The 72,089-nt window shown below is 44.4% G+C and overlaps 1 pseudogene; it reads right to left on the bottom strand.

The window, feature by feature from the left end:
• Positions 1-63,796: 63,796 nt before the first annotated feature.
• On the bottom strand, positions 63,797-68,475 carry LOC125513620 (annotated as a pseudogene).
• Between the last annotated feature and the right edge of the window lie 3,614 nt (positions 68,476-72,089).

The raw sequence follows: 72,089 nt of genomic DNA, 5'->3' as shown, positions 1-72,089 counted from the left end.
TTGTTCATCGGTAGTCATTATGGACCGGGGACATGAGGGGAATTTCCTAGGGCTGGAATTCTGGCCGCCAGATATTTCGACTCGAAATGCGGAGGCTCGACTGGTTGGGGTTGCCTAATGTGCATACCACGCACGCCACCAGAAGGACACGAGCCCGGTTTTTTTAAGAAAAAAATTAGGATCAACACAAGCCAAGGTCTGGCTGGTATGCCATTGGGTCCTACCATTCGAGAATACGAAAGGAACCTTTTAAATTGCCGAACGAATCTATGTGTATTAGAATGTCTATATTTTCCTTGCAAATACTAATCTCAACGTGGTAATTCATTTATGACGAGTTGTTGAATTAGAGTGAGTTTGTGATATAGTGATCTCAACGTGGATTTCACATTTCATGGTATCCCTAGTAAGTTTTTCAATGCAAATTCAAATTTAAAAGATGAACAATATGGAGGTGAGAAAACTTTGTATGTATCAAGTATATGACCACACACACACGAACACAACAACAATCCAATAAGTATAGTGCATCTATTTTTCCAAACCATGCATGTATGACACGAATTCAAAAATACTCCTTCTGTTCCTAAATATTAGTCTTTTAGAGATTTCAACAAGTGACTACATACGGAGCAAAATGAGTGAATCTAGACTCTAAAATATGTCTATATACATCTGTATGTGCCAGTCCATTTGAAATATCTAAAAAGACTAATATTTAGGAACGAAGGGAGTAAAATATAAGAAATGCATGGTCCTCAATTCAATATTTAAAATGAACATGAAACTGAAACATGAATATTAAGTCTAGTACTACAGTACATGCAAATGTTGTGTTTAATTAGGCGGAGTTATGATTGTCGGGGGTCAACCCCTCGACCTTAGATAAAATTGTGAAGCTCTGTTTAGGGTTGTTTAGATTATATTTGTCCCCACCCTCCCAACCACTTATTGGTTGTGCACCCCCACCCCTCCTCCCCTGGAGAATATCATGTGCCCCCATACCTTAGATGTTATATGCCGATACGAGTTGCTTGGAGCTTGTAGATCTGAGATATAGTAGCTCACATGATGTCTTAATATTTTTACAGGAAACCTTGATGATTTGAGAATTGCACACAATGTTTACAAAAACTACTCAGATGCCCTTGGATCCCATATCCAATGACCTCAAAGCTCGTATCACCGTAGCATCTAAGATGAAGGAGGGCATCATATTCTCCTGTATGTAAGAATATCATGTGCTACCACACCTTAGATGCTTTGGTGATACAAGCTCTTCGGAGCCGTTGGATTTGTGACCCAACACCTCCTCGGTGGTTCGAATGGTTTTTTGCAAAAAAGCCCCCAAAGAGTTCGACCACTGCTTACAAGCACAAAGACTACTCAGATGCCATTGGATCTCAGATCAAACGACCTCGAAGCTCGTATCACCGTAGCATCGAAGCTGCGAGAGAACCTTATGTTTTCTCGCACGGGAGAAGATGAGGTGCTCCCGCACCATAGATTCTATGGTGATACGAGTTCATGGAGATCTAACGGCCCACAGTAGGAGGTTTGAATGTTTTTTCAATATATGGCTGAGAGAGTTCGGGAATTGCGTAGAAAGTACAAGTACTATGCATGTGCCATCTGATCACTGATCATACGACCTAGATGCTCATATCACTATAGCGAGTAATTAAGCTATGGGGAGCACCTAATATGAGCAACGGGGAGCCGTTGGATCCAAGATGCAGCGGCACACACGAGGCCTGAATGTTTTATTTGCAAAAAAACCTTTGGAGAGTTTGGAAATTGCACATAATTACAAAGACTACTCCCAAGCAATTGGATCTCACTTCCAACGGTGTAAAAACTCGTATCACCATAGCATCTAAGTTGCGGGGTGGATGTGATATTCTATGCCACTGTCATTTTTGTTCGTAAACTTGCAAAATACGTGTAACTCGTGCCGTTACTTGTCTAACCACGCAAAGTGTTTGTTCAAAAAAACCATCCTACACTGAAATATCGAAACAACACACGGGGGTCTCACTTGTCATTAATCAAATTTGGACCTAAAACTAACAAATCTGAAAGAGGAGAGTCAAACTGGCAACCTGGACTACAAAGCGTAAGTCGATATCCTGAAATAACAACGGTTGTTGGCTTTGTCCCATAACTTGATTTTATACAGTATTACGTTGAGTAGAGTAGAGGGAGTGCCTCGTCAACATGTGCATGACCGTTGACTCACTTACTGGTGGGTCCTAGGTCTGCGATCTCTCTCTTCTCTCCATCGTCTAACCTTTGCACGGGCACACACGAAGAGCGGCGCTAGCTTGCCGTGGTGTTATTACAAATAAAAAATGCTGGGAAAAATAGAAGAATCGCCTAGAACAAGAGACGTTGTGGCTGGTCGAGACAGAGCTAACCACACCTATCCTCTGTGCCACGTTAGCATGATGAAGCTGTGTGGCTAGTGGGGTGTTTTCGACCAACTGGCTGGGTCCCGATGTCGAACCATAGGTAATACGTCTGATACAGTATATTTTTACATGCACATTTTTCCTCCGTGCCGAGACATGGCACACCCTATCACGCGGTTTCAGGGTCCTCCTGGGTGGTGCACTCATATATTCTTCCTGGCGTGGGACGCCCTACCACGCGTTTTCGCCGAAGCAAGTAAATGAGTCATCAAATCATGAAATACCACCTTTCCCGCCGAGTACATCAGTGAACCACGCTGGTTGCTAGTTGGGCTAGTTTGAACGATTAGCTAGGCCGCCGCCACATTTGTTTTTCACCCCTTTTTTATCTACTTGTCGGCAGGTAAATTTAAATATCCACCGCGGCGTTGCTCTGGTGTTTGGGTGCGGTAGGATTTTTAATTTTTTGATTGACGAGAGGAGGCGCGGCAGGATTTTTAATTTTTTTATTGACGGGAGTAGGCGCGGCAGCAATTAGTCACGATGACTCCGCCTGTAAAACCCACTGCTCCCTGATGTGATAAGTCGTCGACTGGTGCTTTACCATGGTGAAAACCAAAAGATTCCCCGCTCCTCGGCTGGCTCCCTCCGCCTTCCCATAGATTGCATTGCCTTTCAGCCGTTTCGCCCCCTGCGTCACCAACGTCGTGCGCCTCGAGAAGCAGAGGGACTTCGGTGGTGGTTTGGTGCCCTCTGCATGGGCATGTCCATATCTTGGCGCAACATGACTGTTGGATCAAACTCAGACGGTGCAGATCAGTCACTGTAGCACAAAGCATGTGGGTGTGTTTGGTTGCATTCTCATCTCAATATAGTTGTTTCCTCTTCGTGTATTTGTGTTAACCTACTAGTGTTGACTCATGCACCCTTCATGCACTCTGCCAAACACCCAAAAGTGGGTCGAGAAGGGAACTTTTGCTCCCATCCTGTGCACCCTTCATACACCCTGCCTAACACTATTCATGCTTCATATGGTTCATGTTTCGTGGAGTACTGTAGCACCGTACTCTCCATGCGCTGTAGACCTAGTTTTGTTAAAATTGATCTCACCGGTCATTCTCAACCAGACAGTCGAAAAAGCGGTACTATGTTACTACATTACTGTTCATATAGTTGACATGCGCACAACATCATTTGTTGTCGTCATATCTTACTACACTAGCAACAAGATTATGTAGTACTGACGTATGAACCACTGCACATGCCTAGTAGTAGGAGCACTGTGTATGTTCAAGTGGCTACCGTGTTTCACACTCCTCCATCGTAAGAGTGGAAACGCTTGCTGTAATCATTTTTTTCTTCAGAAAAACAGTGGACATGCTCTACCGTGCGGATCACTTTCGCCGACGTGTGGGACAGCCAGCATCAGGGTCCACCAGCCATGCACTAAATTACTCCGTAGTAGAGTGATGGTAGACTACCCCGATCGAAGCGTCGCAGTAATGCCCAATGAGCTGTCAAATCACAAAACCCCCTACTTTCCAGCAGTAAGTTGGATGGACAAATTAACCATCATTTCACTCTTCTCTCTCAGCTTCCTCTCTACCCAACTCGCTTATCCCTCATGTTGTTCCTCATTTCTTCAAGAAAACCCCGACCTGCTTCTGACATTGTTCTTCTCTCCCAAAGAAGGAAAGGTGAGCGCATCAATGGTGTTGATTCTGGCCAAGGCCCGGTCTTGCAACCCCGAGACTGATCCTATAACTCCCTCTCCGTTCTTCTTTTGGGTTTGTGATTATGGTTTCTTTTCTTTTATTTCTATTTGACAGTTTCTTGATGGACGCTGGAGCACCGGCTGAAGTGATTTCTATGGCTCTGGCCAAAACCGTCGAGGCTCATGGTACGAAGAAGCGCAAGCACCCCGCCGAGACTACCGCAGACAAGCTCAAAGCCATCGCCCTGTCCAAGCCCCCCTCTCCGGGATCCCTCATTAAGCAAGTCTAGGTAATATCTCTTCTTGACGATATTTTTTCTCGATCTTGATCATGTTTTTTCATCTAACACGCAGTACTAGTACTAGTAGTACAACTTTCTGGGTGATCTTGCATGTGATTTTTGTTTGCCAAATGACGATTCTAAATTCCTCTTGTGACCAAAACATGTGAGAGGTTGACACTGATTTCTTATAGATTACTTTCATCTGTAGTACTTTATGAACATCAATGCTACCTTTGAAGAGGGTATATTTGCCTCAGTAACTTGTGTTATGGATATTGCAAGTAATCCCTCTGCTCTCATGCCTTTGAATACATGTTCTAGTGTCTTTGTTCACTCATTTCTATGCGTATATGTAGTCATATATGGAGTATAATATCAAAAATCATCTTATATTTCCGAACGGAGGTAGTAATAAAATATGGTTCTGTTTGAATTAGAACCAGGTCTGCGGTGGAGATGAAGTTCTCAAAATCATGCCTTGTGAACTGGAAGACCTGAGGATGAGTTCTACTAGAAAACTATCCAGTTGTTGTGTCCTTGTTGCCACGTGTCTTGAACTATTGTTTTCCTGTAGCATTGTTGTCAGGCGTGTTCTCGAGGCTGTACTTGACCACAACAATTTCCTGGTCGTGCCATCGATTGCGAAGGGTGTGGTTCTTGTAAAGCTTCCCAACAAATCTGATGTGGCATGTCTTCATCATCATGTTTATGAGTGGAAAGACCACTCTGTTAGGTTCTCCAAGGTTGACGAGATGGTGATGGTGTCAGTTATGCAGGGTTCATCCCGTAGGTCGGTGGCAAGAAATACTCTGCAGAGTTTAATTAGTGCAACTTTGCTTGTCTGTAGTAAGTACTATTGTTCAGTACTTGATTTGTATTTGTGAACCCTGTATTGTTTATTAGTAATGCCGCTTTTGGTGTGTGGTCAGTCCTGAGAACGGTCTATGTTAATGTCTGTCCACTCAATTCAGTATGTATATTTTGAAGTATCCAGATCATCTTTTTTGTGAGGACGGTTTATCAATTATGGTTACACTCCAATATCTGTATGCATTGCAGGGTTTATCGCACCCACCAGGATTTCCAGTCCCATGGATGTTCGGTCCATACGATTTGTCATGAACTTTGGACTGTCCTTCTTGTGGGAGTAGGTGGGGCCCCTGCATGCCACCCGTAGTTGGACGATCAATCTTCTATTTAGTACTTCAACATAGTGATTTCCTGGTAAGGATTTACTCGTGTCACATCAAGTAAATCTTATTGATTCAATGTCATGTTTTCTTTCTTTTCCTGCAATTTTATGTTGCAGGTTTTTCCATGTGACATTCATCACAGAATAAACCGTTTGGTTTGCTCTACGATGGCTATTTTTGCAGGTTTCACTTCTTATGTCGTGTCAGTAACGAAGGCACCGTCCATCACTTATATTACTAGAAAAAATTGGATCGGTCTGTTGTCTGAGTACAAGATGAATCCTATGATGAACTGCAGTTTGGTTTAACAAAAAATCCACAATTAGTCCTTCTCATGTTTAAAAGAAATGAAGAAAAAACCGGATCACGGTCATGGAGCCTAGTCAAGTTAGAAAGCCAATCATAGCAGACCAGACACGATTGCCACTATCTCGCACATCGGTACCACCTTCAGCAACGGATCGAGCACCGGCAGTTGCTCTAGCACTGAGAACGGCAACAGCTCAGTCTGATCTAGCTGAGGATTGGGCACCAACCGCGTCAGCGGATCAGGCTGATCTACCGGAGGATCGGGCATCGACACCGTCACCTGCTCCGACACCGGCACCACCTCTACAAGGAGCACCATCTCCAGCAGCAGCAGCGGCTTCGGCACTTGCACCAACACTTGCACTTGCATCTGCTCTGGCCCGTGCAGCAACAACCGAACAAGCAGTTGCACCGGCAACAGACTGGGCTGCAGTTCGCACTTCATATACCAAAGTCCTTACAAAAACCGACATGTCTACCTTCTTCGTAAGCATTGGCTGCCCAAGTGCTTCGTTCTTTTTTCTTTCCATGTTGTTTTGCATGATTCACTGTGTTGATCTAACTGTTTGGGTATGTCTTCTTGTTTGCAAACAGAGAATTCCTAGAGCAACGAGGGAGTCGTTCAACAATCCAGGCGACAGCGGCCAAGTTTCTCTTACCATGCGCAGCCTTGGTGTGAATGAACCTGCTCAATATACCGTAAGTACAAAGGATGGTCGCATGAGGATTGATGCTAAAGGATGGTCAAGGTTGAAATCTAAATCATATATTGCAGTAGGGGATGATCTCAAAATCGAACTTTCTCGGCAAGGAGAGCTGGTCCAAATCAACTTTGAAATTCTTCAGTAGCAGCACGCAACTGCTAAACTGATCTATCCTCTGAGAGATTTTGATGTTATAATCTGGCATGGTGAAACAGGTGTCCTGTGTGTATAAGTAATATGATAGTATTATTTATCACATGGTATATCATTGATACAATTGCAACTCTCATTGCTGGTTAGGAACTGTCGTTCGATTTCATTCCAACAGCTGCCGTGCTTTATTCAATTTTGTGTATTCGCCTTGCGACATCATCTAAAACCAGCGCCATACCGATCGCTTGCAATATGAAAAGCACTGAGGTAGAACACATGGCCCCCCAAACATGCAGGGCGGGCCTGTGCCCCATAGTCCAGAACCGTGAGCCTGTCTGAGTATTATATTCTCAGCTGAACCCCCATAATGCCCATGCATTGCACGTAACATCAAGATGCATTTGTATGAGTATTTTATCTTGTGAGAGAAAAGGATGAACGAGGGAAGGCCTTATTTGCAAATGTGGAGAGGTGTGTGGGTACCTTTTTGCAAAATTACCATAGTTTCCTTCCTATCCGTCAGATATAAATCGGACGGCCTATATTGCAGGATGGCAGGCACACCATCATCACCAACTCGTCTATACTGTGTTAAAAACAACTCTGTTATTTATAATTATATATGTTATATATATGTATATATTCCCCTTGATTTTTCTTATGTATAAAGTTGTGATATAAAAGATTTGTATATTTCTTTACAGAGGGAGTATCTCTCTGTCAAAAATATATTTATGTGTAACTAGTTACTCCTGTCTTTCTACTTCCTTTCGCTGATATGTGGGGCATCCGGCAATGGGGTCCACGTGACATATGCACAAATTAGAGTGCACAACTGCACGGTAGATACACCCCGGTCATAGCGCCGTAGTAATGCCCAATGAGCCGTCAAATCACAACCCCCCTTTCCAGCTTTAGTAGTAAGCTGGACGGATGAAGCGCCAATATTTCACTGGGCCTGAATCCCCTTCTCCCTCGTCTTCTTTTTCAGAGAAAGCCCCCTCTCGGCGATTGCATAGGGTTTTCTCATGGAGAACCAGGTACGAATTCTTCACCCATCCCAGATAAATCCAAGTCCCTTGGCCGCGGGTAATCCTAGGATGGCAGCCTCCGCCGTTGATGCATTTTTCTTCCTAATGAATCTAGTGTGTTTCATTTCCAGTGCGCAAAGTGTGAGGACCCTATAGGTTTCTGTGCCCTCGGCGAGACACCACACTTGTTCCTTCTCATCCTAACGCAGGATTTTAAAACGCGCACAGTATGTTCCTAGAATCCTCTTTTCTATCCGGGGGGTGGGTTTTTTTGAACATGTTGTCGACTAATTTGGAAATTTGGATTGCTATATTTGGATAAAAGGTACTACCAGTACAATGGTCAACCCTGACGTGAAGGAGGAAGTTATTTCTAGATTTGGATAGGGAATACATTGTGTTCTCCTATTATTTTTCCTGTAGTGCATTATTTGCTCTGCCATAACACATGTACTCAAGATGCTCGGCCTTGCCATAACTGAATGCACCAGTTTAATGGTCACAGTGAAGACAAGCTATGGATATAAGTTCCGAGTTGAGTTCATGAACCAAGAAGATCGCTGCTTTTTTATGGCCGAACTTGGATAAACTTTCTCAAGTGTTACGGACTGAAAGTTGGTGCACGAATGTTGATGGAAATAGCAAAACCTGGTCTCATCTTCACTGCGATCTTCCACCTCCATGTTAGTTTTGTATCTGGTTCTTGCTTGTTGTCTCGATTACTTCTTAATCCACCTATTTTGTCTAACTAATCACAAGTTAACTTTAGAAGTAGCAACGAATCTCTCACGAAGATGCTACTTCTAACTAATATTTTCTTATAATTGGTGGCACTGTAGGTTTTTCAGAGTTAAGTAGGCTGCTCGTTTGTTATTCTGTAACAACTCGGCTGTTACTGATGGCACTGAAGTTGACTGGGACAACATCCAAACGTTCCTACACTTTATTGATCGTCTTGATGTCCTTGTGGTGCGTTTCAATGGTGGAAGGCCACGTGGGATATGTGTGACACTGCTGCACTCCTTGAACAGGTCCAACTGTGTCGAGAAACTTATGGTACGAGCTGTTTTCTGTTATATATGTTGTTCATAAACTATTGCTTATACACAGTTTTACAGCTGTCATCTTCTTGAAATAGAAACTGCCTAGTTCTATTGTTCCTATACAGATGCCTGGCCATGGTCGGGTCAGACTTGCGCTTGGTCACAACATGATGTTTATGTCGACCTACTCCATTCCCCTTGGAGGTGAAAAGATACTTATTCATGGGTGGTCTCAAATAATGAAGGGCGGTCCATCTTGGAGAATAGGACAGAAGATTATGTTCCTACTTTTCCATGGCTCTAAAGCGAATATCCTATTTATTGACCACATTGCGAGATGAAGCCGCTTTCAGAAGGTTGTGGATGCGCGGGGTGGCGCCTGGGCCTTGTCCTGGGGCTTGGCGGCCTCACCCTTGGTTAACTGTAGGAAAAGTAGCACTGTTCGAGGCGTGCTTTGTATGGTTGAACCTGTATAAGTACTCATACTGCTTTCAGCTATGGTTGTTAAGTGCCCCTGCTGGTTTCAGTTAAGGTTGTTAAGTACTCCTAGTGCTTTTACAGTCTATTGTGTTCCTTCAGTCCTGTCTTCCTCCAGCCGCCAAAACCAAACCAGCGCCGGTGGGGCCGCCTACTTCCGCCTCCTACGGCTGGCTACGCCTCAGCGCACGCATCGCCGCCCCACCATCTCCTAAATCATTAACGCCGACGTCCGAGGCCTCGTCGTCGTCCTCCGCGCGCTTTGGTGTGCTCGCTGCGGCGCCGCCCTCTTGCGTTGTCAACATGGTCAACAAACAACAGGAATCGCAAAAGTACGTGGAGAGGATGACAGTAGGGGCCCACCATGTCAGTGTATGGAAAAGTAAAATGCTTCCTCCTAGTGTTTTCCTGACATCTGGGACCCACGACATTGTGAGCGTATATAGTCAATAGACAAGAGAACATCACAAGATCGGCTGACACCTGGGACGTAGCTGCTCGAGCAGTATTTTTTTGTTATTGTTGAGATGGAGCGGGGTTTGAACTGGGTTGTGGCCCGTCTAGCCCAGGCTTATATTTTATGTTCACCATGTGACCAGCCCAGCTATTTTTTCTTTGTGAAAATGAGCCCAGTTTATTTTTTCTGAAGAATACCCAATCCAGGCCTACTTATTCTTCTACGCCCTGATGGGCTGCAATTCTTTCAAGACTCCTGCAAATCTTGAAAGTAATATGAAATGGGTTGTAAATATAAAAACAGATGACAAATTGGCAATTACTTTATAATTTCTGAATTTTTTCACATTTTTAGATTCCTATTTCACTGGGCATTAACCTAATTTAAATATATCTTCAAAGTACTTTAAATCTGGCTTGACATTTCGGTATTAAAAATAGTTTGGAAGCCACAGAATTATGCGAAATTGGCCCTGGCCAACCAAAAAATGGACTGCAATAAATTGCATAAGAAGTCGCAATGAGCTATATAAAAATTATTAAAAAAAGAGGGAATGGTCTGACTTGTGGGCCTATTAAGTTGACGCGTATGCAAGATTTTTTTAGTTATTATATACGTCAACAAATGATTCTAGGAGACGTAACCATTGGATGTCAATCCAACAGCCGTCGTGTTTCTTCAATCTCTGATCTTCTTGCTCCATCCGCCAAATCCAGCACCGGCGGGACCGCCTGCTCCCGCCTCCCATGGCCGACTGTGCTGCCGCGCAGGCCTCACCGCCCCATCGTACTCCCATATGTGGCCTAGCCATCCCTCTACTCACCCACACATGATGTTATTCTCCAGCGACGGCAGATGAACCAGTAAACCCTCATATAGCCATACTCCCCTCCCCGTGGGAAACAACTGTCGAGTCTTCCCTGGCTCTATGTCGTTCCCTTCCTAGGCCTCGCCGTCGTCCACCGCCCTAGTGCTCTCGGCGCGGCCTGGTCAACGTGGTCAACGACGGACATGCATCTGAAGTGGATTGTACGTCGAGAGGCTGACAGCTGGGTCCACGGCTGCACGCAAGGAAATGCCTCCTTATTACGTGCAAAATAATGATTCCTCCACCTGACATCTGGGACCCACCGAAAGGGCCTCTGTATTTCGTGAAAAAAACGTTACCGCCGCTGACAGCTCGGACCCACCAGCTATATCTTCGCACGCAAGGAAGTGCCTCTTTCTTACGCATAAAAAATGAATAGTCCCCCTGCTAGCTGGGACCTAGTATAGTGGGAGGCTGACTTGTGGGCCTATTAAGTTGACGGCGACGGAGGGCTTTGTCAACTTAGTCAATATGCATGATTCTAGCTCCAGTGACCGTACGATGTCCATCCAACGGCCATAGTGCTTCTTCAACCTCTGGTCTTCTTGCTCCAACTACCCAAATGAGCGCTGGTCATGCCTCGTGCTCCTACCTCCCATGGCCGGCTGCGATGCTGCGAAGGCCTCACCGCCCCCTACTACTCCCACCGCTGGCCAGGCCATCCCTCTACTCACCCACACCCCCTGTTATTCTACGGCGACGGCAGCCTCACATCGCAGCGAACCAATGAACCCTCATACTCCTGTACACGTGGACATCCACTGCCGCATCTTCCCCGGCTCCGAGTCGTCCCCTTCCTAGGCCTCGCCGTCGTCCACCGCCCTGGTGCTCTCGGCACGGCGTGGTCAACATGGTCAAGGAACGGCTTCCATCGGACGTGGACTGTACGTGGAGAGGCTGACAGCTGGGTCCATGGCCGCAGCAAGGAAGTGCCTCCTTATTATGCGGAAAATAATGATTCCTCTACCTGACAGCAGGGACCAACCGGACAGGCAACCGTATTTCGTGAAAAAAATGTTTCCCCCTGACTGCTAGGACCTACCAGCTACATCTTCGCACGCAAGGAAGTGCGTCCGGGCAAAAAACGATTCGCCCCATTAGCCCCCCACTGCTGGGACCCACCAGCTACATCTTCGCATGCAAGGAAGTGCCTGACAGTCGGGACCCACCTGGTCTAAGTGTATATAGCGTTGTCATTCTGGTCGCGAATGTGTACGTACATACTGGTCGATGTAGAGGCGTGCACGTGTCGTAGTAGAGGCGCGCACGTAGCATGTACACGTACGTACAGCGGCCAGTGTCCAAGAAAGAAAATATGGCCACGTACATACAAACGGGCGGGGTCTCGAATGTCTACTCCCGCATACTTACAGCCAGGGCTCGTGTACATGGCTGGGTCAGAACGGAGAAACAACGTCGCTGTGTTCACGGGGAGCCAATCGGCTGGGTCGAAACGGAATGCGTCGTCGTGTTCATCGGGAGGGCTTGGACGGAACAGCCGATGGAAACGAGGCCCAGGGTACCGCAGAATGGTGGAAATGGCCTTGTGTTTGACCGGCCACGTTCGAAACGGGATCCTGTTCATTGGGAGGGGTTTGGCGTACCGCAAAACGGAGGAAACGGACCTCCTACGATCGAAACGGGGGGCCTATTCATCGGGGGGTGGCGTACCACAAAACGGAGGAAACGGACTTGTGTTGGAGCGCTACGATCGAAACAGGGGTCCTGTTCATCGGGAGGGGTGTGGCGTACTGCAAACGGAGGAAACAGACTTGTGTTGGAGCACTACGGTCGAAACGGGGGTCCTGTTCATCGGGAGGGGTGTGGCGTACCGCAAAACGGGACTCCATGGGATAATGTTCATCTCCACCGTCGACCCCCTCCAGCCTCCACGGGCTACTGATCATCCACCGTCGACCTCCTCCAGCCTCCACCTGCGACTGTTCATCCACGGGCTCCTTTTCATCCAGCCATCACCGCGCGCTACTCCACCGGCTACTGTTCAACCAGCCCTCTCCACGGGCTCCTGTTCAACCACCCCTCCATGGGCTACTATTCATCCAGCCCTCCACCGTCTACTGTTCATCCAGCCCTCCATGGAGTGGTCCTGTTCATCCATCCCTCCACGGGGTCCTGTTCATCCAGCTCCAACCGGCTCGATCGATCGGGGTCCTGTTCATCCAGAGGCAACACCACGGGGTCCTGTTCATCCACCCCACTGGGAGCTGTTCATCCACCCCCCCCCCCCCGGCAGTGCTCACTGTTCATCCAGAGGCAGCATCAATCAGCTTCAGTTAGCAGCAGTAGTGAAGGAATCACTCGAGTTCAGTAACGTAGCTAGTGCAATCGCTCGGGTTCAGTTAGAGCCCAACGCCTTGCTCGGGTTTAGTTAGATCACAACGCCTCGCTCGGGTTCAGTTAGAGCGCAACGCCTCACACACACGCGCGTACGTGTACGAGAGAAACGTGCATCGCTCGGCCCCCGACCACCCACCGTAACCGGGAACTCCCAAAAATTTTCCTCGCCCTTGCTTCTACCATGGTTTTTTCCGTCATGGACGGCCGAAAGAATGTCATGCAGCTGCGTCTCCGGCCCGCCCAGGACGAAAAGCCCATTTTTGTCATGATTTTTTGTCATAGAAGTAGGAGCCCACCACATCTATGATGATACCGGGTTTTGTCACAATTATCGTCATAGAAGTGTCATAAGTATGACATAATTTTTTTTCGTTCGGCCCAAAAATGTCACGAATGTGTCTTTTTTGTAGTGATTATGGCTCAATAGGCAACCCAAGTTTTCTATCTACTGTGGGCCTGTCAAAGTGATCCAAATCTCAATGGTTGGGATGTCGTTTATGAAGTGCCGCCATGTGTTAGACCCCCCCCCCCCCCAATGAAGAGGATTATGAACCTCACATTAACCTAGACACATATGAAGGATAATTCTTCCAAGAAACACGTATTTCCAAAAAATGTTTCAAGAACCGCTCTACTTCACCCTAGAACATTGAAGTAGACAACGACAGTGAACCCGACTTCACCCCTGAGCCGGAACAAGAAGAGCCTAAACTAGAAGAGGTTACTGCTGTGGATGACCTGTCAATGCTTGACCGATTACGTAAAGGTGGCCTTCCACATGATGATAAATTTATTAATGATGATGATGAGCATGTGATTACTGATAGTGATGATGATGATGCATTTATTGATCTCGGAGCATTTATTGAACCCGACGATCTAGATTATTATTAGGTATTCAACTTTTATGTTGTACTTGATTTATATGGTTACTTTTGTGATTATATGATTTATATAGTTACTTGTATAATTTTCTTACTTTGTATGATTGTTTCTTACACATAGTGCCATGGTATTGATATCCATTCCCGTTGGCCCTCGCCTGCTTTATGATTCAGATGTGGTAAATTCTCTTTTATAACTATTTGTTGCATTTCACATTTATGACAATTATGGCCATCAAGTTGACATAGAGATATTTTAATCTAGGAGGTATGTGAACCGGAATTTACAACCGACCCTCTTGTCGACAAGTTAAATTTAGTTGAAAAAGAAAATGAGTATTTGAAATAAAAAATTAAAAGAATTGAAGAAGAGAAGAGGGCATTGGAGTTGTATGTTGCCGATGTCGTTGATGATCACAAGATGAAGATGAATGCAATGCGCTTGAAGATGGGTGCAATGAGCTCGAAGATTAGAAAATATGCCATTGATAATGAGGCTTGGTATCATTATGTCATTGGATCAATTTTTACCTTAGTTGCGATCTTCATCGCATTTGTTGTGATGAGGGTAAGTTTTCTCTAGTGTTTTGCTTAACAAATGCATACTTAGCTTATTTTCCTCCTAAATGGCATAATTACCAAAGTTACATAAAAAATGAGCTATAATTACTTAAGCTGGCTGAAAAATGGCATCACCACCTAGGTTACCACAAAAATGACCTGTACTTACCTTATTTTTCTCCAAATTGACATAATAAGCTTAGTTGACCTATACTTTACCTAGGATAGCTATGCAATGACCTATATTTAGCATTTTTCCTCCTAAATGACTTAATATGCTTAGTTGGCTAAAAAATGGCATAACTACCTAGGATAGCTCAATAATGATCTATACTTATCTTACCTAGTTCATTTATGACATAATTAGCTTACTTAAGTCAAAAATGGCATAACTAACTACGTTAGCTCAAAAATGACCTATACTTAGCTTCTTTGGTTCATTTATGACATACTTAGCATACTTAGGTAAAAAATGGCATGATAATCTTTGTTACCTCAAAAATGACATAGACTTAGCTTATTTTCCACGAACATGACATAATAACCTTACTAAGCTCCAAAATGACCTATTTAACTAGCTTAGCTCTAAAATGACCTACACTTAGCATTTTTACCTAGCTTAGCTAAAAATGGCATTTTTACCTACCTTAGTTATAAGAATAAGATAAATAAGAGGAGAGGAGAAAAAGAATGAGAAGAAAAATTCTTCTTCTTCTTCTAGCTATTCTTCTTCTTCTAACTTTCTTAATTTGCATATTTGCTTTCGATGAGGAAGCTTGCGTTGATGGAGTCTACTCTTCTCCTTGTGCTTGATTTTTTTTTGATTTTGTAGGATGAACAATGTGATACTTGTTATATATATATATGTGTGTGTGTGTGTGTGTGTGTGGATGAAACCATTGTATGCTTGTTGTTGGATATGTTGGCTAGCTATATATGTTGCATATGGACTTTTGATATGGTATGTATATGTCTTGGATGACCATATCCATATGGCAGGGATATGATTTGGTTTGTATATGTGTTGTTCTGCTTGTTGAAAGTATTTTCAAATGTGCATATATATATAATTGTGAAATTCTGTGAAATTGAATGAATTTAAGAAAAACGGAAAAAACAGGGATTGTACAGGCTCTTTGCCGTCTGCTGGCAGACGACAAAGAGCTTTGCCATCTGCTAGCGGATGGCAAAGTTGCCACATGGCAGCTACCTATGCAACCTGGGGTGCACTGGGCTGGCCTATTTGGCAGCTTTGTCGTCTGCTCGCAGACGGCAAAGACATTGGCATCTTTGCCGTCTGCCAGCAGATGACATAGCATGCCACGTGGCAGCTACCTAGGGGGCATCTGGGTTGGCATATTTGTACACTTTGTCGTCCGCTGGCAGACGTCAGAGATGCCAAGGGCTTTGTCATCCACTGGCAGATGACAAAGCTCGCCGTTAACCCCTAACGGCCCTAAGCTGCCACGTGTGCCATCCAGGTTCTTTGCCGTCTACTGGCAGACGGCAAAGACCTTCGCATCTTTGCCGTCCGCCAACAGACGGCAAAGTTCCCTTTGTCGTAGCTCGTTCAGCCGGACGTATTGCCATCTGCTGGCTGTGGCAAAGGCCTTTGTCTTCCGCCAGGCATGCCTTTGCTGTCAGCCATGGCAGACTGCAAAGTTCCTGATTCCTGTAGTGACTAAAGAAAGTTATCTCTAGTCCATCATCCTCAATCATTGATCCATTCATGAAACACACTCGCATATTAGCTACACCCAATGCTCAAGTACGATCATAGTGCCCCTTAGTTTGTGCTTTATAAGAGAAGATGGAGACTCAAGTAAAAATAAAAATTGCATAAAGTAAATAGAAAGGCTCTTCGCAGAGGGAAGTAGGGATTTGTAGAGGTGCCAAAGCTCAAAGCAAAAATTAAAAGATACATTCTTTTGATAGGCATACTTTTCCCGTCAACAAACACGAACTATCATTTTTTGGGACTAACCTATTGACATAGTGCCCAGTGCCAGTTGCTGTTTTTTTGCTTGTTTTTTACATCGCAGAAAATCAATACCAAACAGAGTCCAAATGTAGCAAAACTTTTTTGGAGAATTTTTATGGTCCAGAAGACACAACTTGGGCCAAAGAAGTACCAGAGGGGTGCTTTGGCCCAAGTTGTGTCTTCTGGTCCATAAAAATTCCCCAAAAAGTTTTGCTGCATTTGGACTTCGTTTGGTATTGATTTTCTGCGATGTAAAAATCAAGCAAAAACAGCAACTAGAAATACCCAAATATTGTGCCCCGCCTTGTGCACCGCCTCTTCGCCCTATAAATACCCAAATATTCCAGAAACCCTAGGGGGGTCTACGAAACACAATTCCAGCCACCGCAAGTTCCAGAACCACCAAATACAATCTAAACACCATCACGAAGGGGTTCATCATCCTCATTGGTGCCTCCCGGATGATGCGTGAGTAGTTCATCATAGACCTACGGGTCCATAGGCAGTAGCTAGATGGCTTCCTCTCTCTTTTGATTCTCAATACAATGGTCTCTTGAAGATCTATTTGATGTAACTCTTTTTTGCGGTGTGTTTGTTGGGATCCGGTGAAATTTGAGTTTATGATCAGATCTATATATCCATGAAAGTTATTTGAGTTTTGATCTCTTATATGCATGATTATTTATAGCCTCGTATTTCTTCTTCGAATCTTTGGTTTAGTTAGGCCAACTAGATTCATTTTTCTTTCCATGGGAAGAGGTGCTTTGTGATGGGTTCGATCGTGCAGTCTGCTTTCCGAGTGACAGAAGGGGCAGCAAGACACGTATGTATCGTTGCTATTAAGGATAACAAGATGGGGGCTATTCCTACATAAATAGATCTCATCTACATCATGTCATCGTTCTTATTGCATTACTCCGTTTCTCCATGAACTTAATACACTAGATGCATGCTGGATAGCAGTCGATGTGTGGAGTAATAGTAGTAGATGCAGGCAGGAGATGGTCTACTAATTTGGACGTGATGCCTATATATGGATCATTGCCTGGATATCATCATAATTATTTGAGGTTCTATGAATTTCCCAAAAGTAATTTGTTTACCCACCGTGTGCTATTTCTTGAGAGAAGCCACTAGTGAAATCTACGGCCATCGGGTCTATTCTTTATCATATTTGCTTTGAGGTCTATTTTTATTTGCTTTTGTTTTTAGATCTATTATTCCAAAAACCCAAAAATACCTTGCTGCACTTTTTTTGTTGCTTATTTTATTTTGTGTTATTGAGAGAAAAGGGGGAAGAAACAATAAATATAAAGCAAACAGATGCATCACGGTGCATGACATGGCAATGTGTAGTGCTAGAGGTAACCTAACGCAGTACTACACAATACCAACAAAAGGGGAAAATGTTTCCCCAGAGTTTGGCATTTTTCGGACAGATGAATCGAAGGGGAAGGATCCACGTTCATCATGCTAGGGGCGTGTGACAGATGAACAGAGTGCATATTCGGATTGTCACATTTTTCTGAGCAACTTTCATATAGAAAATATTTTCATCCGAGTTACGAATTATTTTATATTCATTTTCAAAGTCTTAAAAAATTCTAGAATTATTTTTAATTCAAAAATAAAGTGAAATTGCTATGTGCACCCAGCAGAGTGCACACAACAGTGTACGAGAGGGGATGCCAATGGCCCCCGTTGACCAGATCAACTGTTGACCACTTGACTGGCCAACTCCGCCCCCGGGCCCATCTGTCATACTATTAAGTTAATCACCATATTTAATTAGGTTAATTACTTTAGTTAATTAGGTTAAATTACTAACTATTTATTTATTTATTTTAATTTAATTTATCATTTTTCCCTTTTTCTTTTCTACAGGGCGGGACCCCATGTAAGTGGCCCAGGAGGCCATAGGGGAGGGTTGGGCACGCCCGGATGCACACGACGCCAATGGCAAGTGCCCACCGCACGGGCGAGGGTGCAGGGCGCCGCCCGGCCAGTAGCTGCCCAGGCAAGCGTGTGGGCGCGGCGGTCGGAGGCGGTGGGGCAGAGGCGGGGCAACACTAGGGGGTCGACGAGCGGGCTGCATGGCGGCACGATGTGGCAGAACAACAACAGCGGTGGGCCTACGCAGGCGCGGATGACGCGTGAAAGGGCACATCAGTGGCAGGCCGCGGCGAGCGAGTGCGGGGAGCGGCAAACTGCAGCGGGGAGGAGCAGGCAGCGGGCGCGGAGGTGGCATGCCGAGACGCATCTGCGGGCGAGGCAGAGCGGGGCGCAGGAGCACGGCTTGTGGCCGATGCGCGTCCAGGGGCTACACAAGCACGTGCGTGCGGAGGTCGAGCTCGCCCGGGGAGCGGGGCGAGGCAGCAGGGAAGCTGGGTGAGGCGAGTGCAGTGATACGTCTCCAACATATCTATAATTTATGAAGTATGCATGCCATGTTTACAATAATTTTATATGGTTTGGGTGCAAATTTATATGATTTAAATGAAACTAACATGGATTGGAGATGTTTTCAGCAGAACAACCGTGGTGTTGTTTTTTGTGCAGAAACCAAAGTTCTTCAAATGCAGTGAAAAATTTTGACGATATTTTTGGAACAAAAGAGGCACTAGAAGCTTCGTGGGAGGACCAGAAGAGGAAGGAGGTGGCCACTAGGCACCAGGGTGCACCACCCCCTCTGACGCGCTTTGGTGGGTAGTGGGCCCCTCGAGGCCCATCTCAGTGTGAAACCGACGCCCAAAAATCCTGTATATTCACAAACCCCCAGAAATAACCCTGGACCAAAAGTTCCGCCGCTGCAAGCCTCTATAGCCATAAAAAGCAATCTAGACCCTGTTCTAGCACTCTATCGGAGGGGGAATCATCACCGGAGGCCATCTTCATCATCCCGACGGCCACGGGTTTGTACTAGCAGCTATTTGTTTGATCTCTATCTCTCTCGTGTCCTTGATTTGGCACGATCTTGATGTATGATACGACTCCAACGTATTTATAATTTTTGATTGTTCCATGATATTATATTATCTATTTTGGATGTTTTATATGCATTAATATGCTATTTTATATTATTTTGGACTAACCTATTAACCTATAGCCCAGTGCCAGTTCCTGTTTTTCCCTGTTTTTGAGTTTCGCAGAAAAGGAATACCAAACAGAGTCCAAACGAAATAAAACCTTCGCGGTGATTTTTCTTGGACCAGAAGATAACTAGGAGACTTGGATATCAAGTTGGAGGAGCCACGAGGTGGCCACAAGGACGGAGGGCGCGCCCCCACCCTTGTGGGCCCCTCGTGCACCTCCTGACCTAATTCTTTCGCCTATATATTCCCATATATCCCCAAACCACCAGAAGCATGCACGAAAACACTTTTCCACCGTCGCATCTAGGGACCTTTTCCAGCACCCTGCCGGAGGGGGATTCGATCGCGGAGGGCTTATACATCAATTCTCTATTGCCCTTCCGATGAAGCGTGAGTAGTTTACCTCAGACCTACGGGTCCATAGCTAGTAGCTAGATGACTTCTTCTCTCTCTCTTTGATTATCAGTACCATGTTCTCCTTGATGTTCTTGGAGATCTATTCGATATAATACTTTTTTGCGGTGTGTTTGCCGAGATCCGATGAATTCTGGATTTGTGATCAGCTTATCTATGAATATTATTTGAATCTCCTCTGAATTATTGTATGCATGATTTGATATCTTTGTAATTCTCTTCAAACTATCGATTTGGTTTGGCCAACTAGATTGGTTTTTCTTGCATTGGGAGAAGTGCTTAGCTTTCGTTTCAATCTTGCGGTGTCCTTTCCCAGTGAAAGTAGGGGCAGCAAGGCATATATTGTATTATTGCCATCGAGGATAGAAAGATGGGGTTTTCATCATATTGCGTGAGTTAATTCCTCTACATCATGTCATCATACTTAATGCATTACTCCATTCTTTATGACACAGAGTAATAGTAGCAGATGCAGAATCGTTTCGGTCTATTTGACACGGACGTGATTCCTATATTCATGATCATTGCCTTAGATACAGTCATAACTTTGCGATTTTCTATCAATTGCTCAGCAGTAATTTGTTCACCCACCGTATTATTTGCTATCTTGAGAGAAGCCTCTAGTGAAACCTATGGCCCCCGGGTCTATTTTCCATCATATAAGTTTCTATTTTCCTTCATATATGTTTCCAATCTACAATATTAGTTTCCGATTTACTATTTTTGCAATCTTTTACTTTATGATCTATAAACCAAAAATACCAAAAATATTTACTTTATCGTTTATCTAACTCTATCAGATCTCACTTTTGCAAGTAACCGTGAAGGGATTGACAACCCCATTATCACGTTGGGTGCAAGTTGTTTGATTGTTTGTGCAGGTATTCGATGATTTGTGTGTTTCCTCCTACTGGATTGATACCTTGGTTCCCAAACTGAGGGAAATACTTATCTCTACTTTGTCGCATCGCCCTTTCCTCTTCAAGGAAAAACCAACGCAATCTCAAGAAGTAGCAGAAAGAATTTCTGGTGCCGTTGCCGGGGAGATCTGCGCCAAGTCAAGACATACCAAGTACCCATCATAAAACTCTCATCTCCTGCATTACATTATTCGCCATTTGCGTCTCGTTTTCCTCTCCCCCACTTCCAAAGCGATTTTTGAAAATATTTGCCTTTTCTTTCGCCCTTCTTTCGTTCGTCTTTTCATTTGCCCTTATGTCTTACTTGGTTTGTTTGCTCGTTTGCTTGGTATAATTGTGTGTTTACTGAAAATTAGAAGCAAAGTTTATGGATCCTCACCCACTTGCTAATCTTTTTAAGAGATCCAATTATTATGAACCTAATGCTAGTGAGTTGAGTGCACTAGATTATCTTCATGAGATTTTGCTTGAAATTCGTGAATCTGAAAATTGTGATGGAGTGTTGAAAGAAGAAATTTATGAATTGATTCACGATAGCTCCTTGAATGAAAAGCATGTTTGCAAGGATATTATTATAAATTCTATTAATGTCAATTGTGTTAATGATATGCAAAACCCTAAGCTTGGGGATGCTAGTTTTATTATGTCGACTACTTGTTGCAATGATCATGATTGGGGTGATTCTTCTTATAATCTCGAAAATTTATTTAAGCCCCATGATAAATATGAGATTGATAATAATGTTTGCAATAGTACTGAAAGTGGGTTTGGAAGAGTGTCAACTTTATATCCCACATATTTGGATAATGTTCAATTTTAGGAAGTTTTTGATAAAAGTGGGTTTGGAGAGGTTATGACTTTAGTTAATGATATTCACACTATTTTGGAAGAGTGTCAACTTTGCATGCATGTGGGTCATGTAGAGAAAATTTTATGTGATAGCTGTATTGTTGAATTTGAATATGATCCCACATGTAACTATTATGAGAGAGGAAATATGGTTGTAGAAATTTTCATGTTACTAAATTACCTCTCGTTATGTTGAGATTGCTATTGTTTCTTTATTCTTCCTTGCGTATGCTAGGTTTTGCTTGTTTCGATAATTTGTTTGCTTATAAAATACCTATGCATAGGAAGTATGTTAGACTTAAACTTGTTTTTCACATGCTATTTGATGCTATCTTTGTGCTTCAATTCTTGTCTTTTATGCGAGAATCATTAAAATTATCAATGCCTAGCTAAGGGCGTTAAACAATAGCGCTTGTTGGGAGGCAACCCAATTTTATTTTTGTTCTTTGCTTTTTGTTCCTGTTTTGCAATAAATAATTCATATAGCCTCTGGTTTGATGTGGTTTTTGTGTTTTAATTAGTGTTTGTGCCAAGTAAGACCTTTGGGATGGCTTACGGTGATAGTTGATTTGATCTTGCTGAAAAACAGAAACTTTTGCACTCAGGAAATCAATTCTCATTTTTAACAAAAGCGTGATAAAATACTGATTCTTTTTGCAGAAGATTAATAAACAAATTTCTTAGATTATCCTAATTTTTCAGAATTTTTATACTTGGGTAAGTATACGAGAGTTACAGATTACTCCCTCCGTCCCATAATGTAAGACATTTTTTGAGACTACACTAGTGTCAAAAAATGTCTTACATTATGGAACGGAGGGAGTACTACATACTGTTCTGTTATTGACAGATTCCGTTTCCTTTGTGTTGTTTGCTTATTTTGATGAATCTATGGGTAGTATACTCGGGGGTATGAACCATGGAAAAGTTGGAATACAATAGATATTACATCAATATAAATAAATAATGATTTCACAACAGTACCAAAGGTGATGATTTATTTTATTATACTAATGGAGCTTATGAGATTTTCTATAGTTTTGTGTTGTGAAGTTTTCATGTTTTGGGTAAGAATTTGATGGAGTATAGAATAAGGAGTGGCAAGAGCCTAAGCTTGGGTATGCCGAAGGCACCCCAAGGTAATATTCAAGGACAACCAAGAGCCTTAGCTTGGGAATGCCGCGGAAGGCATTCCCTCTTTCGTCTTTTTCTAACGGTAACTTTACTTGAGGCTATATTTTTATTCACCGCATGATATGTGTTTTGCTTGGAGTGTCTTGTATGATTGTCTTTGCTTTCTAGTTTGCCACAGTCATCCTTGTTGTACACATCTTTTGAGAGAGAGACGCATGAATCACGATTTATTAGAATACTCTATGTGCTTCACTTATATCTTTTGAGCTAGGCAATTTGGCTCTAGTGCTTCACTTATATCTTTTTAGAGCACGACGGTGGTTTTATTTTATAGAAATTATTGAACTCTCATGCTTCACTTATATTATTTTAAGAGTATTAAAAAGCATGGTAATTTGCTTTGGTTATAAATTCAGTCTTAATATGATAGGCACCCAAGAGGGATATAATAAGAACTTTCATATAAAGTTCATTGAATACTATGAGAAGTTTGATTCCTTATGATTGTTTTGAGATATAATTATGGTGATATTAAAGTCATGCTAGTGAGTAATTGTGAATTTGAGAAATACTTGTGTTAAGGTTTGTGAGTCCCATAGCATGCACGTATGGTGAACCGTTATGTGATGAAGTCAGAGCATGATTTATTTATTGATTGTCTTCCTTATGAGTGGCGGTCGGGGATGAGCGATGGTCTTTTTCCTACCAATCTATCCCCTAGGAGCATGCGCGTAGTAATTCGTTTTGATAAATAATAGATTTTTTTTGCAATAAGTATGTGAGTTCTTTATGACTAATGTTGATTCCATGTATTGTACGCACTCTCACCCTTCCACCATTGCTAGCCTCTCTTGTGCCGCGCAACTTTCGCCGGTACCTTAAACCCACCATATACCTTCCTCAAAACAGCCACCATACCTATCTATTATGGCATTTCCATAGCCATTCCGAGATATATTACCATGCAACTTTCCACCATTATGTTTGTTATGACACGTTCCATCATTGTCATATTGCTTTTCATGTTATCATGTAGTTGACATCGTATTTGTGGCAAAGTCACCTTTCATAATTCTTTCATACATGTCACTCTTGATTCATTGCACATCCCGGTACACCGCCGGAGGCATTCATATAGAGTCATATTTTGTTCTAGTATCGAGCTGTAATTCTTGAGTTGTAAGTAAATAAAAGTGTGGTGATCTTCATTATTAGAGCATTGTCCCACGTGAGGAAAGGATGATGTAGACTATGATTCCCCCACAAGTCGGGATGAGGCTCTAGACGGAAAAAAAGTGCCCAAAAAAATGAGAGAAGGCCCAAATAAAAAACGAGAGAAAAGAGAGAAGGGGCAATGTTACTATCCTTTTTCCACACTTGTTCTTCAAAGTAGCACCATGTTCTTCGTGATAGAGTCTCCTATGTTATCACTTTCATATACTAGTGGGAATTTTTCATTATAGAACTTGGCTTGTATATTCCAATGATGGGCTTCCTCAAAATTGCCCTAGGTCTTCATGAGCAAGCGAGTTGGATGCACACTCACTAAGTTTCTTCTTGAGCTTTCATAAACTTATAGCTCTAGTGCATCCATTCCATGGCAATCCCTACTCACTCACATTGATATCTATTGATGGGCATCTCCATAGCCTGATGATACGCCTAGTTGATGTGAGACTATCTCCTTCTTTTTGTCTTGTCCACAACCACCTTTTATTCCACCTATAGTGCTATGTCCATGGTTCATGCTCATGTATTGCCTGAAAGTTGAAACAGTTTGAGAATATCAAAAGTATGAAACAATTGCTTGGCTTGTCTTCGGGGTTGTGCATGATTTGAATATTTTGTGTGATGAAGATGGAGCATAGCCAGACTATATGATTTTGTAGGGACAAGCTTTCTTTGGCCATGTTATTTTGAGAAGACATAATTGCCTTGTTAGTATGCTTGAAGTATTATTGTTTTTATGTCAATATTAAACTTTTGTTTTGAATCATACGGATCTGAACATTCATGCCACAATAAATAAATTACATGGATAAATATGTTAGGTAGCATTCAACATCAAAAATTATGTTTTTATCATTTACCTACTCGAGGACGAGCAGGAATTAAGCTTGGGGATGCTTGAAATGTCTCCAACGTATCTATAATTTTTGATTGTTCCATGCTATTATATTATCTGTTTTAAATGTTTTATATGCATTAATATGCTACTCCCTCCATTCGGAATTACTTGTCTCGGAAATGGATGTATCTAGAAGTAAAATACGTCTAGATACATCCATTTCTGCGACAAGTAATTCCGAACGGAGGGAGTATTTTATATTATTTTGGGATTAACCTATTAAGCTATAGCACAGTGCCAGTTCCTGTTTTTTCCCTGTTTTTGAGTTTCGCAGAAAAGGAATACCAAACAGAGTCCAAACGGAATAAAACCTTCGCGATGATTTTTCTTGGACCAGAAGACAACCAGGAGACTTGGAGATGAAGTCAAAGGAGCCACGTGGCGGCCACAAGGATGGAGGGCATGCCCAGGAGGGTAGGGCGCGCCCCCACCCTTGTGGGCCCCTCATGCACCTTCTGAGCTAATTCTTTCGCCTATATATTCCCATATATCCCCAAACCACCAGAAGCATCCACAAAAACACTTTTCCACCGCCGCAACCTTCTGCACCCTTGAGATCCCATCTAGGGACCTTTTCCGGCACCCTGCCGGAGGGGGATTCGATCACGGAGGGCTTCTACATCAACTCTATTTCCCTTCCGATGAAGCGTGAGTATTTTACCTCAGACCTACGGGTCCATAGCTAGTAGCTAGATGACTTCTTCTCTCCCTTTGATTCTCAATACCATGTTCTCCTCGATGTTCTTAGAGATCTATTCGATGTAATACTCTTTTGCGGTGTGTTTACCGAGATCCGATGAATTGTGGATTTATGATCAGCTTATCTATGAATATTATTTGAATCTCCTCTGAATTCTTTGATGCATGATTTGATATCTTTGTAATTCTCTTCGAACTATTGGTTTGGTTTGGACAACAAGATTGGTTTTTCTTGCAATGGGAGAAGTGCTTAGCTTTGGGTTCAATCTTGCGGTGTCCATTCCCAGTGACAGTAGGGGCAGCAAGGCATGTATTGTATTGTTGCCATCGAGGATAAAAAGATGGGGTTTTCATCATATTGCTTGAGTTAATTCCTCTACATCATGTCATCATACTTAATGCATTACTTCGTTCTTTATGAACTTAATACTCTAGATGCATGCTGGATAGTGGTCGATGTGTGGAGTAATAGTAGTAGATGCAGAATCGTTTTAGTCTACTTGACACAGATGTGATGCATATATTCATGATCATTGCCTTAGATATCATCATAACTTTGCGCTTTTCTATCAATTGCTCGGCAGTAATTTGTTCGCCCACCGTATTATTTGCTATCTTGAGAGAAGCCTCTAGTGAAACCTATGGCCCCGGGGTCTATTTTCCATCATATAAATTTCCGATCTACAATATTAGTTTCTGATTTACTATTTTTGCAATCTTTTACTTTCCGGTCTATATACCAAAAATATTTACTTTACCGTTTATCTATCTCTATAAGATCTCACTTTTGCAAGTAACCGTGAAGGGATTGACAACCCCTTTATCACGTTGGGTGCAAGTTGTTTGATTGTTTGTGCAGGTATTCCGTGATTTGTGTGTTGTCTCCTACTGGATTGATACGTACCTTGGTTCTCAAACTGAGGGAAATAATTATCTCTACTTTGCTGCATCCCCCTTTCCTCTTTAAGGGAAAACCAACGCAAGCTCAAGAAGTAGCAATGTACTGGCAACTTTGTTAATATAGTTGGATCAGATGGTGTTTCTCCCTCTCTATCTTGTTGTGATGAAGTGAGTTCTCCCTTTGAGATTTAGTTATTATCGGATTGAATACTTTTAAGGATTTGAGAGCACTTGATGTATGTCTTGCTATGAATACCCATGGTGACAATGGGGTATCATATTGGTTCACTTGATATATGTTTTGGCACTCAACTCACGGATTCAACATTGGGGTAATCTATGCATAGGGGTTGATGCACATTTTCATCCTTGTTTCTCCGGTAGAAATCTTGGGCCACTCTTTGAAGTTCTTTGTGTTGGATTGAGTATTATGAATATAAAATTGTTTGATGCATATTGTATAATCAACTCACGGATACTCGTGGTGACATTGGATTATCTAGGTGACATTAGAGTTGGTTGATGTGTATCATATGGTGTTATTTTAGTACGAACTCTAGGGATGTTTGTTACACTTATAGGGATAGCTCGATAGATCGATTAGAACTTTGAGGTTGTCTCGTACCCTACAAATAATTTTGTCTTACGTTCTCTGCTAGATAAGAACTTTGGAGTGATTCTTCATCGTACTAGTGCACCTATACATTTTACCATTGTATTGGGTGTGTTGGGGACACAAAAGACTCTTTGTTATTTGGATGCAGGGTTGTTTGCGAGAAACCTTAGTTCATTCACTTGAGGGAAAATTGCGACTGTCCTACAAAACTCTGCGCTTGGAGGTCCAACACGAGTCTACAAGAATAAATATGCATAGTAGACATCATGTGGGCGCACGCGGGCGCGGCGGGTCACGGCCAGGTGCGGTGAGGTGTGAAGCGAGCGAGGCTAGGGAGCGGCGTGGGCAAGCCGAGTGTGGCCAGCGGGCGTGGCGTGCAGCCAGGACGGAGCGGGGATGCAGCCTGCGCGCAGCGAGGTGGAGGTGAGGCGAGAGGGGCGCACGGGATGACGGGGATGAGAGGGTGGCTCACCCTCGTTGAAGAGGAGAGGGGCGGCGAGGCTCGACGAGGCCAGGCGAGGAGGTGGTCGGAGACGGCGGGGATAATCCCCAAGTGCAAGGAATCATCATAGCAATTTCCAAAGGTGGAAGTGATAAGTATGGAGTGTCGAACCCAAAAGGAGCTAAATGTAAGATCAATATTCGCTCAAGTCCTATCTGCCACTGATACGACTCTACGTACATCGAACATTTGCTTCCATCTAGAAACAAGAAATAAAACTACATTGTGGGTATGAAGAGGATAGCTTTGCATGATATCGGAGAACTAAAATATAAAAATAGGTGTTGTTAACATAAAGTTAGAATATATTACTATATATTGTAAATAGCTAGTGTGGAATAATGATGGATCGGTGTGTGGAATTATCCTAGGCAATTGTTAACAAGATCGGTAATCATTATTGCAGTTTTATATGAGGGAGAGGCATGAGCTAACATACTTCCTTTACTTGGATCATATGCACTTATGATTGGAACTCTAGGAAGCATCCGCAACTACTAAAGATTATTAAGGTAAAACCCAACCATAGCATTAAAGTATCAAGTCCCCTTTATCCCATACGCAACTACCCCCTTACTCGGGGTTAAGCTTCTGTCACTCTAGCAACCCACTATAAGCGAATAGTGAACGTATTGCAACACCCTATAGTGGGAATCCTTCACGTGTGCGTGGCACGAAAGGCACCATAGGACAGCACCAAAATAAAACATACAAATCAAAGCAATCTAGATCATCAATCAACCCAAAAGACAAAAGAAATCTACTCAAAACATCATAGGATGGCAACACATCATTGGATCATAATCTGTGGCATAAAGCACCATGTTCAAGTAGGAGATTACAGCGGGGTGTGGGAGAGTGGACCACTTAAAAGATATGAGGAAGGTGATGAATATGGTGATGTTGATGAAGACGATCACCGCGGCGATGGATCCCCCTGCGCCATCGAGAGAGAGGGGGAGAGAGTCTCCCCCTTGTGCTTCCTCCTCCATGGCCTCCCCCTAGATGGGGAGAGGTTCTCCCTCTGGTCTTTTGCCTCCATGGTGATGATGGGCCCCTACGGCTTCCTCCTCCATGGCCTCCGGTGATGATGGCCCCCACTGGCGGGGTTCCATAGAGGGCTTAGATTGATTTTTCGTGGCTATAGAGGCTTACGACGGTGAAACTTCCGATCTAGGTTTGTTTCTGGGGGTTTCGGGATTTATAGGAATTTTTGGCGTCGGTCTAACGTTAAGGGGATGCTCGAGGGACCCAAAAGCCAGGGGCGTGCCCTAGGGGGCGCCCCCAAGGCTTCTGGACTCCTCATTCACCTCCTGGCCTAGCTCCAATGCTATGGGGTTCTCTTTTGGTCCATAAAAATCACCGTAAATTTTCAGCCCATTCTGAGAACTTTTGATTCTACACAAAAAAAAAGACACCACGGTAGTTCGGGTGAAAACAATGTAAGTCTGGGTTAGTTCTAATCAAATCATACCAAAACCATATAAAATTGTTGTAAGCAGCATGAATACTTCATAAACTATAGATACATCGGAGACGTATCAGCGGGACGGCGGCCTCGGGCGCAGGCATCGGGCGGTGGCGAGCGAGGCCGAGGGAGGGAGCGAGGAGAGAGGGGGAGTTAGGGTTCGACGAGGGAGGAACGCCGGCTACATATAGGCGGGGGGTGCGATGGCCGCGGCCGTGGCGGGCATCGGGCATGCCCATGATCCCCCCCTTTAGCAGAGGAAGAGGACGAAGGGAGGGGGTAGTTGGGCATACATGGGCCAGACTGGCGGTGTTTGCCCCCGGTGGGCTAAGGCCGAGGGGGGCATAGGGGCAATTTTCTTTTTATTTCTTTCTTTTTCTATTTTTTTTATTTATTTCTATTTTCTTTTTTAGTTTTCTATTTATTTTAGTTTTATAAAATATAAAAGTAGCACCTAAAATTGTGCTTCAAAACATGCCACTTCCACACAAAAATTGGTAATCAAATAATTTAGGTTGCATTTTTAATGTTAAAAGGGCATTTAAATAATTATTTTATCCACTATTTTATTTATTTTAGAGCATTTAAACACTTTTTAAAATGTTGGTTTCTCCACCATAATTACCTATGTAATATTTACCACATTTTGAACATTCTAGTCATGACATTTGAAAACTTTAATTTTTTGTCTTTAATTTAAATTAGAATTTTAATCGTGTTAGAATCAAAGTGAGATTTAACAATTGTGATTGTGATGACATGGCACCATTAGCATGGTATTACTGCACTTTATTTATCGGGGGTGTTACACGAGCGCACGAGCGAACTATCTCAAGAAGGTGAATGAAGATACAAGACAAGCAATTGAGCGCCAAGTACTCCGCCTCGCGACCAAGCTCAACATCGACAAGCAACCCATGATATTCAAAATTGGAGATCTTGTGTGGCTACACCTTCGTAATGACCTCTTACCCAACAAACGCAAGTCCAAGCTACTACCTCGAGCCTACAGACCCTTCAAGGTGATCGCAGGCTACAACAACAATGCCTATAAGATCGACATACCACGTGACAAGTACAATGTGAGTGATATCTTCAATGTCAAGGATCTCTCTCCCTACCATGGTCATGAGGTTTTTGATCCGAGGTTGTATCTTTCCCAATGGGGGGGGGTATGATGCGGAGCATCCTATGGTCATCCCCATGGACCTATGTACGTCTCCCCAAGTGCCAAGTGGACCGATGACACGAGCACGTGCCAGAGCTCTCAAGACCGAGGTGACATCTCTCCTTAGTGATATTCCGTATGACCCACGTGAGATATGGCTACTACCTAAATCCAGAATGCTATGTGTGCTTAGGTACGAAGAACACCCTCTGGGAGACGCTCGTGATGATGGACAAGTCCCCAAGTGCATGGAAGAAGAGGAGTAACGAAAGGAACTAGAGAAGTCCCCAGGACCCGGACATCCGGCCCCTGGGAACGACCCCAGCATGCAACTGCCTAGCAGCTAAAGCTACAGGGCCCGGACATCCAGCCTAGCGCCCGAACATCTGGCGAGACTGGCCCGGACATCTGGTGCAAGCTCGAAAATCCGACCCTCCTTCACAGAGTGCTACAAAAACTAGCCGAGACCAGCTCGGACATCTGGCCCGACGGGAAGGCCCGGACATCCAGCCCCCTCTATCTGCGCACATTAACGGGCTGAGTCCCATGTACCCCCTTGCTACCTCTTGAGCACTGTGTTGGTTTTCCCTTGAAGAGGAAAGGGTGGTGTAGTAAAGCAGCGTAAGTATTTCCCTCGGTTTTTGAGAACCAAGGTATCAATCCAGTAGGAGACCATGCGCGAGTCACCTCGTACCTACACAAACAAATAAGAACCTCGCAACGAACGCGATAAAGGGGTTGTCAATCCCTTCACGGCCACTTGCAAGAGTGAGATCTGATAGAGATGATAATAATCAGATAAGTATTTTTGGTATTTTTTATGATATAGATTGAAAGTAAAGATTGCAAAAAATATATTGGGAACTTGTATGATGGAAAATAGACCCGGGGGGCCATAGGTTTCACTAGTGGCTTATCTCAAGAGAGCATAAGTATTATGGTGGGTGAACAAATTACTGTCGAGCAATTGATAGAAAAGCGAATAATTATGAGAATATCTAGGCATGATCATGTATATAGGCATCACGTCCGTGACAAGTAGACCGACTCCTGCCTGTATCTACTACTATTACTCCACACATCGACCGCTATCCAGCATGCATCTAGAGTATTAAGTTCATAAGAACAGAGTAACGCCTTAAGCAAGATGACATGATGTACAGGGATAAACTCATGCAATATGATATAAACCCCATCTTTTTATCCTCGATGGCAACAATACAATACGTGTCGTTTCCCTTTCCATCACTGGGATCAAGCACCGCAAGATTGAACCCAAAGCTAAGCACTTCTCCCGTTGCAAGAAAGATCAATCTAGTAGGCCAAACCAAACTGATAATTTGAAGAGACTTGCAAATATAAACCAATCATACATAAAATAATTCAGAGAAGATTCAAATATTGTTCATAGATAATCTGGATCATAAACCGACAATTCATCGAATCTCGACAAACACACCGCAAAAAGAAGAGTTACATCGAATAGATCTCCAAGAGAATCGAGGAGAACTTTGTATTGATATCCAAAGAGACAGAAGAAGCCATCTAGATAATAACTATGGACCCGAAGGTCTGAGGTAACTACTCACACATCATCGGAGGGGCCATGGAGTTGATGTAGAGGCCCTCCGTGATCAATGCCCCCTCCGGCGGAGCTCCGGAAAAGGCCCCAAAATGGGATCTCTTGGGTACAGAAGGTTGCGGCGGTGGAAATAGGGTTTCGTGGTGCTCCTGGATGTTTGCGGGGTATGTGAACATATATAGGAGGAAGAAGTAGGTCAGTGGAGCAACGGGGGGCCCATGAGGGGGAGGGCGCGCCCAGGGGGGTAGGCGGGCCCAGGGGGGTAGGCGCGCCCCCCCTGCCTCATGGCCACCTCGTTGATTGCTTGACGTCCACTCCAAGTCCTCTGGATCACGTTTGTTCCAAAAATCACGTTCCCGAAGGTTTCATTCCGTTTGGACTGCGTTTGATATTCCTTTTCTACGAAACACTGAAATAGGCAAAAAACAGCAATTTGGGATGGGCCTCCGGTTAATAGATTAGTCCCAAAAATAATATAAAAGTGTAAAATAAAGCCCATTAACATCCAAAACAGATAATATAATAGCATGGAACAATCAAAAATTATAGATACATTGGAGACGTATCACCCCTTCGCCCCCTAGACTATACATACTCCTCCTCGACCTACGTTTTAGGGTTAGCATTGTGATAGCTCATTTTGCAGATAGAGCTTTGTTCGTCCACTTGTACCCCTACTCCATTGGAGATCAAGGCCTCCTAGGAGAAGATCCCCCAAGTGGATTCAAGACCCTGTCTAGGGAAGATCATCTATGGATTCAAGACCTCTTTCCTCCTAGATTGGGATGAACTAGCAACTGTGTATCCTCCTTTGTTGGATTTGGGCCTTTGTATCCTCTTTGTGTATGTGGATCTAGCACACGTGTGATTGGATCAAGTCTATTTGACTGTTTCCTCTCGCTTTCCCTCTTGTGTTCTTCATTTTCTTCGTAGGATCCGGTTTAATTGTGAAAGATCGACCTCACCTCGTATCATGCACCCTGCAGGGAAGTAATCTATTCAAATAGCCGTGTCCACGGTAACAGGACGATCGGATTTGTATCTCGATCTACTACAACTAGAACTGGATACTTGTGGCACTAAACTGATATGATGGCTCCGGGATCGCTTTCTCATAGGGAGTCGAGGAAGGATCCCTGGGCGATTTTACTATACACTTGCTACTATTACTATTATACGATGTACTCTTCTAATGCTGCAAGATTCTAGTCTATGATAGGCTAGGCCCTACCCCTCTACTCTGGCATTCTGCAGTATAGTCCACACATACAACCCCTTCTGATTGATACCAATGCATACTTAGCATAGATGTAATATAAGTCTTGCGAGTACTTTGGATGAGTACTTATGGTTGCTTTGCTACCTTTTTCCCCTCTATCCGGTTGCTACGATCAGATGACAGAGCCCCTGAGCAAGCTGATCCCACCGATGACTACTACTACCCCGACGGAGCCTAGCTACTACTACGTGGAGACCAATGACCAAGAGTAGAAAGGTGTTGGGGAACGCAGTAATTTCAAAAAAAATCTGATGCACACGCAAGATCCATCTAGGTGATGCATAGCAACGAGAGGGGAGAGTGTTGTCCATGTACCCTCGTAGATCGTAAGTGGAAGCGTTATGACAACGCGGTTGATGTAGTCGTACGTCTTCACAATCCGACCGGTCCTAGCACCTAAGGTACAGCACCTCCGTGATCTGCACACGTTCAGCTCGGTGACGTCCCACGAACTATAGATCCAGCTGAGGTTGAGGGAGATTTTCATCAGCATGACGGCGTGATGACGGTGATGATGAAGTTATCGATGCAGGGCTTTGCCTAAGCTCTACAATGATATGACTGAGGTGGAAATCTGGGGAGGGGGCACCGCACACGATTAAACAATCAACTTGTGTTTCTATGGGGTGCCCCCTCCCCCGTATATAAAGGAGTGGAGGAGGGGAGGGCAGACACTCTCATGGCGCGCCCAAGGGGGGAGTCCTATTCCCGGTGGGAGTAGGATTCCCCTTTCCCTAGTTGGAGTAGGAGAGGAAGGAAGGGGAGAGAGATGGAAGGAAAGGGGGGCTGGCCCCCCACCCAATTTGGATTGGGCTTGGGGGGGCGCCCTCCACCTTGGCCGCCTCCTCCTCTCTCCCACTAAGGCCCATTGACTCCCTGGGGGGGTTCCGGTAACCCCCCGGTACTTCGGTAAATGCCCGAACTCATCCGGAACCATTCCGATGTCCAAACATAGCCTTCCAATATATCGATCTTTATGTCTCGACCATTTTGAGACTCCTCGTCATGTCCGTGATCACATCCGGGACTCCGAACTACCTTCGGTACATCAAAACACATAAACTCATAATACCAATCATCATCAAACGTTAAGCGTGCGGACCCTACGGGTTCGAGAACTATGTAGACATGACCGAGACTCATCTCCGGTCAATAACCAATAGCGGAACCTGGATGCTCATATTGGTTCCTACATATTCTACGAAGATCTTTATCGGTCAAACCGCATAACAACATACGTTGTTCCCTTTGTCATCGGTATGTTACTTGCCCGAGATACGATCGTCGGTATCTCAATACCTAGTTCAATCTCGTTACCGGCAAGTCTCTTTACTCGTTCCGTAATGCAACACCCTATAACTAACTCATTGGTCACATTGCTTGCAAGGCTTATAGTGATGTGCATTACCGAGAGGGGCCAGAGATACCTCTCCGATACACGGAGCGACAAATTCTAATCTCAATCTATGCCAACTCAACAAACACCATCGGAGACACCAGTAGAGCATCTTTATAGTCACCTAGTTACGTTGTGACGTTTGATAGCACACTAAGTGTTTCTCCGGTATTCGGGTCAAGTCAATCACATCATTCTCTAATGATGTGATCCCGTTAATCAAATGCCAACTTATCTCAATGGTTAGGAAACTTAAGCATCTTTGATTAACGAGCTAGTCAAGTAGAGGCATACTAGCGACACTCAGTTTGTCTATGTATTGACACATGCACTAAGTTTCTGGTTAATACAATTCTAGCATGAATAATAAACATTTATCATGATACAATGAAACATAAATAACAACTTTATTATTGCCTCTAGGGCATATTTCCTTCAGTCTCCCACTTGCACTAGAGTCAATAATCCAGATTAGATAGCAATGATTCTAACACCCATTGAGTCTTGGTGCTGATCATGTTTTGTTCATGAGAGAGGCTTAGTCAATGGGTCTGCAACATTCAAATCCGTATGTATCTTGCAAATCTCTATGTCTCCCTCCTTGACTTGATCGCGGATGGAATTGAAGCATCTCTTGATGTGCTTGGTTCTCTTGTGAAATCTGATTCTTTTGCCAAGGCAATTGCACCAGTATTGTCACAAAAGATTTTCATTGGACCCGATGCACTAGGTATGACACCTAGATCGGATATGAACTCTTTCATCCAGACTCCTTCATTTGCTGCTTCCGAAGCAGCTATGTACTCCGCTTCACATGTAGATCCTGCCATGACGCTCTGCTTGGAACTGCACCAACTGACAGCTCCACCATTCAATAAAAATAAGTATCCGGTTTGTGACTTAGAGTCATCCGGATCAGTGTCAAAGCTTGCATCAACGTAACCGTTTACGACGAGCTCTTTGTCACCTCCATAAACGAGAAACATATCCTTAGTCCTTTTCAGGTATTTTAGGATATTCTTGACCGCTGTCCAGTGATCCACTCATGGATTACTTTGGTACCTCCCTGCTAAACTAATAGCAAGGCACACATCAGGTCTAGTACACAGCATTGCATACATGATAGAACCTATGGCTAAAGCATAGGGAATGACTTTCATTTTCTCTCTATCTTCTGTAGTGGTCAGGTATCCAGTCTGACTCAACTTCACACCTTGTAACACAGGCAAGAACCCTTTCTTTGCTTGATCCATTTTGAACTTATTCAAAACTTTATCAAGGTATGTGCTTTGTGAAAGTCCAATTAAGCGTCTTGATCTATCTCTATAGATCTTGATGCCCAATATATAAGCAGCTTCACCAAGGTCTTCCATTGAAAAATTCTTATTCAAGTATCCTTTTATGCTATTTAGAAATTTAGTATCATTTCTGATCAACAATATGTCATCTACATATAATATCAGAAATGCTACAGAGCTCCCACTCACTTTCTTGTAAATACAGGCTTCTCCAAAAGTCTGTATGAAACCATATGCTTTGATCACACTATCAAAATGTATTTCCAACTTCGAGAGGCTTGCACCAGTCCATAAATGGATCACTGGAGCTTGCACACTTTGTTAGCACCTTTTGGATCGACAAAACCTTCTGGTAGCATCATATACAACTCTTCTTTAAGATATCCATTAAGGAATGCAGTTTTGACATCCATTTGCCAAATTTCATAATCATAAAATGCGGCAATTGGTAACATGATTCGGACGGACTTAAGCATTGCTACGGGTGAGAAGGTCTCATCGTAGTCAAGTCCTTGAACTTGTCGAAAACCTTTTGCAACAAGTCGAGCTTTGTAGATAGTAATATTACCGTCAGCGTCGGTCTTCTTCTTGAAGATCCATTTATTCTCTATGGCTTGCCGATCATCAGGCAAGTCAACCAAAGTCCACACTTTGTTCTCATACATGGATCCCATCTTAGATTTCATGGCCTCAAGCCATTTTGCGGAATCTAGGCTCATCATCGCTTCCTCATAGTTCGTAGGTTCGTCATGGTCAAGTAACATGACCTCCAGAATAGGATTACCGTACCACTTTGGTACGGATCTTACTCTGGTTGACCTACGAGGTTTGGTAGTAACTTGATCATAAGTTTCATGATCATCATCATTAGCTTCCTCACTTACTGGTGTAGGAATCACTGGAACTGATTTCTGTGATGAACTACTTTCCAATAAGGGAGTAGGTACAGTTACCTCATCAAGTTCTACTTTCCTCCCACTCACTTATTTCGAGAGGAACTCCTTCTCTAGAAAGGATCCTTTCTTAGCAATGAATATCTTGCCTTCGGATCTGTGATAGAAGGTGTACCCAACAGTCTCGTTTGGGTATCCTATGAAGATACATTTCTCCGATTTGGGTTCGAGCTTATCAGGTTGAAGCTTTTTCACATAAGCATCACAACCCCAAACTATAAGAAACAACAACTTGGATTTCTTGCCAAACCACAGTTCATAAGGTGTCGTCTCAATGGATTTCGATGGTGCCCTATTTAACGTGAATGCAGCCGTCTCTAAAGCATAACCCCAAAACAATAGCGATAAATCAGTAAGAGACATCATAGATCGCACCATATCTAATAAAGTGCGGTTATGACGTTCGGACACACCATTACGCTGTGGTGTTCCAGGTGGCATGAGTTGCGAAACTATTCCACATTGTTTCAAATGAAGACCAAACTCGTAACTCAAATATTCACCTCCATGATCAGATCGTAGAAACTTAATTTTCTTGTTACGATGATTTTCCACTTCACTCTAAAATTCTTTGAACTTTTCAAATGTTTCAGACTTATGTTTCATCAAGTAGATATACCCATATCTGCTCAAATCATCAGTGAAGGTCAAGAAATAACGATACCCGCCATGAGCATCAACACTCATTGAACCGCATACATCAGTATGTATTATTTACAATAAGTTCGTTGATCATTCCATTGTTTTGGAGAATGGAGTCTTAGTCATCTTGCCCATGAGGCATGGTTCGCATGCATCAAGTGATTCCAAAAGTCCATCTGCATGGAGTTTCTTCATGCACTTTACACCAATATGACCTAAATGGCAGTGCCACAAATAAGTTGCACTATCATTATTAAACTTATATCTTTTGGCTTCAATACTATGAATATGTGTATCACTACTATCAAGATTTAGTAAAAATAGACCGCTCATCAAGGGTGCATGACCATAAAAGATATTACTCATATAAATAGAACAACCATTATTCTCTGATTTAAATGAATAACCATCTCGCATCAAACAAGATCCAGATATAATGTTCATGCTTAACGCTGACACCAAATAACAATTATTCAGGTCTAATACTAATCTCAAAGGTAGATGTAGAGGTAGCGTGACGACGACGATCACATCAACTTTGGAACCATTTCCCATGCGCATCGTCACCTCGTCCTTAGCCAATCTTTGCTTAATTTGTAGCCCCTGTTTCGAGTTGCAAATATTAGCAACAAAACCAGTATCAAATACCCAGGCGCTACTGCGAGCATTAGTAAGGTCACTGTTCAAGATATCTTCTGATATGCCGATAAATCGGCCGATTTATCGCTTACCGCTGTCAGACTGATAAGATAAATCGGCCGATAAATCAGCCGATATGGCGATAAATCGGCCGATATGCCGATAAACTGGCCGATTTACCCCTTATCATGGATCGACCGATAAGTTCCCGATAAGCGATATCCCCAACATTGAGTAAGGTACACATCAATAACATGTATATCAAATATACCTTTCACTTTTGCCATCCTTCTTATCTGCCAAATACTTGGGGAAGTTCCGCTTCCAGTGACCAATCCCTTTGTAGTAGAAGCACTCAATCTTAGGCTTAGGTCCAGACTTGGGCTTCTTCACTTGAGCAGCAACTTGCTTGCTATTCTTCTTGAAGTTCCCCTTCTTCCCTTTGCCCTTCTTCTTGAAACTGGTGGTCTTGTTGACCATCAACACTTGATGCTCCTTCTTGATTTCTACCTCCGCAGCCTTTACCATTGCGAAGAGCTCGGGAATTGTCTTATCCATCCCTTTCATATTATAGTTCATCATGAAGCTCTTGTAGCTTGGTGGAAGTGATTGAAGAAATCTGTCAATGACACTATCATCAGGAAGATTAACTCCCAGCTGAGTCAAGTGGTTGTGGTACCCAGACATTCTGAGTATATGTTCACTGACAGAACTATTCTCCTCCATTTTGCAGCTATAGAACTTATTGGAGACTTCATATCTCTCAATGCAGGTCAAGTGGTTGTGGTACCCAGACATTCTGAGTATATGTTCACTGACAGAACTATTCTCCTCGATTTTGCAGCTATAGAACTTATTGGAGACTTCATATCTCTCAATGCAGGTATTTTCTTGAAATATTAACTCCAACTCCTGGAACATCTCATATGCTCCATGATGTTCAAAACGTTGTTGAAGTCCTAGTTCTAAGCCGTAAAGCATGGCACAGTGAACTATCGAGTAGTCATCAGCTTTGCTCTGCCAGATGTTCTTAACATTGTCAGCAGCATTTGCAACAGGCTTGTCTCCCAGCGGTGCTTCCAGGACGTAATTCTTCTGTGCAGCAATGAGGATAATCCTCAAGTTACAGACCCAGACCGTGTAGTTGCTACCATCATCTTTCAACTTAGCTTTCTCTCGGAATGCATTAAAATTCAATGGAACAACATCACATGCCATCTATCTACAACAACATAAACATGCAAAATACTATCAGGTACTAAGTTCATGATAAATTAAAGTTCAATTAATCATATTACTTAAGAACTCCCACTTAGATGGACATCCCTCTAATCATCTAAGTGATCACATGATCCATATCAACTAAACAATGTCCGATCATCACGTGAGATGGAGTAGTTTTCAATGGTGAACATCACTATGTTGATCATATCTACTATATGATTCACGCTCGACCTTTCCGTCTCAGTGTCCCGAGGCCATATCTGCATATGCTAGGCTCGTCAAGTTTAACCCAAGTATTCTGCGTGTGCAAAACTGGCTTGCACCTGTTGTATGTGAACGTAGAGCTTATCACACCCGATCATCATGTGGTGTCTCGGCACGACAAACTGTAGCAACAGTGCATACTGATACGTCTCCAACGTATCTATAATTTTTTATTGTTCCATGCTATTATATTATCTATTTTGGATGTTTAATGGGCTTTAATATGCACTTTTATATTATTTCGGGACTAACCTATTAACCGGAGGCCCAGTGCCAGTTTCTATTTTTTGCCAATTTCAGTGTTTCGCAGAAAAGGAATATCAAACGGAATCCAAATGGAACGAAACCTTCACGAGGATCTTTCTTGGAATAAACGCGAACCAGGAGACTTGGAGTTGAAGTCGGAACTCCGCGAAGCTTCCACAAGGCAGGAGGGCGTGCCCTGCACCCTCGTGGGCCCCACGGAGCTCCACCGACGTACTTCTTCGCCTATATATACTCTTATACCCTAAAACATTCCAGGAGAGCCACGAAACCACTTTTCCAGTGCCGCAACCTTCTGTACCCGTGAGATCCCATCTGGGGACCTTTTCCGGCGATCTGCTGGAGGGGGATTTGATCACGGAGGGCTTCTACATCAACACCATAGCCTCTCCGATGATGTGTGAGTAGTTTACCACAGACCTTCGGGTCCATAGTTATTAGCTAGATGGCTTTGATACGTCTCCAACGTATCTATAATTTTTGATTGCTCCATGCTATATTATCTACTGTTTTAGACATTATTGGGCTTTATTATCCACTTTTATATTATTTTTGGGACTAACCTATTAACCGGAGGCCCAGCCCAGAATTGTTGTTTTTTGCATGTTTTAGGGTTTCGAAGAAAAGGAATATCAAACGGAGTCCAAACAGAATAAAACCTTTGGAAACGTGATTTTCTCATCAGATAAGATCCAGGAGACTTGGACCCTCCGTCCAGAAAGCCACGAGGCGGTCATGAGGGTGGAGGGCGCCCCCCCTATGGCGCGCCCCCTGACTCGTGGGCCCCTCGAAGCTCCACTGACGTACTTCTTCCTCCTATATATATCCACGTACCCCCAAACAATCAGGGACAGAGCCAAAAACCTAATTCCACTGCCGTAACTTTCTGTATCCACGAGATCCCATCCTGGGACCTGTTCCGGAGCTCCGCCGGAGGGGGCATCGATCACGGAGGGCTTCTACATCATCATCCAAGCCCCTCCGATGAAGTGTGAGTAGTTTACTTCAGACCTACGGGTCCATAGTTAGTAGCTAGATGGCTTCTTCTCTCTTTTTGGATCTCAATACAATGTTCTCCCCCTCTCTCGTGGAGATCTATTTGTGTTTGTTGAGACCGATGAATTGTGGGTTTATGATCAAGTCTATCTATGAATAATATTTGAATCTTCTTTGAATTCTTTTATGTATGATTGGTTATCTTTCCAAGTCTCTTCGAATTATCAGTTTGGTTTGGCCTACTAGATTGGTTGTTCTTGCCATGGGAGAAGTGCTTAGCTTTGGGTTCGATCTTGCGGTGTCCTTTCCTAGTGACAGAAGGCGCAGCAAGGCACGTATTGTATCGTTGCCATCAAGGATAACAAGATGGGGTTTTTATCATATTGCATGAAACTACCTCTACATCATGTCATCTTGCCTAAGGCGTTACTCTGTTTTTAACTTAATACTCTAGATGCATGCTGGATAGCGGTCGATGAGTGGAGTAATAGTAGTACATGCAGAATCGTTTTGGTCTACTTGTCTCAGACGTGATGCCTATATACATGATCATACCTAGATATTCTCATAACTATGCTCAATTCTGTCAATTGCTCAACAGTAATTTGTTTACCCACCGTAGAATACTTATGCTCTTGAGAGAAGCCACTAGTGAAACCTATGGCCCCCGGGTCTCTTTCTCATCATATCAATCTCCATCACTTTATTATTGCTTTGCTTTTACTTTGCTTTTACTTTTTACTTTGCATCTCTATACCAAAAATACCAAAAAAATATTATTTATCATCTCTATCAGATCTCACTTTCATAAGTGACCATGAAGGTATTGACAACCCCTAAGCGCGTTGGTTGCGTTGAGCTATTGTTTTTGTGTAGGTACGAGGGACTCACGCGTAGCCTCCTACTGGATTGATACCTTGGTTCTCAAAAACTGAGGGAAATACTTACGCTACTTTGCTGTATCATCCCTTCCTCTTCGGGGAAATCCAACGCAGTGCTCAAGAGGTAGTAAGAAGAATTTCTGGCACCATTGCTGGAGGGGGCATTGATCATAGAGGGCCTCTACATCAACTCCATGGCCCCTCCGATGATGTGTGAGTAGTTTACCTCAGACCTTCGGGTCCATAGTTATTAGCTAGATGGCTTCTTCTCTCTCTTTGGTTCTCAATACAAAGTTCTCCTCAATGTTCTTGGAGATCTATTTGATGCAATACTTTTTGCGGTGTGTTTGCCGAGATCCGATGAATTGTGGATGTATGATCAAGTTTATCTATGAACAATATTTGGTTCTTCTCTGAATTCTTATATGCATGATTTGATATCTTTGCAAGTCTCTTCGAATTATCGGTTTAGTTTGGCCTACTAGATTGATCTTTCTTGCAATGGGACAAGTGCTTAGCTTTGGGTTCAATCTTGCGATGTCCTTTCCCAATGATAGTAGGGGCAGCAAGGCACGTATTATATTGTTGCATCGAGGATAGAAAGATGGGGTTTATATCATATTGCTTGAGTTTATCCCTCTACATCATGTCATCTTGCCTAAAGCATTACTCTTTTCTTATGAACTTAATACTCTAGATGCATGCCGGATAGCGGTCCATGTGTGGAGTAATAGTAGTAGATGCAGAATCGTTTCGGTCTACTTAACACGGACGTGATGCCTATATTTCACAATCATTGCCTAGATATTCTCACAACTATGTGCTCTTCTATCAATTGCTCGGCAGTAATTTGTTCACCCACCGTAATACCTGTTATCATGAGAGAATCCACTAGTGAAACCTATGGCCCCCGGGTCTCTTCCTTATTATATTGCATCTCTTTTTATATCACATATTGTTTATTATTTTGCAATCTGTACAATAAAAATACCAAAAATATTTATCTTATTATCTTTATCAGATCGCAATTTCGTAAGTGACCGTGAAGGGATTGCCAACCCCTTTATCGCGTTGGTTGCGAGGTTCTTGATTGTTTGTGCAGGTACTAGGTGACTTGCATGTTATCTCCTACTGGATTGATACCTTGGTTATCAAAAACTGAGGGAAATACTTACGCTATATTGCTGCATCACCCTTTCTTCTTAAAGGGAAAACCAACGCATGCTCAAGAGGTAGCAAGAAGGATTTCTGGCACCGTTGTCGGGGAGATCTACGCTCAAGTCAAGACATACCAAGAACCCATCATAAACTCTTATCCCTCGCATTACATTATTTGCCATTCGCCTCTCATTTTCCTCTCCCCCACTTCACCTTTGCCGTTTTATTCGCCCTCTTTTCCTTTCGCCTCTTTTTCGCTCGCTTCTTGTGTGATTGTGTGTTGGATTGATTGTTGTTCATGATGGCTCAAGATAATACTAAATTTTGTGTCTTTTCCAATACCAACAACAATGATTTTATTAGCACTCTGATTGCTCCTATTACCGATGCTGAATCTTGTGAAATTAATGTTGCTTTGTTGAATCTTTTCATGAAAGATCAAGTTTCTGGCCTTCCTAGTGAAGATGCCGCTACCCATCTAAACAACTTTGTTGATTTGTGTGATATGCAAAAGAAGAAAGATGTGGATAATGATATTGTTAAATTGAAGCTATTTTTGTTTTCTCTTAGAGATCGTGCTAAAACTTGGTTCTCTTCTTTGCCTAAAAATAGTATTGATTCATGGAATAAGTGCAAAGATGCTTTTATCTCTAAGTATTTTCCTCCTGCTAAGATCATCTCTCTTAGAAACGATATTATGAATTTTAAGCAACTTGATCATGAGCATATTGCACAAGCTTGGGAGAGGATGAAATTAATGATACATAATTGCCCTACACATGGTTTGAATTTATGGATGATTATACAAATTTTTTATGCCGGATTGAATTTTGCTTCTAGAAATCTTTTAGATTCGGTCGCGGGAGGCACTTTTATGGAAATCACTTTAGGAGAAGCTACTAAAATCCTAGATAATATTATGGTTAATTATTCTCAATGGCACACTGAAAGATCCACTAGTAAAAAGGTTCATGCGATTGAAGAGATTAATGTTTTCAGTGGAAAGATGGATGAACTTATGAAATTGTTTGCCAATAAGAGTGTTTCTTCTGATCCTAATGATATGCCTTTTTCCACTTTGATTGAGAATAATAATGAATCTATGGTTGTGAATTTTGTTGGTAGGAACAATTTTGGTAACAACGCATATAGAGGAAATTTTAATTCTAGACCGTTCCCTAGTAATTCCTGTAATAATTATGGTAATTCCTACAACAACTCTTATGGAAATTTTAATAAGATGCCTTCTAATTTTGAGACTAGTGTTAAAGAATTTATGAATTCACAAAAGAATTTCAATGCTTTGATTGAAAAAATTGCTTAAGATTGATGAGTTGGTTAGGAACATGGATAGAATTTATCTTGATGTTGATTCTTTGAAACTTAGATCTATTCCACCTAAGCATTATATAGATGTGTCTCTCAAGGCCCTGAGAATTTCCATTGATGAGTGCAAAGAAAGAACCGCTAGGATGCGTGCTAAAAAAGATTGCTTTGTGAAAGCGTGTTCTTCTAGTTTTCATGATAATAATGATGAAGATCTAAATGTGATTGATGTGTCTCCTATTAAATCTTTGTTTTCCAATATGAATCTTGATAAAGATGGGACTGGAGATGAGTCAACTTTAGTTAAAAGGCGTCCCAATGATTCGGAGTTTTTAGATCTTGGTAATAAAAGTTGGATTGGAGAGGTCAAAACTTTACATAGCAATGAACCCACTATTTTGGATTTCAAGGAATTTAATTATGATAATTGCTCTTTGATAGATTGTATTTCCTTGTTGCAATCTGTGTTAAATTCTCCTCATGCTTATGATCAAAATAAGGCTTTTACTAAACATATCATAGATGCTTTAATGCAATCTTATGAAGAAAAGCTTGAACTAGAAGTTTCTATCTCTAGAAAACTTTATGATGAGTGGGAACCTACTATTAAAATTAGGATAAAAGATCATGAATTCTATGCTTTATGTGATTTGGGTGCTAGTGTTTCCACGATTCCAAAAACTTTGTGTGATGTGTTAGGTTCCCGTGAATTTGATGATTGTTCCTTAAATTTGCACCTTGCGGATTCCACCATTAAGAAAACCTATGGGAAAGATTAATGATGTTCTTATTGTTGCAAATAGGAATTATATGCCCGTAGATTTCATTGTTCTTGATATAGATTGCAATCCTACATGTCCTATTATTCTTGGTAGACCTTTCCTTAGAACGATTGGTGCAATTATTGACATGAAAGAAGGAAATATTAGATTCCAATTTCCGTTAAGGAAAGGCATGGAACACTTTCCTAGAAATAAAATTAAATTACCTTATGAATCTATTATGAGAGCCACTTATGGATTGCATACCAAAGATGACAATACTTAGATCTATTCCACCTTTTATGCCTAGCTAGGGGCGTTAAACGATAGCGCTTGTTGGGAGGCAACCCAATTTTATTTTTGTTCCTGTTTAGTAATAAATAAATCATATATCCTCTGTTATGATTGTGTTTTTATGTTTTAATTAGTGTTTGTGCCAAGTAAAACCTTTAGGATCTTCTTGGGTGATTGTTGTTTGATCTTGCTGAAAAAAACAGAAAGTATGCGCTCACGAGAATAATTTTCATTTTTTACCATAGAGCGATAAAATACCAATTCAAACTGCAGTAGGTCAATACACAAATTATTAAGGTTTTCCTAAATTTTCAGAATTTTTGGAGTTACATAAGTATTCGAACTATCCAGATTGCTACAGACTGTTCTGCTTTTGACAGATTCTGTTTTTCGTGTGTTGTTTGCTTATTTTGATGAATCTATGGCTAGTATCGGGGGGTATGAACCATAGAGAAGTTGGAATACAGTAGGTTTAACACCAATATAAATAAATAATGAGTTCATTATAGTACATTAAAGTGGTAGTTTGCTTTCTTATACTAACGGAGCTCATGAGATTTTCTATTGAGTTTTGTGTTGTGAAGTTTTCAAGTTTTTGGGTAAAGATTTGATGGATTTTGGAATAAGGAGTGGCAAGAGCCTAAGCTTGGGGATGAACAAGTCACCCCAAGGTAAAATTCAAGGACAACCAAAAGCCTAAGCTTGGGTATGCCCCGGAAGGCATCCCCTCTTTCCTCTTCATCCATCGATAACTTTACTTGAGGCTATATTTTTATTCACCACATGATATGTGTTTTGCTTGGAGCATCTTGTATGATTTGAGTCTTTGTTTTTTAGTTTACCACAATCATCCTTGGTGTACACACCTTTTGGGATAGGCACACATGAATCGGAATTTATTAGAATACTCTATGTGCTTCACTTATATCTTTTGAGCTAGATAATTTTGCTCTAGTGCTTCACTTATATCTTTTTAGAGCACGGTGGTGGTTTTATTTTATAGAAATTATTGATCTCTCATGCTTCACTTATATTATTTTGAGAGTCTTTTAGAACAGCATGGTAATTTGCTTTGGCTATAAAATTAGTCCTAATATGATAGGCATCCAAGATGGGTATAATAAAAACTTTCATATAGAGTGCATTGAATACTATGAGAAGTTTGATACTTGATGATTGTTTTGAGATATTAAGATGGTGATATTAGAGTCATGCTAGTTGAGTATTTGTGAATTTGAGAAATACTTGTGTTGAGGTCATAACGGTTTGAAAAATCATATTTGTGTACTTGTGTGCAAGTTAATTCCATGTGCAGTAAATTGGACGGAAATTTCAAACATATTGGTCTGACGCAATGGACGCATGCATGGAGTGCCATGGCATTTAAATTCCAAAAAAAAGATGAGAAACACATGAAACCTTGCTTGATGTAATTTCATGCCACCAAGATGATGTGGTAAAAAAATTGGCATGTTTGGCGAAAGTTTGGACAGACACCCTCACAAACCGGAGCAACTCACTAGAAGGCTCGTGATTCCGAGAGGGAACAATGCATGTTTGATGACGAACGGGAGATAGCTTCCTCTTACGTCCTTAATTTTTTTTTCTACCTTTAACATGCACTAATACAACTTTCATGTCAAAATTTGGAAAACTCTAGGGGTCATTTGACCTTTTAAAGACATTTAAGTGATTTTCTAGCCATTTAATGACCGTAATTCAAATTTGAACTACAGCTACATGCAACAACTAACCATAACGTTTTGGAAAATCATATTTGTGTACTTGTGTGCGAGTTAGTTCCATGTGTAGTAAATTAGAAGGAATTTTATAACATATTGGTCTCACAGCATGGACACATGCATGGAGTGCCATCGCAATTTAATTCTAAAAGATTAAAAAATGATTAGAAAAACATGAAACATTGCTTGATGTAATGTCATGCCACCAATATGATGTGGTAAAAAATTGGCCTGTTTGACGAAAGTTTGGACACACACACCTCACAAACCGGAGCAACTCACTAGAAGGTTCGTGGTTCCGAGAGGGAACAATGCATGTTTGATGACGAACGGGAGATAGCTTCCTCTTACGGCCTTCAAAATTTTTTCTACATTTAACGTGCACTAATACAACTGTCATGTGAAAATTTGGAAAATTCTAGGGGTCATTTGACCTTTTAAATACATTTGAGTGATTTTCTAGCCATTTAATAACCGTAATTCAAATTTGAACTACATCTACATGTAACAGCTAACCATAGCGGTTTAAAAATCATATGTGTGTACTTGTGTGCGAGTTAATTCCATGTCCAATAAATTACAAGGAATTTTCAAACATATTGGTGTCATGGCATGGACACATGCATGGAGTGCCATGGCATTTTAATTCCAAAAAAATAAAAAATGATCAGAAAAACATGAAACCTTGCTTGATGTAATGTCATGCCACCAAGATGATGTGGTAAAAAAATTGGCTTGCTTGACGAAATTTTGGACACAGTCCCCTCACAAACCGTAGCAACTCACTAGAAGGCTCGTGTTTTTGAGAGGGAACAATGTATGTTTGATGACGAACATGAGATAGCTTCCTCTTATGGCCTTCAATTTTTTTCTATATTTAGCGTGCACAAACACAACTGTCATGTGAAAGTTTGGAAAATTCTAGGAGTCATTTGACCTTTTAAAGATATCTAAGTGATTTTCTAGCCATTTAATGACAGTAATTCAAATTTGAACTACATCTACATGCAACGGCTAACCATAATGGTTTGAAAAATCATATTTTTGTGTACTTGTATGTGAGTTAAAAAATCATCAGACGATGTAAATATCTGATGTTTAAAAAAAATGTAAAGATCTGGCAAGACAACCGGCCTCCACACAATTGGCACTCTATTTCGCGCCTCGAGGTTTGGAAGGTGAGTGGCGCGGGTTATTAATCAGACACGGTTTTGTATTAGAAACCGTCAGCTATTAAGTTCACACATGGATTTTGCTGTGGGAATCATGTGTAATTCAAACTACAGTACTCGTAAATTCCGGCGACCGGCGTGTGTACTGTTCCCGTCGATCTAGATTCCGACTGCCAATAAATACTACCTTGCTCACATCGTCCCGCCTGCATTCTCATCTACATCCTCCCCTCGCTTGCCCTCTCTCTCTCTCTCTCAAATCTCTGCCATGGTGCCGCCGATCTGCCCACGCGCCGACGAGGAGTCGCCGCCCCCCGAGGATGCTCAGTCGAAGAGCAGCGACGAGGAGGACCCCTACGCACCGCCAGACAAGGTTGTGCCGGACCCCCCGACTTTGGATTGGTTTTGGGGCCAGTACAATCTTTCTTTGTGGAAGTCGCTGCCGCCGGCTGAGAAAGCCAAACAAGTGGCGTTCAAGAAGGAGATGGTGGAGGAGGAAGCCAGGTACCAGGCAGCCTGTGAAGCCCGTGATACCGCCTAGAAAAAGGAGGCAATGGAGCTTTGGGGGCGGGCGCGTCGTCATGTGGAGGAGGTGTACGAAGACGGGTACTTTGCAAGGAAGGTCAAAGGCGCTAGGCGCCTCATCGCTGCGTGGAGGTGGGTCAATAAGCTCCAGCGTGCCACCGACGAGGAGCTCCGATGGGCGCCCAACGAAATGGCAAGATTGTTCGTGCTCGTCCTTCAGCAAGAGGCAGATCGGTACGTCAAGCGCTACGAGGCGGTGTACTGCCTCCGCGCTAGGAAGACGCCACGCACCAGGGAGCTGCTGGCGAGGGGCTGCCTGAATACTGCCCCCAAGAGGGATTATTAGTTTTAGTATTATTTGTTTTCAATTTTATGCATTGTACCTAGTAGTTAAGTATCATCACATATATGTGATGATATTATATATATTCTGTGATGAACTAATGAACAATTAATATATATATATTATGAATTCCATTTTCTATCTGTTTTATATACTAATTTGTATCTAGTTATTATCATGCATATATATAGAATGGAAAGCATATACACACATATTGAAACAGAACATATAAGAACGGAAAACAGAGTACACACATTGAAACAGAGCAATAAACGGAGCAATATTAAGATTGATGTGAATACATAGCGATCCACGTCGAAATGACTCAACAAAATAAAATTCGTCCAGCAGCCCTTGCCTACGGTAGCTCTTGGCTCTGCCTGAATTCATGCAGGCGTTCGTCCAAGCGGTCGACACGCTCGCAGTACATCTGGAGCGCGATCTCGAGCTCCAAGTTGGCTATTTCATCGGAGATCACCATCTCGAGGATGCGACGGCCATGTTCCTCTACTGCGCCCAGGTGGACACCTAGGCCAAGGAGGTGGTCGAGCCTAGCGACTAGCGCGTTGACATCGAGAGGGCCGTGGACAAGGCGAACGATGCTGCGGGCGTCCGGTGCAAGTACGACGCAGCTGGCCTATGGTGCAAGTACGGTGTAGAGGGCCTCTGCTCACTCCTGGCGAGGAATGGGGATACTGACAGGACGTGTACCCGGATGCGATGCCTTGTCGACAGCAGGAAAGCGCCGATGGATCCGCTCTTGCTGTGTGGCGTGCCGCGCCTCTCACTCTACGGTGCTCCAACGGTCTCCCCGTGCGGCGAGCCGCAGCCTATCGGGGTAGGCGCTCCTAGCTTGCTCTGTGGCGCGCCATCGATCATGTTGTGTGGCGAGCTGCAGCCTCTCGGCGCTAACATGCCTATCTTGATCCGCGGCACTGAAGCGCCATGCGCCAAGGGTCTGCTGTGACGCCCCGAGTCCGTTGCGCCAGGTGTCTTCCAGTTATTCGTTGTCATTGCTATGTCATTTGCTTGCGTGTTGCATCTTTTCATGTCATCATGTGCACTGCATCATCATGTTTTTCAAAACTTGCATTCGTCCGGGTTTCTCAGTTCTTTCCATTGCCCGTTCTGAGCCCAGACACACTTGCACGCGCCAGCGGCATGTCCGAGATATTATTTTATTAGTGGCCGAAAAAATGTTCTCAGAATGGGTTGAAAGTTGGCATGCGGTGTTGTTATGTTGTAGATAGGCCGCCTGCCAAGTTTCATCGCATTCGGAGTCCGTTTGATGCCCCAACGGATAACTATAGCGGCAATATAGCCGGTCTAACGTCGGACGTTTTTCGTCTCCGGAAACAGTCACCGGGTCTCTATCTTCTCTTCTCTCAGCCCAAGGCTTTCTGCACAGCCCACTACCTACCGCCAGGCCCAATCTACCCTCTCTCATCAGCCCGCGGCCCTCCTCACACGCGCGTCCGAAAGCTGTCCCGGACCCGACGCGGGCAGTGGTCACAGTTGGATTCAGTTCATCCCCAAACATCTACAAAACATCTCCGTTTTTTATTTGGACTCCCCAGGTATTTATTCGTGATTATCCGATTGCGATCGGAGGGACGAGGTAGCCCCTAACCTAAATTCGTCTGTATATATTCCTCCACTCCTAGTCCATTTTGGACAACCCTAAAATTCTTCCCTTGTCCCGTCGCGCCGCCGCCACTAGCTCCACCTGGTCGCTCCTCTCGGGATCCCCTCCCCCGATCCCGCTGCCTCCTTGCAAAATTCCTCGATCCAGATCCACCAACCACCGATCCATCCATCCGGGACTGCCGGATAGAGATCCAACGGCCACCAGGCGACCTGCAGCAGAGCCTCTTGCTCCCTCCTCGATGCAGATCGAGAGGAGCTCGCCCGAGCTTCACCTCCAGGACCCCGCGCCACCGAGAAGCCGCCTCGTCGCCGGAGATGAGTTCCCCGCCATGCCCTGCTCCCTTCCTTCCCCACCTGCTCTCTCTTTTTCTCTCTCTCACTCTGCTCTCTCTCTCTCTCTCTTTTGTCTTCGCAGCGCCGCCATGGAAGCCCTAGCTCCAACCCGTAGCAGTTGCGCTGCCGGAGTCGCCATCACCTCGCCTCCCTGCAGGAACCTGCTGCTGCCGCCAAGTTCCCCGCCGCCGTCGCGAGTCCCTAGCCGTCGGCCTTCCCTGCGACCTCGCCTCCTTTGCTTCGCTCGACGAGGACAACCCAAACATCAAGTTCCCGGTCTACTTTGCCTGCTGCCGTCACCGTTCCCTGCCATGGACGCGTCCCACTCCCCGGCAGCTTGCGGCGACAACGCTGAACATCGCCGGCCACCTCCGGCTCCGGCCACTGGGACCCGAGCCGCGCCGGATCCTCGTCGTGGCTCCCGCCGGCCCTCCTCCTGCCTTGCTCGCCTGCTCCAAGAGCTCGTCTCCGCCCAGAACCCACCTGGCGCCGCCGTCTTCGCTTGCCTCACCGTCACCAAGATACCAAGCCACCGTTTGCCTCCGTCTCCCTTGTCATTCCTAGCCGGATCTCGCCGGCTGGGCTTCGTTCCCGGCCACCGGCGACCTCGTCGGAGTCCACCTGAGCCGCCCGCGTCCCCTCTATCTGCTTCCTGTTGAACAGAGGAGCCGCGCCCGCAACCGCTGCCTTGCTCGCCTCCGTTGACCCGTTCCAGTGCCTACGTGGACAAGCACCAAGGCCCAGCGTGCCCTGCCAGGCCGCCTCCTCCATAGAATCGGGCCAAGGCCCATGGTGAGGCCACCCCTGAGCGCCCTCCCCTTTTTTTCCCTGCTTTCGGGCCAGCCAGATTCGGCCCGCTTACTTTTTTTCCAGATCGGCGAATTTGTCTTTTAACCGGGGAATTGCAGTTTTTACAGAAAAGACCCTAGCCTTCATGCATATATTTACTCATGACCCGGAATTAAACAAACTTTATATGAAAAATACTTAGAATTTTATCTAGTTTCATAATATCCAACTTTCAATCATGTTTAAAATATTTAAAATGCTGTTTGATTAAATTTGCTCTAATAATATGTTAAAATGCTTTAATTCATAACTAAATAACCGTAGCTCCAAACCTAACAAACTTTATATGTAAACGGGGTAGAAAAATGCCTAGTTTAACTTGGTGCACTCATCTTGCATGTTTAACAACTCTAAAATATGGTTTAGGGCAGAACAGTACCAAATTCATAATATGCACATGAGGAGTTTTCGGACTTGTTGCTTGTTGTTCCGGCCTCATTTAAACTTGCCTAGATAGGTAGTTTTCATATGCTTCACCTCTTGCCATGCTAACCAACATTTAATATTGTTGAGTACATAAATGGGAGAGAACTAAATAAGTCACGTGGTGTTTCGTCAATATGCAACTCGTTGCATATTGAGCTCCACTTAATTTGTAGGATTGCTTGTGCACTTTGCCATGCCATGCTTCATTAAACCGGACATGCATCATACTTGGTTGTGCATCATGCCATGCTTGTGATGGTTGTTTACTATGTTATTTGCTTCTTTCCGGTGTTGCTTCTTCGGGTTAGTTCCGATAACGTCGCGTTTGTGAGGATCTGTTCGACTACGTCCGTTTATCTTCTTCATGGACTCGTTCCTCTTCCTTGCGGGATTTCAGGCAAGATGACCATACCCTCGAAATCACTTCTATCTTTGCTTGCTAGTTGCTCGCTCTATTGCTATGCCATGATACCTACCACTTGCTATATCATGCCTCCCACATTGCCATGTCAAGCCTCTAACCCACCTTTCCTAGCAAACCGTTGTTTGGCTATGTTACCGCTTTGCTCAGCCCCTCTTATAGCGTTGCTAGTTGCAGGTGAAGATGAAGTTTGTTCCATGTTTGGAACATGATATGTTGGGATATCACAATATCTCTTATTTATATTAATGCATCTATATACTTGGTAAAGGGTGGAAGGCTCGGCCTTATGCCTGGTGTTTTGTTCCACTCTTGCCGCCCTAGTTTCCGTCATACCGGTGTTATGCTCCTTGATTTTGTGTTCCTTACGCGGTTGGGTGTTATGGGAACCCCTTGACAGTTCTCTTTGAATAAAACTCCTCCAGCAAGGCCCAACCTTGGTTTTACCTTTTGCCTCACCACCACCTACTTTTCCCTTGGGAGTCGCACTCCCGAGGGTCATCTTTATTTTAAGCCCCCCCTCCCCGGGCCAGTGCTTGTCTAAGAGTTGGTCCGAACCGAGTAGACTGCGGGGCCACCTTGGGGAAACTTGAGGTTTGATTTTACTCGTAGGATGTCTCATCCGGTGTTGCCCTGAGAACGAGATATGTGCAGCTCCTATCGGGATGTCGGCACATCGGGCAGTCTTGCTGGTCTTGTTTTACCATTGTCGAAATGTCTTGTAACCGGGATTCCGAGACTGATCGGGTCTTCCGGGGAGAAGGAATATCCTTCGTTGATCATGAGAGCTTGTGATGGGCTAAGTTGGGACACCCCTGCAGGGTTTGAACTTTCGAAAGTCGTGCTCGCGGTTATGGGCAGATGGGAATTTGTTAATATCCGGCTGTAGAGAACTTGACACTTAACTTAATTAAAATGCATCAACCGCGTGTGTAGCCATGATGGTCTCTTTCTGGCTGAGTCCGGGAAGTGAACACGGTTTTGGTGTTATGCTTGAACGTAAGTAGACTCAGGATCACTTCTTGATCATATCTTGTTCACGACCGTTGTTTTTCTTCTCTTCTCGCTCTCATTTGCGTATGTTAGCCACCATATATGCTTAGTGCTTGCTGTAGCTCCACCTCACTACCCTTTCCTACCCATAAGCTTAAATAGTCTTGATCTCGTGGGTGTGAGATTGTTGAGTTCTCGTGACTCACAGATACTTCCAAACAGTTGCAGGTGCCGATGACACCAAGGCAAAAGACGCAACCAAGCTCAAGTGGGAGCTTGATGAAGATCTTGTTCGTTGTCTTGTTTTGTTTCCGGTTGATCAGTAGTGGAGCCAGTTGGGGCGATCGAGGATCTAGCATTTGGGGTAGTCGGACCTTGATTGTATTCTAGATGATGTATGTTTAACTTGTAATTGTGTGAAGTGGCGATTGTAAGCCAACTCTTTATCCCTTTCTTATTCAGTACATGGGATGTGTAAAGATTACCCCTCTTGCGACATGCCTACCATGCGGTTATGCCTCTAAGTCGTGCTCCGACACGTGGGTGATATAGCCGCATCGTGGGTGTTACATCTGCTCAACCCTGGCGATGACGCGCATCATGGCGTCGTCCATCACGTTGCCAGGGAGTGCCTCGGCCTCGACAGGTCGTGCCGCCTTCTCGTTTTTCTCATCGACGGGGTTGATGGCAGAGGTGACGCTTTGGTGGGTTGGCATGCTTGGAAAAGGTGGATGTGCTACAGGTTGCGCTTGTTGCCTCCGTGCGTCGCGTGCCGCCTAGGTTTGTGAGCAATATCGCTGGGTGGCGGGAAACGAGTGAGAAAATGGCGGGAAACGGTGGCGTGTTCATAAAATGCCATCAATTAATGGAAACTTAGCATAGAAGGAACATCGAGCTAGCACAAGAAGTAGATGATGATCAGATGACCGTTTATCCTAGTTAATTATGCATGTAATAGTTTACTTTGGTGTGTGGAAATGTCATGTGTGTACTAGACACCTATGTAATTGGATGTTTGCCACGTATTACACACATCTTGTTTATGTGAAATATTTATGTTCTCTTGGCTTAACACAAACATTTTATCACAATGAACCGTATGCTGTATATCGCACACACCTTGATCTGACTGGTCGTTTCTTTTGTGTTGCCTAATCACAAACAGTTCATCCGAGTGAATTGTATGTCGTATATCACACACACCTTCATCTGGCTGCCTGTTTCTGTTGTTTCGCCTCATCACAAACAATTCATCTGAGTGAATTGTATAACGTATATCGCACACACCCTCATTTAGCTGCCCGTTTCTTTTGTTCTGCCTCATCGTAAACAATTAACTGAACTGAACCGTATGCTCGCATCGCACATGCAAATAAAATCTGAACCGTCTTTGATGTATTCTTCATCACAAACATTTTGCATCTTTTTTGACGGTTTTTTTACATCACCGCTTGCGATTAATGCATCGCACACAATTTCGCCAAAGGGTCTTTGATCGTAGTGTCGCGTTAGCAGCATCATACAATAGTGCTTGTAAGATGAAGACTTTGAAGAAGACTTTGCGGATTTCTTCTTATTCTTATCATCAACGTCATATTCCTTGCTCTTCTTCTTTTTCTTTGCTTCCTTTTCCCATTGAGGACATTCAGATATGTAGTGGCCTGGCTTCTTGCATTTGTGGCATGTTCTCTTCTTCTAGTCACAGGTGGAAGCCTCATCATTCTTGGAGCTGGATCTTGAAGATTTTCTGAAGCGATTCTTCTTGGAGAACTTTTGGAACTTTCTCACAAGCATTGCTAGTTCTTTGCCTATGTCTTCAGGATCATCAGAACCGCAGTCAGATTCTTCAAATGAGGATACAGCCTTTGCCTTCAATGCACGAGATCGGCCATAGTTGGGACCATAGATATCTCTCTTCTCAGATAGCTGGAAATCATGTGTGTTGAGCCTCTCAACTATGTTAGACAGATCGAGATCTTTGAAGTCAGGACGTTGTTGGATCATCAATGATAGGGTGTCAAATGAGTTGTCAAGTGATCTCAATAGCTTCTTCACGACTTATTGGTGATCTCAGTGGCGCCAAGTGCATGAAGCTCATTTGTGATATCAGTGAGGCGGTCGAAAGTGAGGTGGACATTCTCATTGTCATTCCTCTTGAATCAGTTGAAGAGATTGCGAAGCACATCTATCCTTGAGTCTCTCTGTGTTGAGACGCCTTCGTTGACCTTGGACAACCAGGCCCACACTAGCTTCCCAGATTCTAGAGCACTCACACGGCCATACTGCCCTTTGGCCAGATGACCACAGATGATGTTCTTGGCAGTTGAGTCTAGTTGCACGCACCTCTTGACATCAGCAGCGGTGACGCCTTCATCGAGTTTGGGAACACTAGTCTTGAAGACATACCAGGGGTCGTTGTCAATGGCTTCAAGATGCATGCGCATCTTATTCTTCCAGTAGGGGTAATCAGTGCCATTGAAGACGGGGCACACAACGGAGACTTTGATTATCCCTGTAGTCAACATAGCTAAAACTCCAGGTGGTTAAAGCGAATCACACAGAACAAGGAAGCACCTTGCTCTGATACTAATTGAAAGTGCTAGTTATCGACTAGAGGGGGTGAATAGGCGATTTTTATGAAAGTCTTGAAGACAGGTAGTGTCTTCAAAGACAGACAAACAAATACAACCTAGACAGTATGCAACGGAAGATAAACTACACTGGCCATGCCATAGTCAAGGAGAAAGTATAGAGTAAACACAAAGACAGATAGTAGCTAGTTAGAGTGGATCGGAATAGGAAGACAATATGAAGCCAAATATGCAATCCAAGAGAATGTCTTCACATAGTGAAGTCAAACAGGGCAAACAACCAATGACTTCAAGAGTCTAAACATTAAGTAAAGGGTGAAGTGATAGAACCAGTTGCTTGACGAAGACGAGGATTTGGTAGGCCATTTCCAGTTGCTGTGACAACTGTACGTCTTGTTAGGGAGGCTGAGATTGAACTCAGAAGACCGCGTCTTCACCTTATTCCCCTTGAGCTAAGATCACTTAGTCCTCGCCCAATCACTCTGATAAGTCTTCAAGGTAGACTTCCAAACCTTCACAGACTTCGTTCACCGGCGATCCACAATGACTCTTGGATCCTCATAATACGACGCCTAACCGACTGGAAGATACACAGTCTTCAAGTGTAATAAGTCCTCGGATCACGCAGACAGAAAGACTTCAGTGATGCCAACACTCTTTGGGCTTTGGGTGTTTTGGGTTTTGTCCTCGCAGGGATTCTCTCTCAAAGGCTTCGGATGTGGGTTGCTCTCAAACGACAAAAGTTGTGTACTAGTTCTGAGCAACCACCAATTTATGGTGTAGGGGTGGGTAATTTATAGCCAGGAAGCAACCCGACATGATATGTACAAAATTACCCTGGGTCACTAAGGAACCGACACGTGTCCAATAGTCGGATTTCAAACACACGTGACAGCTAGACTTGGGCTACAAGTAGAGCTGACTCATCCAACTCTAGATAAGATTTTTTTTCTTAGTGTCTTCACTTGAAGACATAGGATTTGGGTTGAGCATCACATCAGTTTTCTGACTTTGTTCACTTGAACCCCACTTGACAGTTCGGTGGTTCCTATGGCTCAAGAAAGAAGAAAATGAAACTACGAAAGAAACTATGTCTTCGCACTCCATTGTCTTCAAGTGAATGTCTTGACACGTCATTATCTTCAACGTGAATGTCTTCACGAACCACCATTGTCTTCAATGTCTTCAAGTATTTCTAGGGGTCATTGTCGGTGTCAAAACCGGCAGATCTCGGGTAGGGGGGCCCAAGCTGTGAGTCTAAGGATCAATGGTAACAAGGGACAATGGGGACACGGCGTTTACCCAGGTTCAGGTCCTCTCAAAGGAGGTAAAACCCTATGTCCTGCTTGATTGTATTCGATGAGTATAGGGGTTACAAGAGTTGATCTACCTTGAGATCATAATATCCAAACCCTAGCGGTCTAGCCTATGATTATTCTGATGGCCTCTACAGACTAAAACCCTTCGGCTTACATACACATCGGAGGGGCCTAGGGTTGTACAGAGTCGGTTTGCAGAGGAAAGAAATAGTACACCCAGACACCAAACTTGCTGTTCACGCATATAGGAGTCCTACCCGGACACAGGAGATAATCTTCCGCTTTGTCTTCACAGCCCATAAGCCCGGCCCATATCGAATAGACCGGACACCTGAGGACCCCCTAATACAGGACTCCCTCAATAGCCCCCAAACTTGCCCTCAATGACGATGTAGTATCCGGCTTACGTCTTCGGCTTTGCAAGGCGGGTTCTTCATCATACTCCAGATTAACGATAGTCCGGTTTTGACCTCCTTGTTCTGCCTTTACGATTCCTTCCTGTCGTCGCCTCGATTTCCATGCGCCAGGAAAATGCGAACGGTCCATAATAATCTGTAACAAATAAGGCCCTGTTCTTTTGGGCGATTCTGGGAGAATCACCCTCCTCCCCAGCTTCTTCCAGAAGCGCCACTTCATATTTTTTTTACAATCCCACCTAGTTAAGGTCTAATTAGCAAGGATTGTAAACAAAATATGAAGTCATGATTCTAGGAGAAGCTGGGGAGGGGGCGATTCTGGGAGAATCGTGCAAAAGAACTGGCCCTAAGCCCCTTACCACGCAAGGATGGCATCTATATAAGGAGGTTAGATCCTTGAATGCCATCCACATCGCGCAAAGATCATCAGAGCCAACCACCAAAAACTTCAAAACATGGCCAACGCTCCTAGCTCTTCTTCGCGCCCTCATGGCCCTCAAGCGGGTGATTGGCGAAGCTGCTCCGTGTCTCACGCCTAGCTGAATCGACTTCAGACGGAGGGATATCTCCCTCCCACAGATCTAGTCTCTGTGCGGGCAGGATTGTCCTTGATTGGTAATGACGTGCTAGCAGAAAATTTCCCCAACCCCAACATGGAGGAGAGGGTGTGCTTCATCTCATTTCTTCTGAGGGACTTAGGATTCCTGATCCACCCCTTCCTCGGAGGTCTATTGGAATTCTATGAGATCCAGCTGCACAACCTCACACCAGGTTCTATCCTGCACATCTCGGGTTTTGTCGCTCTTTGCGAACTGTTCTTAGGCTGCGAGGCTCATTTCGAACTATGGAGAAAGTTCTTTTGCCTCGTACCTCGATCCCAAGGGGGTTCCATATTGGAGGTGGACGGCGCCGAAGTATAGCACATAGCCGGATCAGGTTACCTCGTCGGAACTCCCATGAAGGAATCCGAAGAATGGACTTCGGAATGGTTTTATATTGAGGACGTTCCCCTTCCGGACCCAGTTTGGTGTGGACTTCCCGAATTCTCCAGTACTCCTTTGAAGAAACGCTTCAATTGGCGCCCCTGAAGCCCCAAGCAAGAAGACAGCGCGGAAGTAAAGAGGTTGGTTAGCAAGGTCAGGATACTTGCCCATTCCAAACTTTCGATAATCGAAGTCATGGCCATCACGATAAAGCAATGCATCTAGCCCCTCCAGTCTAGAGTGACCCCTTTATGGTGTTACAACGGAAAGGACGACGTATCTCGTTATAAGCACGAGGACCCGAATACCCCAACCGCTCTGGTCGCCATTCTGGCAGATCTTTATAAGGGGGAGAAAAAAGAATTCACCTGTTTGAATTGTTGGGAAGGTTTTTTCATGTATAACCCCATTGAATGGGTAAGTTTTTGATTATCAGCATTGTCCTGCCTCATTATCGAGGTGCACTAATCAAATTGTTCTGGTCGTCTTAAAACATACATGGAGGAAGGTGGACGAAAATGTTCATTGCCCCTCCCCATAGCTAGAGGACTATGCTTGCAATGAAGACCCCGGCTTCCGCGAGGATCCGGATATATTTATACAGTTTGATGATGGAGTCTTTTATCAAGCAAGCCTTGACGGCTTGGAAGTGGCTATTATGGCTGACTACCCCGGCATTCTCCCTTCTCCAATGTAAGTATTCAGAAATAATCCTCAAAAAAGGAGCCCCCCACTTGCGTCTCACCCATCACATTGAATCGTGCTTCATAAGATCGGCGCTCAGCGAGCCGCATTCCATCGGGGGCGGCCTCCAGGCAGGCAGCATCTACGCGGTGGGGGGGAGCCTTCAAAATGAAAGGAATCCGGGAGTGCCATCGAGCCCCCTCCTTCATCAAAGAGGTATAACCTTTAATATGTGCCTAATCATAAGACCAGATTGTCATATTTCTCCTCCCATCTTATTTCAGGAGGAGCACATGGTGAACCGTATCCAAAGGCCCACTTAGCCGATCATCAGTTAATCTGGCACAGGGCTCATCAACCAGGACGAGAGCCAATATGAATGCAGCGCCAACTCATCCACCTCATGAGGATCCGGATGACGTTTCCGTCACAAATTCCAAAGTGGAGAGCGTGATGAATCATCGATAACTAAAAGAGACCATGTGTGCTCCAGTTTTCACTGAGCAGGAATTTACAGCCCTCAGCTCCGTGGATGCATATATCCGAGCTGCCCAAGATGGACTTGCAGGTGTTGCTCACCGGTTTTCAAAGGATATGCAGGTAATAGTTTGTGCAAATTTAATAGATATATGCCAGTAGCTCCCGATTTAAGGATAGACTTGAAGTGGTTAAACCAACCGATTTAAGGATCGTTATGACCGCATGTTCTCAAAGAGAAGAACTATGCATTGTCCCAGGAGCTTGTAATGAGCCGGACAAAGCTAAACGCTGCCACCATAGAGCTAGAGGAATTGAAGAAATTCACGATGACCATTGATCAAAAGAACAAACTGGAGGAGGAAAAGGATAAGCAAGCCGAAGAGATAAAGAGCTTAAAGGCTCAATTATCGGATGCACAAAAAGAGAATAAAAGGCTGAAAGGCGACATATTTGGTATGACCTTTGAACCATCCAGGCGACTCATATTATCTGGTAATTCGGGGTATTATAATGTTGTTCCTGCAGGTCTGTTAACCGGGCGTTGTCGGTGTCAAAACCGGTGGATCTCGGGTAGGGGAACTATGCGTCTAAGGCGGATGGTAACAGGAGGCAGGGGACACAATGTTTACCCAGGTTCGGGCCCTCTCGATGGAGGTAATACCCTACGTCCTGCTGGATTGATCTTGATGATATGAGTATTACAAGAGTTGATCTACCACGAGATCGTAGAGGCTAAACCCAGGAAGCTAGCCTATGATTATGATTGTTGTTGTGTAACGCCCTCTATGCGGCTATATCTCCCACGTGTCGAAGCACGACTTAGAGGCATAACCGCATTGAAAGCAATGTCGCAAGTGAGGTAATCTTCACACAACCCATGTAATACATAAGGGAAAGAGATACATAGTTGGCTTACAATCGCCACTTCACACAAATACATGAATAAAGCATTACATCACCCAATACATTTCCCGAGGCTGTTTCCGTACATACATCATGTCATATATGTTTGGAGGGCCTAAATTACTTGGAGAGCATTGATTGTGGTGGGTGGGTGGGCTAAAACTCGAATCCCGGCCCAAAATTGTGTTCGAAGCTTGTAAAATCTACGAGGTCACCAGTTCGGGTCCGGGAAGATCCAAGTGCTCCCCGGAATGTAAATCCGACCCTGAGTTCGGGGGGTGCGGTGTGCCACCCAAAGGAAGGGTATCCGACTCAAGGGATTCAGAGGTCCGAACATAGCTGGTTTTTAATTCAGGAGAAGAAGCGTTTTCGGCTTGTTCCCCGACGATCACTACCAGGTGGGTGATCGGCGAGAGACTGATTTCCCTCTGGCCAGGTTTAAGCCCGATCCGATCATAGGCCGCTGAAAGCCCCAGGGCGGAATGCAATCTAGCAGCTCGTTTAAGGACGAGGTGTCCATCGGATCCATCTTTTCGGAGTATTCGAGACTGATGCAGGGGTGGTGTTTGGCGATCACGGGGGACGTTGTCGGCTTGATGGTCATGCGGGCACCCATGGTGAAACCGCCGATCTAGAGGACATGTCCTAAAGTTAGGCTCCTTCCATAGGTGATATCGTCGTTGATGACAAGGCGAGCCATAGATCGCTTTTCGTGACTACACAGCGGAGCTCTCAATGAAAGCACCACTGTCGGTGTCAATACCGGCAGATCTCGGGTAGGGGCCCAAGCTGTGAGTCTAAGGATCAATGCTAACAAGGGACAATGGGGACACATCGTTTACCCAGGTTCGGGCCCTCTCAAAGGAGGTAAAACCCTATGTCCTTCTTGATTGTATTCGATGAGTATAGGGGTTACAAGAGTTGATATACCTCGAAATCGTAATAGCCAAACCCTAGCCGTCTAGCCTATGATTATTCTGATGGCCTCTACGGACTAAAACCCTCCGGTTTATACACACACTGGAGGGGCATAGGGTTGTGCAGAGTCGGTTTGCAGAGGAAAGAAATAGTACACCCGGACACCAAACTTGCCGTTCACACACATAGGAGTCCTACCCGGACACGGGAGATAATCTTCCGCTTTGTCTTCACAGCCCATCAGCCCGGCCCATATCGAATAGACCGGACACCCGAGGACCCCCTAATCCAGGACTCCCTCAGTCATCTCTGATAGGTAAACCGAACCAGTGAGGGACTTCTACCTGTGTTCTCTTGTGAATCTCACAAACACATTAGTCCCTCAACCACGTTTGTCGCCAATACTCCAAAACCAACTAGGGGTGGCACTAGATGCACTTACAAGTTCTTTGCCTTTTGGAACAATTGTCGGGACGGAAAATTAATTTTAACAAATGTGAATTGTTCTGTTTTGGGAGGGCCAAAGAGGAACAAGATGTGTATAGACAATTGTTTGGATGTGAAATGGGATCCTTACCGTTCTCGTACCTAGGGATACCAATTCATCATCAGAAATTATCGAATAAGGAGTGGACTTGAAGACCGATTTCAAAGAAAACTAAGCTGTTGGAAGGGCAAGCTATGTCTTATGGGGGCCGGCTAGTGCTCATAAGCTCGGTTCTAACTAGTATGCCGATGTCCCTACTATCTTTTTTTTGAAGTACCGGTAGGGGTACGCAAAAGATTAGATTTCTATTGATCTCGTTTTTTCTGGCAAAGTGATGAAGTGAAAACGAGATACAGATTGACTAGATGGGATATAATCTGCAGACCCAAGGACCAAGGCGGGTTAGGGGCCGAGAACTTAGAGGTTAAAAATAGATGCCTACTTAGCAAATGGCTATTTAGGTTGTCTGTTGAAAACGAAGGTACATAGGTACAAATTTTGCGTAATAAATAACTATGATCTAAGACATTGGTCCAAGTTACTGTAAGACCTAATGACTCGCCTTTCTGGAAGGGGTTAATGAGGACGAAAGAAACTTTTTTCAGAGAGTCAAGTTTAACATTGGGAATGTCATCGGTACTAGATTCTAGGAAGATACATAGCTAGGGGAGACGCCTTTAGCCTTACAATATCCCTCTCTCTCTAATATTGTACACCGTAAGGAGGCTTATGTTGCTACGGCATTACAGTCGGTTCCACTAAACATTCAGTTCAGGAGGGCTTTAGTGGGGGAACGTTTACATCTGGTGTGTAGGTTGATGGACGTTCAACTCTCGGACCAGCCAGATGCCATTCACTGGAAATTATCTAGGAACGGTAGTTTCACAGTGAAATCTATGTACTTGGGACTTAATTAACTCTGGGCCAATAAGGAGATCCATTCACATTTGGAAGGTTAGAGTTCCGCTAAGAATCAAAATCTTCATGTGGTTTGTCCACAAGGAAGTGATTTTAACCAAGGATAAATTGGTAAAAAGAAGATGGGTGGGTAGTTCACGATGTTGTTTTTGTGACATTGTCCTCTCACGAAACAACTCTGCGCACGATATATATAGCCTTTAATGTTAGTCCTCCGATTAGTATAGACACGTTATTTGGGACGTGGCTAACCGAAGTGGAATCATATATTGTGGGACATATTCGGATAGGGATATGTGCATTATTTTGGGCTATATTGAACTACAGAAATGATATTATCTCTAACAGGATACACAGAGCCACTGCTTGGATCCGTACGTGGTCGTTACTTAAGCATGCGGACTCCAGGGAGCTTTTAGATATTGGGTGCAACCGGTGAAAGATGGCAGTACGGGTTATCTACAACCGGCTTGGATGGCGAATAGGATAGGTATTTAGTCATCTTGGCTTATTTTTTGCCGGCTGTGGCAGTTCTCTTTTTACTGATTTGTTTCATGCTCTTTTTGTGAGCTTTTTGGAACTTGAGACTTTGTTTTGGAACTTCAGATCAATAAAATGACTTCATGCATCATTTTGATGCAGACGCAGGGGAAGTCCTCCTTTTTGAAAAAAAAAAGTACATATCACTACACTCGCAGGTTACAACACGTAAAAGATTTTACTTAGTACTACTTCCTCTGTTTCAAATTACTCGTCGTAGAAATGGATGTATCTAAAACTAAAATACATCTAGATATATCCATATCTGCGACAAGTAATTCGGAACGGAGGGAGTACTAGAGAAGAAGACGAAGTCGCGTGTCCTGTTCTGCATGAGTGCTTCAGCCACATGTGATTAAAATTGACTCCATCCTGACCTCTTACGATGCTAGGCAGTTTGTCTGAAGTTGATACACCCGTTTAACCAAATTTTAGGGGAAACTGCTGCTGTCTTTGCTTTGTGATCAGGAATTATCATGTGTTCATTTATTGTGGTGAATTCGATCGTGGGTTTGCTAGACAAGTTACCTGCTTGTTCTCGTATCGCATCCTTCACAGTATTCACCTCCGAAGCTACAGCACATTTGCAGCTAATCATGGCATGGACTCGTGTGAGGGAAGAGAGATGCTCGATGCCAAAACTGAAATTTCCATAGATACACAGTGCTTCGCGTGCGCTGAAGTCGAGCGTCAGCCTCTGTAGCTCCTTCATGGCTCCTGGTGTGAACTCCAGCTCCGTCCCACCAGATCGGCATATGAGCGATAATACTTTCACACACTTAAAGCCATGGTCCACGCCGACTTTGCACCTGCCTTCTGGGTTCCATTTGAGTTGTGAGCTGAATCTTATGCCACCTGAAGAAACTAACTTGAGAAGGACTAGATGAGGCAAACCTCCCAGGGCACGGACAGCTTCATCTTCTAATCGAACAATTTCAATATCCAAGTGGGTAACGCTGAAAAGAGAGGCCATCCTGTGTGCAGTCCGTCCGAGGACTGGAACCGAGATTTTCAGCTCAAATCTTCAGAGCTGATCAGATGGAGGGAACTCCAGCGGTATGTCAAGCAAACCAAAATTGAGGCAATCAAGTGATAGGCAAGTAAGCTTATTAGACCTTGTAACCTCCATGAGGAAAGTCCTGACACTCTCGTTATCATTAGATAAGTGTGACCCATCCAATCTTATGCCAAGGACCCTCAGCCGCTCCGACTTCCTCAAGAGCTCTGCCACTGAATCAATTGACCTGCTACTGTAGACACCAACAGTTGATACTTCTTCTAATCCTTGCATTTTCAGGATTTCGCTAGGCAGTTTGACGGTGCCGTCAATTAGCAGATGTGCCAACATTTTCTGTTTAGCCATAGAAGTAGGCAAAGTGCTCGGCATTTTTGTCTTCCTCAAATTCAGGGTCTCCAGCTGCCCTAGTTCTCCGATTTCCTCTGGTAAAGAATCGATTGCAGTCTCTGCAGCCCCCAGGTATCTCAGCAGAACCAATCCCCCGATGCCTTGAAGATGGCGGCTTCTCAAATGATAAGTACCTTCCAGATCAAGTACTCTTAAAAGTTTGAAGGATGGAAGAACAGGAGTCCCATCGATTTTTCCAGATAATGTGAGGGCCGAACGACCAGCTATCCCTTCAATATCACCCAAAACAATCATAGATCGCACTCTAGATAAGTGCATAGCAAATGACGCCAAGGTGGCATCTCTGTCTTCGTCATTGTTGTTAAAGCAGTCTAGCGAGAATCGCCGAACCATGTCTGTGCTCAAATGAGCACCACCAACTGTAACAAAGTTACCTTTGCTCGACAAAGAATTGATGAAATCAAGAATCACACCATGAACGGTGCAACCCACTGGCTGGTCATCATTGTAGTTGAACACAGGTTGAATCAGTCTCCTGATGATAAGCTCTTTGAAGTAGAGCTGCCCTGTCTCCCACAAGCTTTTTTCGTCTCCTGTTTCTTTACCTCCATTTTCTTCATATCCTATGATTTCACCTCCTTCAACTCTCGTTTCTTCTCCTCCATCACCTCTTATTTCTTGAGCTCTTCTTTCATCATCTTTTCGAGGGATAAGTCTTTCAGCAATCCATAATCGTATCAGACGGTCCTTCTTGATGGTGCAACCTCCTCGAAAGACACTCAGGTACAACAAGCAAGACCTCAGAGGCAAAGACAAAGCATCATAACTCATCTGCAGTGTCTTCATAATCCCATCTGATTTGGAATATTGCTCCACTGATGAGACAACAGATATCTCGGGCTCTGGTAGTTGTTTGCATTTTGCTGCTAATAAGCCAGCTGCAAGAACTAGGGCCAATGGCATGCCACCACACATTTTAAACATGTTTTTGGTTACTTCAGCATGATCAGCCGGCCATTCTTTTTGCCGAATTAATTTCAGGTATAATCTTGCAGACATCTCCTCGTTAAGTGGCTCAATCCGATAGATATCCATGGGATGTACAGAACAACGTTGAGCAACAGCACTGATGCATGTTGTTGTCAATACCCTGCTTCCATTATTCTCGTTGGGCAAAGCAGAATTGATAATTTTCCAAGCCTGTGTGCTCCATAAGCCATCCACTAAGATGAAATACCTGACATATTAAATGACAAATCAGTATAAGCTACTATGACAATTCAAAAAGTAAGATATGACGGACGGTGCGAAAAATTCAAATATAAATATCCAACTTCACATACATAGAAATTCGCAAAGTTACAAATATCGGACGATTCACTGTTTAATCGCTACTCAACACCGACCGAGCAGCTACCAGTTACCGTTTTGGTTTTCAAATTGATTTATGTAACTTTTTTTTACATGAAACTGATTTATGTAAGCATGTATCAATTTCTATTGCAGATTCCCTTAGAAACTTCCACGATAACCATGAAACAGAAAGCATACACCATCTATTGGCTGATGTCGAGAAATTTCTCCTAAAAAAAAAACAATTTTCCTACTACAAAGAAAATGAGAGGGTTGTCAAATATTGGATTAAGGGTATATTTGGTTTGTGGCCAAAGTGTACCCTGTCAATTTTTCGGCTTTCGACCATGATCAAAACATTGATCTTTTTTTAGATGAGGTCATACTAGAGCCAGGGACATTCGGGTGTGCCACCTAAAAAGATATCAGCATCAGACATGTGCTGTTGATTTGACCAAAAAAGCAGTGTAGATACATTAATAAAAAAGAACCTAAATCTTCGGGTGGACCGAGGGCCAAATTTTTGGCATGGCAATGCTCTTTTGCCAACTCTAGTTCATTCTTTTAGCCAATGTTGGCCAATCCATAGGGAAGAAAAGCCTTTACCAAAGTTTGGATAATCAATCTTTTGGTATGGCAGCCTTGGACAAAAACCAAGCACAACCTAAGATGAGAAGATCTAAGTGAATTTGACTACTTTGTAACAAAAGAACACCCAAGTATTGCCACCTGGAATTCGATCCTTGGTAGGCTGGGTGTACAACCACCCCTCTAACTAGTTGATTCTCTTCCCAAATGAAGTTTAATATATAAAAGTTCAGATGCCTAAGAAGTACATACTACGTTGAACAAAACATATCTACCATTACGAGTGCTTTCCTCAAGATGCATTCTGGGCTGGGTACATGGTTTATTTCCCGAAATTTCAACTTCCTACGTCAAGTCAAGAAACCTAGATAAGGAAGAGGTAATTAAACTGCAAGGCAGTACCTCTTTGTGGCGAGGTACTTCCAAAGCTCAGTGAGGAGTTTTTTCAGATCCGGGGCTGTGCCCCTTCCATGCCTAGGATCAATCTTCAGGTTTATTTTCTTTTCTGCAGAGGGGTTTACTTGACAAAGTATTTCCTGCACAGTCTCCCTAATGGATGGTCTCCGGCCAAGAGTAACAAAAGCTCGGCACTCAAAGTTCCCTTGAATCTTTGAATAAACCTCCTTGGCAAGAGTAGTCTTACCAAGGCCTTCCACCCCGAGGATGGAAACCACCTTCCGCCGCTTCTCATGCTCACCAGTGAGATGCTTGACAAGCTCATCCATTGGAACTTCCATCCCGACAAGGGCAGTTTTCTCCTCGAAAAGTATATGTGAAGCAACTGTAACTTGGGTGTGGCCGGGTAAAGAAGCAGGATCACGAAGTTCAGACGACACTTCAATAACGAAGACCGTATCTTTCACAGAGCTCACACGCGTGCTCGATCCGGGCCTTGAATCTTTTCACTTCATCTTCTAAATCCACTAGTTTGCCCCCTGTGTTTGGCATCGCCGGCATCTGATCGATCCAGTCCTCGATGTCGAAGACCAACTCCCTCACAATTTTCATACACACTTGGACTTGCCAATTCATCTTACTTGGCAACACAACCACTTGGCTGAAACTCTCCAAAAGAATCATAAGATCCTTTTGTAACCCTTCAATTACAAGGGAGCAATCCTTTAGCTTGGTGAGCTTGTAGACAACAGAGTTCACTGATCCTGCCGAATAGCTCACCATGGGCTGGCCCTCCATGATCTGCATACGTGGCTGAGCGTCAGCAAAACACAAGAGCTAGCCAACTCTCAAAATAGACAATTTAAAAAAGAACTGCCTAGTCTGTTGAACAAGGAATTCATAATGCGTCAAGATTTGTAAGGGTTAATCGATGGAGTCGACGTCTAAATTACCAGATATCTCAACTCTCAGCCAAAAAAAAAAAACAAGGGCATAACTGAGAATTGAGAAGGGGACATACCTAACCCAAGGCGTACGGCGAGGGCAGGGCGCGCGGCGTGTAGGCGTCGGCGGCGAGTTCGCGCGGCTCCAACCGACGAGGAGACGAGAGGAAGGTGGCTGAGAAGAAGGTTAGGAGAACCGTCCGCGGTCGATCGAGGAGAGAAGAAACACCTAGGTCGTCATGGAGACTGGAGCAGGCATGGAGGCGGACGGATCAAACTGGCCCCGGCGAGAAGCGAGGGGGATTCTATCGGTGCGGCTCGGTGAGTTTTAAATTGTAGGCCACACATAGATCATTTCGTTGGTACTACTCCCTCCGTTCCGAATTAGTTGTCTTATATTTGTCTAGATACGGATGTATCTAGCACTAAAATGAGTCTATATACATCCGTATCTAGACAAATCCAAGACAAGTAATTTAGAACGGAGGGAGTACTTTTTAAAAAAATCTTTACTCATAATGGAAAAGTCCATACTTCGTTTCTTTCGTTCACTCACTGTCGGAGTAAATGACCACGGATAGCCTCATCCGCTCCCCCTAATATTTCAAGACATCGGAGCCGGCTGCGTCCCTCAAACCACAAAGATGAATAGTCGTCTTCTTTGGACCGGCTGGTCCAAGCGGCCGGCTGATAGACAGCGGCGGGGCCCAGAGGACGGCCATGAGGTGGGCCGACTCCTACCAGGTGGCCTCCAGGGAGGCCGGCTTCTGATAGTCGGACCCCCTCTCCTTCAAAGTTTACACGTCATTATGATGAGGAGACGAGGCGTGACTACAGTATAGCCTGCCACCCCCAAATCCAGGGCTGAGCATGGCCACAGTGTTACGTGCCGAGCGGACATCCCCTGCCCGACGCGACACTGTTGCCATGTGACCCATGAGAAGAGGAGCCATGCTCCCACTACGGGCCGTTGGTACGACCTGTAGGTGGCGGGCCCTATTTGTCTGTGAGAAGCTAGAAGATGGCAGGCCCTGACCAGTCGGCGAGGGGGAGGCCGACTCCCAGCAGTCGACCCTCCCGTTCCCTCAAAGTCTGTGCGCCATTAATCAGAAGTGATGGGGAATTGCTACAGTAAACGCCCATCAGGCAGCGGCATTGTAGCCACGCTCCCCCGACAAAGCACACATCATCAGTGGCGTTGCTACAGTGCTAAGCAGCTGGCAGGACCCGCGAGCAACGGGCACGGCCTGTCGGTCAAGTACAAAACAACTAGTGGGACCCACCAGGCGGCGGGCCCCAGCAGCCGGCGGAGAAGTCGGGCACCACAGACACTGACGGATGGGTCCTACGCCCAGCCAGATTACCATTGTACCCCTGAGGATAGGCCTATATAAACCCCTCAGGACGCCCATGCAAAGGGTTCAGCCTCTTAGATAACACACACACATAGAGAGAGGAGTAGAGCTAGCCTTGCCCTTCTTCCTCCTCTAGCCATACAGCTCAAGGAGCAAGCTTATAGCTACTTGTTAAGATAGTGATCATGCGGAGACCCCGCAAAGCAGGATAGGGGTGTTATCTCCTAGGAGAGCCCCGAACCTGGGTAAGATGCGTCGGCGTACCTATCTACGCCTTATCCCGTTTCTAGGCACCGACGATGTATTACTCTCCCACACCATGATAAGCCATCCTTTGGCATATGTCACACGACACCCCTCGACATTTGGCACCCACCTTGGGGCTAGGTGCACCGTCGTCCGGACATCTGTTCTGGACGGGAACACTTTTCCTCCCTAACGAGTGCAGCCAGCCCGGCACACCCGATGACGTTTGCGCCGACGCGCTGCATGGCGCAGAAGTCGCTTGCACGGCGGCCAGCCTTGCTGATCTCGTCGGCAAGATCCGCCTCTCCGACGAGCCCGCACCCGACGCGGGAGCAGCCAGCTCCGAGAGCTGCTTCGTCAACCTCCTTGGCAAGCTTCACATCGCCAACGAGCCCGCCACTGACCTAGAGTCGGTTGGCTCCACCGACCCGATACTTGTCGACACCGACACGGCTTCCTTCGACTCCTTCCTCGCCAACATGGTGGTCATTGACGACCCACTCCCTCGCGCGGAGAGCGGCGGCAGCACTATCACGGAGGTGCTTGTCATCGGCCATGACGGTGCCTCCGGCGGAGCCACCCAGGACCCGCTGCAGGCGGCAATGCGGGACCTATCCACACCAATCACGGCAGATGCCAATGCCAAGACGCTAGAAGCCTGCCGCGTCTCGCTCGCTAAGAACGCAATTGGCTACCATGAGACGCCTCTCCGAGGCCTTCCAGTGCGAGATTGACCGCGCCGTTGGCGGCACGCCAGCTGCTGGCGGGCCCAGCCATGTAGGCACGGTCCGACAGCGCGACGCTGCCGTTGCCAGCATGTTTGGGGTAGACCGCCCTGTCTACGCCACGCCCGTGGAGAACATACGAGCTGTCCAGGCGGCAGCAGATGAGCTGGACCACCTGGAGGGCGACGAGCGCCGCTGCATAACGGGGCACGTTCAACAACTCATCGACGCGGCCGCTGCGCAGCAAGAGGCCGGCTGCCGTGTGGAGGAACCCGGCCAGCATGCTGAAAACCTCCCCCCTCGCCGAGAGCATGGCGCGACCTCCCGTCGTCGACAGGTGGCAACCGCGACCGAAGAGATAGAGAGCCGCAGCCGGACGCACATCACCATCGGGCGTGACCAAGACGACCGCCCTCGAGCAGTGGAACGACGGGACGATCTTCCGCCTCCTCCCCCTCCTCGTCGAGAGAGGCGTGCTTCCCCGTCGCCTGTTGACCACTCGACACTCGGCGACCGGTTAGGCCGCCATGAAGGAGTCAGAGAGAACGACTCCCACCACCGGATCGACCGTCTGCCGCCATCCCTGGCGCTGGGAGAAAAGATGCAATCGGCCCGCCTTGCTTTGGCCCCCGGATTCGCGACGAGCCCTTCCCCAAAGGGTTCTCGCTCCCAAGATATACGCCCAAGTACAACGGCTCCATGAAGCTGGAGGATTGGCTGGTGGATTACTCCACGGGTGTCAATATAGCAAACGGCAACAAGTGTGTTGCTGTGAAGTATGTTCCGCTCATGCTCCAGGGCACGATCCAGACATGGCTGAACAGCCTGAAGCCCCACAGCGTTAACAGCTGGGTAGATTTCACCGAAGTCTTCATCCGCAACTTCACCAGCACCTACAAGCGGCCGCCCAAGGCTCGCCAGCTTTCTCTGTGCGTCCAAGGCCCCACCGAGTCCACGCGTGACTACTTGACGCAGTGGGCCGAACTACGCAACTCCTGCGAAGGGGTGCACAATGTGCAAGCCATTGAGTACTTCACTGCCGGATGCCGAGAGGGCACCTTGCTCAAGCACCGGCTCCTCTGTGATGAGCCGGCTACCCTCGACAAGTTGCTGATCATAGTAGACAAGTACGCCACGGCCGACTCCTCCAT

The sequence above is a fragment of the Triticum urartu genome, chromosome 6, assembly GCF_003073215.2.
Source record: "Triticum urartu cultivar G1812 chromosome 6, Tu2.1, whole genome shotgun sequence".
NCBI classification, from domain to species: domain Eukaryota; kingdom Viridiplantae; phylum Streptophyta; class Magnoliopsida; order Poales; family Poaceae; genus Triticum; species Triticum urartu.
Note: the sequence above shows the minus strand (reverse complement) of the source record. Positions and strands in the feature narration are given on the sequence as shown.